The sequence below is a fragment of the Trachemys scripta genome, chromosome 1 (assembly GCF_013100865.1).
Source record: "Trachemys scripta elegans isolate TJP31775 chromosome 1, CAS_Tse_1.0, whole genome shotgun sequence".
Taxonomy (NCBI): Eukaryota; Metazoa; Chordata; order Testudines; family Emydidae; genus Trachemys; species Trachemys scripta.
Genome location: NC_048298.1, coordinates 33,373,794 through 33,445,882, shown reverse-complemented (window position 1 = coordinate 33,445,882; position 72,089 = coordinate 33,373,794). Strand labels below are relative to the sequence as shown.

Below are 72,089 nucleotides of genomic sequence, written 5' to 3'. Positions count from 1 at the left end.
GTACTGCAGGTGGCAGCTATAGCTTTACGTACCTAACATGCTCCAGGCTCTGCTTAAATGTGTTCTTCAGTGACTTACTACATAATAATTATCAAAGTGAAAATATATTGCTTGTAGCAAGAAAAATCTTTGGACATTTCCGCTCATTCTGTCAGAAGTAGAAAAAAACAAAGCCCTTAACAGTATAGAACAGTTTGCCAAAACATCACCTGAAGCAGTGGGATTCAAATCTAATTATGTATTTGACAGGCTTTAGAAACAATTGAAAATTGTTCATGAACACGTTGACAGGTACAAGATAAGTAAGGAAAGATATCCTCAAACAGTTTGTAGCAAGGTTGGAGAATTTCTTCTGGAAGATTAAGATAGTGACTTGGAAAGTGCTCACAACAGATTTCTAAGTTGTTTGGAGAGCTCTGAAAGTTAAATGTCTGACACAGAAAGAAATGTGGTTTAATAAAACTCGTATGTCATTCTTTTCTCAAATTATTATATGCAGAGCCAAACTCAGCAGAGCTGGTGCAGGGAAGTGTAAAATAAACCTTGTGTGTCATCTAAGTACATTATGCTACTCTGCCGCACCGCCTCCCGACGCGTTTCTGCCAGTGTTAGCTTTAATGACCACCCAGTGCATGACAGCAAATCTGCTAGTGAAGTCCTCCGAGTGGGCGACATGATTGATCAACCTACCATCTGGCCACCTTTTCCATGCCAATATTTTGACCAGGGTCACCCATTTTGGGAGCAGTGCTGGTCCTTGCAGCTCCAAGTGATGATCCAGAACCCCTCAGGGTGACCAGACAGCAAATGTGAAAAATCGGGACAGGGAATGGGGGGTAATAGGAGCCTATATAAGAAAAAGACCCAAAAATCGGGACTGTCCCTATAAAATCAGGACATCCGGTCACCCTATCAGTAACCTGGATCCCAGCTCAATTTCAGCACCCAGGACTCTCCACCAACATAAGGTTGTGTAAATCAATAGTGAATTTGGCCCATACTCTTCATGTCAGAAAATAGAGTCAATGAGTAGTGATAGTTTCTAAATAGTTTATGTTTTTAGCTCTACCTAACTGAGTCACTAAAAACTGCCTTGGTACTTTTTCATCATGATGAGTAGAAGTGGGTGAATAATATGGGCCAAATAATGTACTTGATGAATGTTGCCTCTTTTTGTATTCATGATTCATGTATATCATGTATGAAGATGTGAATAAAATAAGACTAGACCTAACACAGGTCCCGGTGGTTTCCCAGTAGACAGTTCACCTAAACTGAATACATTGCTCTATATCCTTACCCTTTGCTCATGCCCATTTAGCCAGTACTCAGTCCACCTGGTAGTGTTCATATATGAAGGACTAGATCATAACATTTACTCACAGCCCAGAGTGCTTCTCTCAACTCCAAAGCATGCAGAAGGCATGTGGCTGCTACTATACACTTTAATGTGTTGCAGCATACTTGCCAGTCCTGCTCTTTGGGCCAGTAAGTCAGATGTGGGTCCATAATAATGCCTTCTCCCATCTTCTCTGCTCCCTCTGGAGCATCATGTGCCTTGAGAGGAGTAGAGAGTGCCAGCAATTCTACATGGCATTTATCTCAGTCACACAAGGTGAGGGGGAAAGATTGCCTCTTCCTCCCACACTATACAACTGATGACATTGGATTAAGTAGTTTAATAAACCCCACATTCATTACATGTGCTGTTTTCCCTTTGTCCACTAATAGGTTCATTGAAAGCCCAACAAGATCAGTGGAAAGTATCTGTTATTCCCTCGGCCCCAGGATTAGTTAATTTTGTGTCTTTGTCGGTTTGCTTCTGTTAGGAAGAGAAATTGATGATACAAGATATATTCTTTGGTGAAATCTTGTTTATTTACAAAAAGTGTACACAAAATCCTGCTTCCCTGAACAGAGTAGAAACCACCACCAACAATCAGTTTCCTACCTTCCTCAAAAATTCCAACTTGCTGCCACACCAGCAAGATATGTGTCCAAGAAGCTCTCTCTGTGCTTCCTATTGGGGTTACACTAGAGACTGCTTCTCTTGATTTCCTTCTGGCATTCTGCTTCTAATACAGACAGGCTACAAAACCAATATCCTAACCCCCATGTTTGCACTGAGAGAAACCCCACATCCTATCTCTATCCTGCCATATGCTTTGGGCAATCTTTGCATTGTTTGTAGCTAATTCTACTACATAAAGGGGATTAACTGCTCCTTCCACTGAGTGTGAAAGAGTGCTTGGCACATCCATTGACTTTAAAAAGGACTGTGATTCTCTTTGGATCAAAGATACACCCAATGGCAGCAATTAGCTACTTTCAACATAACAGCTCCATGGATCTCAATTTGTTGAAGTATTAAATGTGTTGATTAAACTAAACAATGCAATCAAGTATGCCTGAGAAGATTCAAATCTATGAACTAATTCCCCATGCTGCTCTTACCTTCTACAGGTCCAAATAGTAATTTAGGCCTGGTCTACACTAGAAATTTAAGTCGGTTTAACTATGTCGCTCAGGGGTGTGAAAAATCCACACCTCAGAGCAGCACAGTTAAGATGATCTAACCCCCATTGATGGAAGAATTCTTGTGCTAACCTATATAATGCCTCTTGGTAATGCAGATTACCTATGCCAATGGAAGAGCCCCTCCCATCAGCACAGGTAATGTCTAGACTCTACACTGAGGTGGTATAGTGGCACAGCTGCAATGGTGCAGCTGTGCCACTGTAGCATTACAAATGTAGACAAGCTCTTACTGTTATCCCTCTGCTGAACAGTAGAAGGTGTCATGCCATTGTAGGTCTGCTTCCCATTGGAAGAGGAATCCATGAAGTGGAGTCTAGAAAAAAATTACCAGGATGACTTGATTATTTTACACTGTGTAAATCAGTCTTTGAACAGAGATGGTCACAAACAGCGCAAAGGCAATCCCCATTTTGGACATCTCACCCTGAACATCCATGACCAGTTCCCAGGGAACAGCTCTACTCAAGAATTAACTAATTAGAAAGATTAAGGCATAAACAAAAATGCCTTGCTCCTTGCTACAGCTCCCCCCAAAAAACTGCATCCAAACTCCAGCAACAACATAGAATTTCCTAAAAGATTTAAAACTTGCTTGTATGCGAAGAAAAATAACATGTATGAGCCATGTATAACAAGACTGTGATCTTGGGAACTGTGCCTCTAACAGCTGAGTTTCCCAGACAGAGATTCTGAGTGGGGCACTGTGAAGCCCTTGTTTTTATATATTGCCATTTGGAACTGGACACTGAATAAAACAGCTCTCTTGTAAGTACCTTAAGCATCGAGTGATCACTGAACACTGCTTTGGGATCCCTGCCTTAAAGTACTGAGGGAGTAGTCCCACTGAAATTTGAGTGAGCATGGTAGCAGTGGGCCCGTAATGTTTTTTTTTTCCTTTTAATATATGTTACATCTACTGTCTTTAGAAATGTCTTTAATGGTTGAATTCATTGAAACAGAAAAGCTATGGGTCAGTAAGTGTATTTATGGCAGAAACACAACATTATTCCTTGCCAACATTTTATTACACTATATAATTTAAGAAAGATAGGGTTGCTTTTATGGTAGAACCTGAAAATATTAAGAGATCTACCAAATTAAAGCTTGCTGGATAGTTTGACCATTATTCCATGATAAAATTTTAAAAGGGGGGAAAAAAAGAAAAAAATTATTCATAAAAACATGAATGTCCAAAAATTGTGTCTCAGCCAATTAGACATCAGTAATTTGAAAGAAAACCATACATTAAATAGCATATTTATTTTTAATAGACTGGAGAGATGGAAAAATTGATGCCATGGCAACTGGTTGAAAAATGTGAAATGTATGGACAAATTTTTGTGTGAAAATTTTTCCCAATTTTTGGTAAACTCCATGTATTCTGCTGCCATTTTGTACAGTCTCTGTTATAGAAGAGAAAAAACATGACTGAATTAAGAAATCAGTTTTTGTTTAGGTTTTTAAATGAAACAATGTCTCTTTCATTTTGACTGTAAATGATGGTTGGTTTTAGTTTCATGTTCTCACCCACTTAGGGTGACCAGACAGCAAGTGTGAAAAATCAGGACTGGGATGGTGTCGTAATAGGAGCCTATATAAGAAAAAGACCCCAAAATCAGGACTGTCCCTATAAAATTGGGACATCTGCTCACCCTACCCTCAGTTTCTCTTTCTCTCTTTTTAACTTTTCCCCATTTTTCTACTGGAAAAAGGAGGAAGGTACACACAAACATAAGAACATAGGAAATGCCATAGTGGATCAAATCTTAGGTACATGTACTTGAGTAGCCTGTTTCCAACAGTGACGAACAACAAATGCTTCAGAGAAAAGTGTAAGAATCCCACAGTTGGTAGATGTGGGATAATCTGCCCCCTCAACACACACTTAAATGTAATCCTGATTTCTAAAAGCTACAGATTAGCTGAAGCCCTGGGACATATGACTTAATATCTCTTCCAATTTTTAAAATTAATTATTATAACTCTGGATATTCTTGATATCTCTACAAATATACAATCTCTTTTTGAGTCTTTCAAAATTATTAGCCTCAGCAATTTCCTGTGGCAGTGAGTTCCACAGACTAATTACTGTGTTGTGAGAAAAAAGTATTTTTTTAAATTTTCTTTTGAATTCCTCTTTTTTTAATTTCATTGAATGTCCCCTTCTTATTGTTCAATGAGTCATTATATACACTTTTCTCATTTCCCCTCTTATTCATCTCATTTCAAAGGTAACATTCCCAATCCTTTCAAATCTCATCCATTCCTTATGCATCTTAACATTTTGCTGGCTATTTAGACAACAGCTGCACATTCAGTATAAAAAGTGTGATGAAGCTGGGAAATAGCTCCCTTTCATACATTATTACTGTATGAAACAGCAAAGCTTTGAATGACTTAATCACAGATTTTGTTATTTTAAAAAAATAAAAAAAGTGCGAAAGCATAGAATTCCCACACTTTCTTACTGTTTCCCAACTCCTGTAGCTGGAAAAAAAGACACTGTTACAAGTGTTATTTTCTCTGGGGAAGGAGAGGAGACGACTTTCTACATTTGACAATATTTCTCGCACATTAATATTGTTTCCTAATTGAGAAAAAAACTGGAAAATGTTAGGAAAAAATAAAGTGTGAAAGTAGGGAAAACTTCACCATTTTCCAAATAAAAATTGGAAATTTTACCAATTTTGTGTTTTGAAAAATTTTGAGTTTCTTTTTTTTAAATATTTTCTGAATGAAGTATATCACAAAAAATTACTTATTAACTCAACAATATTTTCCAATGAAAAACTCTCTTTGGAAATTTTTTTGACCAGTACTCAAAGTGTCTTTTTAATAACAAAAGAGAATTACCTTAGGAAACTGTAGTGGGGCAGTCATCCTGCTCTGACCCTGAAAGGGTTAAAACAGCCTTGGGAAAGGGCTGCCTTGGGGATCCAATCATGGGCGGGCTTGAGGTAGCCAATCAGGACCCGGCTGGGCCAGTAAAAGAATGGCTCCTGGGGAGAAAGTAGATATTCTTTCTTTCTTTCTGGAGAGAGAAGGACCTAGCTGCCTGAAGGAGCAAGGGTACCTGAGGCTGAGCAGTGCTGGGGAAGGGCAAAGGAGCTGGGGAGCTCCAACCTGGCAACTCCCCAGGCTGAGGCCTTGGTTAAGTCCTAAGAAGGTACTAGGGCTGCAGACTGGTGATAGGCAGAGGCAGCTGGTCCAACCCCCTTGCTGGTGATGAGTGGCCATTATGGACTAGTCTGCCCTTGAGAAAGGGGCTAGATGACAACTGTCAGTAGCCACTGAGGCAAGGTGGGTGTAGAGGGTTGGGGGTTCCCTTGGGAGGAGATACCCAGCATGTGGGGGTACTGCAGTGGGCAGAACCCCAAGGAAAAGGGCACTGGGGTCTGGGAGGGACATGGGGCCAGTGGCAGGTGAGACATTGGCCGGTAGGAGGCGTTCTGTATGCTGGAGAGCTAATTCCTGAGATGACCACCAGGAGGCGCTGTGCTGGTGAGTCTTCACATCGCTACAGAAACTTACAAAAGTAAGGGCCATTTCCATAACATGACTTCCTTTCAGTATTTTATGCTACCCATATCTTCAAGTATTTCATCCATTTCCTCATGGGGTTAGAAAGGTTCATATGGCTCATGACATTTTTATTTTTCTACATTCTGGACTGTGCTAATGTCTGGTCAAGAAAACAAAAATAGAGAGCTGAATGTTTAGGGCAACAATTTCCTGTGATGTAAATGGGTATAGATCAGCTCCGCTCCTGTGACTTTACCACTAAAATACCATTTTTGCCTCCAGATGGCAATTGTGATCAAGGAATAGTAACTGATAAACATTAAAAACAAAGTAGTGAACTCCAAATTTCAACTAATAGTTCCTATATCCTTCTGAAAGTGGGTAATTTTCTTTTAATACTAAATAAAATGTGTATTGGAACTCCAGCATGTCTGTAATATAAGCTCTCTGGCACATTCATTACATCTGTAGTTTAATATATTAGGAAATCAATCTATAGACTACATCTGTGAAAGTAAGACTATCCTAGTACATTACAGAAAGCTTGGAATGTGAGTCAGCAGTGAGATCATGCGTCACTGATTGTTTATATTGTAGGATGAGAAGAGTAATTAGGATTGAGCCCTATGTGAGTAATGTGTGTTGATTACTGTTAGCTGACCAGTCAGATGTGAAGGACAACTTAGAAGTTAGCAACTATGATTAAAACTGATAACTTTGATTCCTTCAAAGAATAAAAACAGACTAGTTTGCTGTCTTCAGTCAGACTTGCACTGAAATTGAGATAGAAACATATAGCCTTGTAGAACCAAACTAAATGGATGTTACAAGGAGAGAATTGTGAGCATAATAAGTATGGCTCAATCATTTGTTGTTTTATTTGAAGAGCTTTTTTACATATTTCTAGATTCTTGACACTGCTTGGATGTATATAAATCCCTATCTCAGCAAGCGGTAGAAAAAGCTCAATACTTCCTGTTTTTTCTTTGCTCTAAGGATGTTCTAACTAACTGAAAGAGGAGTGCGTGATAATTATTACTTGGTATTATACATGTCCACAGGGCTTTACAAAAAGAGATAAGGACCAAAGTAGAAATGACTCTCAGGAAAGTTTTGGTTGGGTTCCTAAGATGACTTATGCTGTCGTACTTTTGATGGAGAATGGAGTTCCCTGATAATGGGTTGGATTCCTGTGCTATAGCAAGATCTTTGAAACTTAAGGTTCAGGTAAGAGATAGTTTGTCCCCTCCTAGTGATATTTGCTCCTCCCTGCATTCAGAGAAATATAGGAAATAAATATGGTTTCTAAGGGACAGGGTTTGTGAAGGCAATTACTAGGTGTGTGTTTCCTGATTGTGAAGGTTTTGCTGAAACGACATGGAAGAAGTAGTTTCTTCTCCAGGAAGGAATTTGGGAAGGAAGATGGAAAAGTGGCAGAGGCTTCCTCATCTGTGTGATAACACAGGCTGTCTTTCTAGTGTCTCCTCCCTCCTAAAGGAATACGTAGCAAATGTAGTCCGTGGATGTGCTACTTGCCAAGGAAAATCTTCGTTTGTGTCAGATGATAGAAAGAGTGTGCAGGCTGAGAGGGCAGAAGGGAGTCAGGAAGTTTAAGGCAGAGGATGAACATGAGAATGTGCTGAGAGATGGCTGGAAAGAAGATATTATCCAACCAGTAGACTACGATCAGACGGTTGCAGGGATCTGGGAATGCCACAAATCTTTTCATTTATAAAACAGCCCCAACAGTCACTATCTGAAAAAATGGGTTAAAATGGCAGGGCTATCAGAGATACCACCTGTCTCTCTTTGCTGCACTGCCACAGTTGCAATCAGCAGATACTCAATTCTGTCTAAACTGGAGTCACCTGGATATAATAAGTAGAGGGAAGCAGGCAAGGTATTCTTCATACAGAACCCAGGGATTTGAAATGTCTTCCCAACCCTGGCCTGAAATAACCTGGATCTGATGATTTTTCAGAACATGCTATGGAACCCATTTGTACCACATGACCTTTGAAAAGGTGTGAGGACTGAGGTGAAGGCTGTTCTATGGAAGTTGTAAGTTTTGGTCGCATTGCTTGTAGACAGGGTGAATGGTTTGTACTGCATATTGTTTATGTAATTAAAAAGAACATCAGATGCTCAGAGCCTGTGGAATGGCACTAGTTATTTCTTCTAAACCAAACTAAAATAAATGAATAAAAATATGAGTAGTCATGAATTATAAAGACAGGACCTTGGTATGAGCTATCAAAGAGCAACCCTGAAGCATATAACCATCTGAATAAACTAACACGGCTGCTACTCTGAAACCTGAATAATCAGAATAGTCAATGAATAAGACAGGTGAATAGGATATCAAAAGCAAAACTAATGATATACTGCATATAATATTTTTAGCACCCAACTCTCAGCTCAGAGCATTTCCTTTTTTGGTAATATGAAAACTGCACTTTAAGAAAAGCAAGAGACTGCAACATTTGTGATTTACATTGAAACTTAGTAGAGTGGACTTGAGTCCAAAAAAATTATAGACGCTTCCAGAGTAGTGGGTAGATCTTAGTATTTAAAAGATTCAATATCTCTGGCCAGCAAGATTCACCTCTTAAAAAAAAAAGTAAATAGAAGAGAAGAGAGAAAGAGGATACAAAGATATGATAAGATGAAAATCTACTGCAAACCAGGCAGATCAGCTCTTTATCACAAGACACCTGAAGAGCTGGCTGAAGGAACATGTAAAAAAGTAGATTCCAGTGACTAATGAATTTGCTTTTTGCAAATTGAGTGCTTTGTACAATGAGGATTGCTGCCTTTTCATAGTATATATATATAAAACAGGTCAAATTTTCAAAAGATTCTAAGTCCCATTTTCAAAAGTAATTTAAGCACTCGGGATCATAAGTCCCATTGAAAGTCGGAGGGACTTAGGCTCCTAAGCACGTGACTTTTGAAAATGGGACTTTGGTTCTTGAGTCACTTAAGCACTTCTGAAAAATCAGAATAATACATGTCTCTGCATGCAGTATTAAAGCCAAAATAGTCCCTGGTAAACAAGGGAGACAAAGCTGGCACCTAAGTTATGGCACTCCATATGTTTATGTCCATAGTTTGTAGTTTTCCTTTAATAAATGTCTCCTCTTTAATTTAGACTGTGGGGTTTAGGGGTTGGGGGGGGGGGGTCCACACAGTTAGAATTCCTTGGAGTTCCTAAGCAGCATATACTACCTAGTCCCTGAAGAGGGTGCAGCTTGCCTCCCCATCTACATGTGGCAAGCTCTGCTGTCCCTGCCCCACTTTTAGGAAGCTAGTACCTGCAAGTAACTAGGAGAGAGCAGGGTCTGTTACATTGTAGCTGGTCCCTCTTCCAGGGCAAAAGAGGAAAGGACCCTGGACTCTCTTCCGAACCCTTTGTTCACCTACCCAGAGTTCACCCACATCGTCACCCCAAAAAGTAAAGAAAAACCAACAGAAATTGAATTAAAATCTATCACAAAGCATCAAATAAATTACACTGGAAGCCCTACTCTCCATTTTTCAATTTAAAATTTACATTTGAAATCCAAATCTCTCCAAGATGTTTGTTCACTAGCCCCATATAATCTTGATGCGCTCTGTTCCTAACAAGCTCTATAATTCTATCATTTATTCCACGTATTAGATGCTCACAGATACAATGTTTTAAAATCTCTAAAATGAAACAAAACAAATCCAAAAAACAAAACAACCCATCTCCCCCAATTCCTCATTATTTGTGAAATAACAGATGCTGAGTTTTAATAAAGGAATTCTGTTTGGCTAATGTGAATAGTAAATAAAACAGCCTGAAAGACTATTAATCATCTTCCTGCATTCAGATGCATGTGGGAGCATAAACACACTCCCACCATTATACGAACAATGAGTCAGTAAGGAACAGTGATTGGATCACATTGGAACAAGGTGGGAGGAAAGTGTACCATTTTCCTCAGTGTTTTCCCTTAGGGGAACACATTTGCTTCCCATGTTATTAGCCACCCCAAAATTCCCTGGATAGAGACCAAGTCAAGCAATGTAGAAGCCATATGCCCCACATCAACCCTGTGCCAGTGAGGGCCTCGCCCACCTCCTAGTCTCTGGCAGTGCACCTGCAAGGCAGCCCTACTACCAGGGTCAACCTAAGGCCACTGTTGCTCTTCAGACCCTCCTTAACAGGAAGTTCAGCATAATGGAGGAGCTCCATATTGGCTGCATTGCCTTTACTATGTGGCTATGGGAGGCTACCATGCATCTTCCATGCCCTGTCTCACTCAGTGCAAGTCACCCCTCCTTAGAACATAAGAATGGCCATACTGGGTCAGATCAATGGTCCATCTAGTACAGTATCTGTCTTCTGACAGTGGACGATGCCAGGTCCTTCAGAGGGAATGAACAGAACAGGCAATTACCAAGTGATCCAAACCCAGTAGTCCACTCCCAGCTTCTGGCAATCAGAAGCTAAGGACACCCAGAGCATGGGGTTGCATCCTTAACTATCTTAGCTAATAGCCATTGATGGACATATCCTCCATAAACTTATCTAAATCCTTTTTTAACCCTGTTATCATTTTGACCTTCACAACATCCTCTGGCAACAGGTTCCACAGGTTGATTGTGTGTTGTGTGAAGAAATATTTCCTTTTGTTTGTTTTAAACCTGCTGCCTATTAATTTCTTTGGGTGACCCCTAGTTCTGGTGTTACGTGAAGGGGTAACACTTCCTTATTCATTTTCTCCACACCATTCATGATTTTACAGATCTTTGTCATATCCCCCCTTAGTTGTCTTTCCCTTTCCCCTCCTCCTCTCTCCGCATTTTTTCCAGCTCTCTTCCCTCCTTACTTGTAGATCCCAACCTCATGAGGTGCACTACGCAGAGCCTTGAGAAGGAAGCAACGCTACTGTGGAGGCAGTTTACTTCCCACCCAAACATTCTCATGCAGGCCGGTAAGGGCCCTTTGGAGATTTCGGTGGTAAGCTGTAGCCCAGTGTTTGTACAGTCGCTTTTGTTGGTTTCCATTACCACTCTCTTTGGTGTTACAGGGATGCTAAGGAGTTCTGAATGTTCCTGATTGTGTTGTCCTCAGTGATCAAAAAGTAAATTGATTGTATTTTGGAATATAATGTAGTTTTAGGGCAATGGCAAAATCATTATGTATGCCAGGAGTGCAATTACAGATTGCTTCTGAGCTGTGCAGTCCCGGAGAACTGCAATGGGCATTGCTTAGTACAAGTTAGCTGTTCAGTCTTACATCTCTGTTAGGAACCGAAATGTAGGATAACGTGCAAACTGAGTTTGTCTCACTGAAGTATTTTTAACAAAGAGATAGTTAAGGGGTGATTTGATCACAATCTACAAGTACCTGTTGGGATTCCCTCCCGGACCTTTTCCACTCAGTTTATCCAGATCACCTTGCCCAGTTCTGGGAGAACACTTCATTCAGTTTTCTGGGATTCAAAAACTCAGTTTGACTCCAGCTTGTGACTGAGGTTACTTTATTAGACATGTAACAGTTCTACGCCCATGCTTGCCAGGCCCAGATGAAGAGGGTTTAGGTAGAGAGTGACACCACAATTCCAAATCATGTCATACATACAGTTTATTTATATTTTTTTCCCACTACTAACATTTATATTTCTTATATCTAATTAGTTTTGACATCATATGGATCATGTAAGGACCAATCACCTTGCAGATTGTGTAAGGACCAATTGCTTATGAATAAGGCTAAGATTTTGCCACGGTTATTTTTAGTAAAAGTCATGGACAGCAAACAAAAATTCACGGAAGCCATGACCTGTCTAACTTTTGCTGCTACGGCTCCATAGTTTCCCCTGCCACCATGGTGGCTGAGAGCTGTGGGGTTCCCCCTTGGCCCATGGCAGTTGGAAGCTGCTTGGGGGGGCTCCCCTCTGGCCACTGATGCTGAAAGCTCCAGGGTGACCATATTTCCCAAAGAGAAAACATGACACCTCCAGCCGCTCGCTCAAGGGGCCCCCGCATTCCCGTGTGAGGCTGTCGCCTGTCGTAGAACCCTGAGGAAGGCTTCCTCTAGAGTCTGTCACCTGCCGCTGGAACAGGCCCTCTGTCCCGTTGCTACTGTTGTCTGTCACTGGAACCTTGCCAGGGCTCCCCGGGCTGCCAGCTCCAGAGTCCTGCAGCTCCTGGGGCTGAAGCAGAGAACGCCATGGAGGTCTCTGGAAGTCACGGATTCTGTGACTTCCATAACCTCCGTGACCCAAACGTAGCCTTACTTATGAACTCACTTTAGCTATATTTCAAGCTTATCAGTTTTGGTGTTCGAATGTATCGCAACTAGCCAGAAAACAACCCATAGCCTGTCACACCCTTGTTTACAGTTTAACTGTGAATAAATCTGCAAGCCATTTGCAAGTATGCTCATGCTCAGCAAGATATATGCCTACAGTATCTACCTGGGGAATGAATATGTAATGATGGGATATTCAATCTACAGAGAAGTTATAACACATTCCAATAGCTGGAAGTTGAAGCTAGATAAAGCCAGACTGGGAATAAAGGTGTACATTTTTAATAGTGAGAGTGATTAACCCACTGGAGCAATTTACCAAGGGTCATGGTTAAATCTCCATCACTGACAATTTTTAAATCAAGATTGGATTTTTTTTTCTAAAAGATCTGCTGTAGGAATTATTTTAGAGAAGTTGTATGGCCTGTGTTATATAGGAAGTCAGACTAGATTGGTGATCCTCAAACTGTGGGTTGAGACCCCAAATTGGGTGTAGACCCCATTTTAATGGGGTCACAAGGGCTGACTTACACTTGCTGGGGCCTAGGGCCAAAGCCCAAGCCCAAGGGCTTCAGCCCTGGGCAGCAGGGCTAAGGTTATAGCCCCTCCCAGTTGAAGCTCTTGGGCTTGGGCTTTGGTCCCCCGGCCTGGGGCAGTGGGGCTTTGGCTTTGCTCCCCACCCTGGGGTGGTGGGTCTTGGGCGGGCTCAGGCTTCGGTCCTTGCTCCTGGGGGTCCCGTAGTAATTTTTGTTGTAAGAAGGGGGTCGACGTGCAATGAAGTCTGAGAAACTCTGAACTAGATGATTGCAGTGCTCCATTCTGACCTTGCAATATTTGAATCTGAGTCAGTGAAAGACTCCTAATCATTTTAATGGGCTCTGGATCAGTTTACCAAGATTCCATATTCTCCTCTTTCAAACCCTTCTTTGGAAAACGTATTCTGTGAAGCATGTTGTTATGTTTTCCAGATAAAAAGAGCAACCACCTACTTTCAGTCATAGATACTTTTGGTTTAGATTAAGAAAACAAAAAGAACAATAAGAGAAAAAGCAAAGTCTTCATGAGAAGCACACAGTGTGTGTCTTCAGCAGCACAGCACATTCTTGGAAATGTACGCTGGGAACTTTCAAAAACTATCAGTGTTTGCCTATCATTGCTCCCATTTAAATCAAAGGTATGACTGCCACTGAGTTTAAGGGGAACAGAGTTAGGTCAACACTGAACATAACAACATTTCATTTGCTCTTCCTCTTAGTTCTCTACCCATAAGTGATGTCCCTAATGGGAGAGGACTCCTTAATGCATGTCTTTGTGACCAAGAATTCCAAGACAGATAAATTCCACTCACACTTCTTGTATGCTCTCTCCTTATGTGTTAAAGGTCATTGCACCTCTCCAGTACCGTCTGCATGAAGCCCCCGATCAGCAGTTGAAGAATCAAGTGGTCTAATTAAAAACAAAATTTCTCAAGAGCAGTAATCGAAAATCAGACCAAAACCAAAGATACAATCTCCACATCATATCTAGTCTGACACTCTGCAAAGTTCATTGTAGTAGCAACACAGAAATGATAGAATATTACAATTAATAATATATTCAATCATAGAATCATAGAATATCAGGGTTGGAAGGGATCTCAGGAGGTCATCTAGTCCAACCCCCTGCTCAAAGCAGGACCAATTCCCAACTAAATCATCCCAGCCAGGGCTTTGTCAAGCCTGACCTTAAAAACCTCTAAGGAAGGAAATTCCACCACCTCCCTAGGTAACCCATTCCAGTGCTTCACCACCCTCCTAGTGAAAAAGTTTTTCCTATTATCCAAATAAACCTCCCCCACTGCAACTTGAGACCATTATTCCTTGTTTTGTCATCTGCTACCACTTAGAACAGTCTAGATCCATCCTCTTTGGAACCCCCTTTCAGGTAGTTGAAAGCAGCTATCAAATCCCCCCTCATTCTCCTCTTCTGCAGACTAAACAATCCTAGTTCCTCCAGCCTCTCCTCATAAGTCATGTGCTCCAGCCCCCTAATCATTTTTGTTGCCCTCCGCTGGACTCTTTCCAATTTTTCTACATCCTTCTTGTAGTGTGCGGTCCAAAACTGGACACAGTACTCCAGATGAGGCCTCACCAATGTTGAATATACATCCAAACATGGGCAAGAATCCTTGCCATAACTTAGACATAAGCAGATGCTGTTTCTGTATTTCATACAAAGGATATGCAGGCTGAGTAACTACAACAGTCAGGCTTAACCACAAACTCCTGCAGAAATGTAATGTAACTTCCTCTTTTACCTTTTTCTTTTCTTTTATATGCCTTGTGCATATAAGTACATAATACAGATACAGTACATCAAGCTATAACATTTAATGTGTTAATATAAGGTAAAAATTATTACTGGATTATAGAAAATTACAGCATCTGAGGGAGAAATAGTTTGGACTATGGTGTTTATTTTAAATAAAGATGTGATTAATATATCTATATCTATAACACTAATTGCCAACAAATGTAATATAAAACAAATACCTTGTTAAAAAGAAGCTGATACATTCAAAGAGTATGCTGAGAAGCCAATGTGAAGTGAAAATCTCATAATGACCATTTAAGGCCTTAGTAAATGTATGAATAGCATTTGTATAGAACATATGAAATGATCTAAATACACTTTTGAAACATAGAGAATAATCAAGTACTGGTACAGAAATGTATGTGGAACTGTTTTGTATAATTTCATTCATTTCTATAACCTATTGTTGATGGACCAAAGAAATGAGTTAAATGACTTTACTGTGCTTTATGATGTCCTACTAAATAACTACAGAGAGTCACCCAGAACTGTGAAGAGACTTTACACAAAGACAGTGTTTTAAATTCAAAATGGATGTTTTTGCAGACAGCTAGAATTTCTTAGGGAAAGAACATGGAGATGTGCAAAGTTAGCCAAAGGATTGTTCCTCACAAGTATGAAGGAATAGAAACTTGGAGGAGTAGGTTGCTGACCGGAGCTAAGCTAGCAGGTATTCAGTGTTGTGTCCCAAGATGTTTTGCAAAAAACTGGTATGACCTAACATCTTACACAAACTGAAATGGCTTAACTGAGATTTGCACAAAGAAACTGGAAGTTTTCCAGATGCAAAATGTCAAGAAGCCGTAAAGAAGACACCTTTTCCCACTAGACGATGAGAAGGAACACAGCTGATATTCTCACTGGATGTTCCAAAGAAGCATTGGTCACTTTCTGCTTGGTCCACTCCCACATCAGCTTTGCCAAGAGGAGAAACTGGGCTGTTTTGCCAAACAAAAGATGTTGAAAACATCCTATTTTGTTCAACATGTTGCTCTCTGAAGCTCAAGCTGCTGGGTACAAGAAATTGTCAACAAAACAATCATTGTCTGGCCCTACCTGGTAACAACTAGGGCCACTTTAGGGAGGCAAATATTTTATTTGCCAAAATATGCTGTTTGGGGTCCACCCAAAACTATTTAAAAATTCAGAATGTATTTGCAAAATAGCTTTGCTTCCTCCAGAAAATTTCAGTAGATTCATAAAGGCACCACTCACAAAACTGCCAGAGGAGGTGCTGCCATCACAACCACTTTGCCCTTCTATCCCATTGCCCTGTGAATAGAGAGTTCCTGTGGGATACAAAATGTTCAAGTCTTCACTCTGTTTCAGAGCAGGGACTTGAACTTCAGTGTCCCACATTATAGAAAAGCGTAGTAACTACTGGGCTATAGGGTACTCTCTTCTGTTGAAGATCTTCCACTTCTGTTCAGTTGTTTCGAGTGGAAATTATTATATTTTAATTTAATTGTATTTTGTTTTTCATCGAGAAAACAAGTTTTGTTTTGGGTTGACCCAAAAATAATGTATTTTTCGGTTCAGCCAGCAACCCCCCAAAATTGATTATTCACACAGGTCTAGTAACAAATAGAGTCTTTTCACTCACAAAGCTCCTATTAACTCTCTTTAAATTCCTATCTAGGGAAACTGCTGCAAAATCCAGAAAGAGAATAAGAATACAGCTGTCATGACACTATGTCTGAATTACTTGAGTGAACTTGTTCTCTGTCTTGAGAAACCAAATATTGCATTTAAGTTCAATTCATAAACATTGTGAACACCATCATGTAACCCACTATTTTACTTTCTGTAATTTCTTATTAGCATTTTATAAGCTATACCTGCTAATAAAACTGATAAATGTACTATAATTCTCCAGTCTATACCTTAACTAAGGAATAGAGACCAAAGGAAGAGCAAGAAACCCAGCAGAAATAACTGGTTCATTAAAATTATTTAACCAACATGTGTTGTATAAAGTATCTCTCTCACATAATCCAGTCCCCAACCCAGTGGCAACAGAAATCAACAAAACTCCCATTTACTTCACTGGGAGTCAGCAGTGCAAGTAGGGCGGTGCGCTCCAGTACGCCATACCAGCAAGCTATTTATAGGTGGTGCATTGTACCAGAAAGACTGGTACAAGACTGGCAGCCCCACTGGAGAAGAGGGCTGCGGCTGGGGCTGAGCGGGGGGGGAGTGGAGTGAGCTGGGAGTTTTGCTCCTTTCCCCACTGGGAGGGGCAGCAGCGGGGAAAGTAACAGAATACCAACAGCTCCTCCGGTGGCTGTACCGCCAGCCCCAAGCCTCACCCCCCCAGCTCTATCTCTGGCGCAGCAGGAGGACGACAGAACCCCCCACAGGTAAGATGGGATGGATGCGGGGCGGGGACGGGACGGGGAGAGCGTGGGGTCGGGACAGTGAGGAGTCACATGAACGGTTATGTGGGCAGGTTAGATGCCCCCCTTAGCTGGTGACCCCACCCCATACCGGTAAGACATGGATTTTACTTGCACCACTGCTGGGAGTTGGACTGATCCCCCAAATAGGTTCCATTTCTACAGTGTGTAAAACAAATAAACAAAAGCCACCTTGCCTTTCTTAGAGCACATTACCTCCTTTTCCATCCGTCGCCCTCCTGGGTCTTTTAAAAGCCCACTTCCTCAGATCTGAGTGCTCTATAGTCTGTGACCTTCTTTGCTAGTAAACATGTGGCAGAATTCATCATCCTGTCAGACAGGCCAGCTCAGGTTGTATCAGTATTTCAACAATGTCATGTTTTATCTGATACACCATCGGGTATCTGAAATCAGGGAGAGAATGTTCAGAACCTCTAAGGATTAGATTCTAATTATTTTATGTATCTTGACTTGTCTGTTTTTCAGGTCCTTATTCAAAACCACGGTGATGAAGTAACAAATATTACAGAGAATATTTCTCTCACAATTCAGGAATTACTATCGATAAGATAATGAACCAATTATATTGGGAACTAATAGAAGATAGACTACTTTAATCTAAATTCTTCTGGTTTTGTCTCTCTTGGATGAATATCTGTTTCATAAACAAATACATAAAGCAGATTGTCTCTTGACTTTAGCTGGCACATTCTTCTCACTGATTATATATGTATCCTTGAAAAAAATAAGTTATTTCCAGAACATAATGTACTCTCAAAATGATGACCTTTTATTATGAGAATTCATATATCTTAAACTTATTAGTATTAGGAAATTTCCAGATTAAGAAATTATTCCCATATATTTCCATACTTTTGAAGGGAAAATGTGCATTAGCATGTTTTCACTTCAATAATAAAAGTATTAAATGCTTCCTGTGCTTATAGCATGGCTTATCTGTAAACTCAGTTACTGAAGATTACACTCAAAGGAAAGGTATATTTGTTATTAATCCAGCAATTCATGTTCTTTTTATACTAAAAGCTTGACATCACATCATTGATGGACCTGATTAAAAATACTGATTATGCATCAATAATAAAAGGACAAATTCATTATCTGCTAATAATCCAACATCAAATATTAAATTTCATTATAATATTGATCAGAAAGACATCATTTATGTTATTTAAAGTAGCCTACTTTCCTTTGATCCAAAAAGCTGTGATTAATAGCACAGCTGTCTATATTCACTCCCAGTTACATCTACTCTTTTGGATTACGATCATGCTAAATGACAGGTTTCAGAGTAGCAGCCGTGTTAGTCTGTATCCACAAAAAGAAGAACAGGAGTACTTGTGGCACCTTAGAGACTAACAAATTTATTAGAGCATAAGCTTTCGTGGACTATAGCCCACTTCTTCGGATGCATATAGAATGGAACATATATTGAGGAGATATATATACACACATACAGAGAGCATAAACAGGTGGGAGTTGTCTTACCAACTCTGAGAGGCCAATTAATTAAGAGAAAAAAAACTTTTGAAGTGATAATCAAGCTAGCCCAGTACAGACAGTTTGATAAGAAGTGTGAGAATACTTACAAGGGGAGATAGATTCAATGTTTGTAATGGCTCAGCCATTCCCAGTCCTTATTCAAACTGGAGTTGATTGTGTCTAGTTTGCATATCAATTCTAGCTCAGCAGTCTCTCGTTGATCATGCTAAAGTTGTCTGTGGTACAGAACTAAGGGCTTCATACATTTTTTCCTTCCATAGGCTTAAATGTATCTGAATTCAAAATATACTGCATAAGAATTTGGTATCCCATTGGCAAATACCTAGGGAAGCATTGGAGACTTTCTGAATCATGGAGTTCTGCAGATAAAAAACTTTAGTGCACACTGAATAATAAAACAGACTATAGCATGAGGTTAGGATAGTGCATTACTGGTTTGGCTTTGACTACTTCAGAAACAGTACATTTAAAAATGCAGTCCTAGACATTGCTCTGACCAGGTACTTCATTTGTGTATACCTCACCAACGTATTTGTATGTACAGCTATCTGATTTGTGTATGTGATTGTGTAACCTTTGGATAAGTTGAAGTTTACTTCACTGCATTTCTCCTAGTTGCCTTAAAAACTCCCATAGGAAAGCACATTGAAACCCAGAAATCAGTCACTGAGCATTTTCAGCACAGGGTCAACCTCCCCACAATCAAGTACAAAAAGAGCAAAAGGAATTAACTTAATTCTTATGTACCAACTTTATAAAGTCTTATAATGATAAAGAAACATAATAACAACTTAATTTCTACAACATAACAAGGCTACTTTATAATCCACATATACAGTATCCTCACAGTTTTACATAAATTAGAGGAAAAAAAATAAATCTAAACAGCTCAGTCCCCACAGAAACACAGTGAGAAGTATCTCTGAGTTCCCAAAAGTTTAGGTTAAGTTCACCTGAGTCTCAATTACAGTCTTTGATCACTAGAACTCTACATTCTGAGTCAAAAGCACTGCAACAATATCTTCCCTCCTCTTGCCTGCAGAAACCTCCAACTGGAATCCAAGCAGACTCTTCCTTCTTCTCTACTGAACTCAGTTAGGTAGCCAGATAAAAACCTAACCAATCACTCAGATTAAGTATATATATATATATATATATATATATATATATATATATATATATTTTAAAAGAAACCTGCTGCAAAATATTTCAGAGTTAGGGGGAAATAGCTGCTTCCTACTAGTATGGTCCAATTTCTCCCCACCTACACAGGTTACATGTATTTTTTCAAAGCAGCTGCCCTGACTGATGGCCCTCAATGGAGGCTGAGTCCAGCTACAGGCAACCTGTTGAGCAAGCTCATAACTACCCTGCCCAATTCCAGAAATTTCTGGATGTGGAGTGCTAATGGTGCATCTGCCTAGCAACAATTATCCAGACATAACTCATTCCTCCTCCCTGCATCCATACTTCTCCATAAATCTCTTAAAGAGATATCTCCCTATTAGGCATGTGGGTTACACATAGTTTTCCATATCCACACACTGCATCCATGGCTGAAAATATGGCTCATTCTCTCTCCTATATGTAGGCCTCACTCTCGTCAGAGCTTTTGTTTTCAGCACTTTCAGTGAACTTTTTCGTTTTGTGTAGCATATATAATTTGTACTCACCCAGTCAATGTTCACTTCATGACAGTAATTTTCTTGCTCTTTTTGATCACTATATTTTCCTATGTCATCACACTTACTGTCTGACTATTGCCTAGTTTGGTAAAGGTAAATGTTAGGGTACAGATTCTGCCACATTTACTCACTATGGGCTAAACTGTGAGTCATGTAAAATGCCCTCTTACTCCCTGAAGTAGGCTATCAATATTGTCAATCTGTTTATGAAGGGGAGAGCAACTGCCATGGAGTTGCTGCTTACCCTCCCATATCGGTGAACTTTTGGGCTCTGTCCCCACAACGTGCCACTGAGCAGAGCTACACTGTTCCAGTTTAGTTCCTTCTCGTCATCACTCCAATATCTAACCTATTGAGTAGTACCTGAAGCCTTGATCCTGCAGTCTGATCTGCATGGGCGAATACCTGCATCCCTCCAGAGCCCCATTGACTTCAATTGGATCTCCATGAGGTCAAAGGAGTCTACCCATGCTGATGAGATTGCAGGATCAGGGTTTTTCTCCACATGTGTTCCCATTGAAAGCAATGGGCCAAGCCTATGAGTAAATGACAACTCAGCATGAGAGGGGGTATCAGGATCTAACCCTAAGGAAATAACATGTTATGCACTGGGCATAGAATGTGTGATAAATGGTCACATACCCACCAGAGTTTATCACTTTATCCAGACTAGAGAGACAGGCATATGGAAGCTGAAGGCAAGATTCTCTTTAAGGATAAGAAATGATTAAAATACCTGCTTGTCATCATATCATTATTTTCTGAATCACTGAGCTATATTCCCTTCTGATAAAGGAAGATTTTTTTTTAAAGAGTATTTTTTTTTGGTCCTGTTATCAAAGTGATGAATGACTCTCCAAAGAAGGAACTAACATGAATTTAGTATGTAGACATTATGGTCCCAAAATTGCACTCACCTCTACATTCTGGGCTGATTTCCTTTCCATATAATCCCATCTACTCTCTCACAGCTGTTGTAATTACTGTATTCAAACAGCAGCTGTGAGGACAGACAGATTGCAACACATTCCAGGTCAAAGAGCAAGATCCCGAAGGCCAATTTTCAACCACATAGCAGCTCCTATTGCTATACACAAGGGCAAACTATTATTTTCCCACTTTTAAGTGCCTGAAATAGCACATCATATTACAATTCAGGTGAGTCTGAATCTATGTAGCCAAACTGTTTAGAAAAAATAATACATATACTTGTTAGATATCAAAATTATTACTATAGCTCCTTTTATATATGCCTCCTTCTTGGGCCTAGGCACACATCAAATATACTGATTAGTAGTCTGGAGAGTTGGGTTTTCTCAAAGTCTGATATTTTACTTGCAGAGGAGTAAGATGCATAACAGCAGAGGAGAGAGATACCAATCAAATTGTGTTATTGGTAAATCAGGATTTTTCTGATACTCGACATATTTCAATATATTTTCTACTCCTTTAATAGGTGATACAGAGATTAAATGGCAGCTGAGTAGCCTGTTGAGAAAAATTAACTCAAAGCAGATGGCACTACAAATACAGCTCTTAAAGGCCCTTTTCTTGTTGAGGATTTGTGCCTTCATTGTTGATTTTGCCCCCTGGGTGAATTAAGGTCTTTACTGATAGATTTAAGATCTCTCTGACATTTGATTAAGCAAACTTCATACAGAGATTTATTAAATTTTAATATCTGTCAGAACCGAACAGCAGTTTTTATCAGATGCTTTCTCACCACGTCTAGAGGTGAGTATCACATAAACTCACTCAGGGCTCAGAAAAATGAAATCCTGGTAACACAATGTAAGCAGAAAGTACTGCACCAACAACTGATTTTGAAACAGTAACCTAAGGGAGACAAGTGTCATCTCTACTAAGGATTGTCAATTTTAAAAGACATCCAGAGATGTAGAAAGTCATTTCACAGGGTAGTATTCAGAATACTTTAATATTTAAGAAAAAATACTTGTCTATTATTATACGCTCCAGATCCTGTAAGGAGCACTGCATGGGTAGACCTCTGTGCTCACATGGAGTCTCATGGACTCTAATGGAGTATTGCGCAGGCACAGGGATCCAGCCATCCAGTTTCTTTGCAGGACTAGGCCCTTAGGTGTGTGCACAGCCTTCAATGGGGCAGTCCTTCTGTGTGGCCGTTTTCAGGATCACGGTTACAGAGAGGATTTTTACACAGCAAAATTTGACTAAGAATATCCCCCGAGGGGCTATATCCATTCCTAAATGATTACATTAAAGTATCCCCAAGTGGTTTCCAGTACAATTTAATTCAAACTTTAATTAAACCCCACCTGGTATAAAGCAATCATATTTTGCTATTTCTTTGGGTGGTTACTTAAAATAGATTTCAGTGTCGTTTTCCACTTCTAATAGTTCACCTCATGTAGCAGTCTTGCTATCCCCATCTGTATACAGGGTAGCTCAGGCAGGGGGTAAGGTTTTCAAAGGTGCAAAGCACCCACTTCCCACTGAAAATCTGAGTCAGCATCATCAGAACATCCATACTGTAGGTGAGAAATAAATATTTCCCTTTCTATTAATTTTCAGTCAAAGTGAGAGCTGATATGTGAGGTATAATCCTAAGAAGTTAGGTTTTACAGAGGTGGTTTATTGCAGCAATGTTTTCCAAAAGAAGAAAGTGGGAGGAGGCAATTGCTACTAGAAAGAAAAAAAAATTAAGAAACCACCACATCAAAATGTAATACTTAAAGCAATTTTAATGCTGCTTCCTTGAGAGAGATTTTTGTTCAGTTATTTTTTTCTGTATTCTACCATTTCCTTCAGAAATTAGATAACCCAATGTCTTGCAGCCACTCCTTTTAGACTGGCATCAGCTGTACTTATCACCAATTAACCTTAATTACATAAAATCAAATGTAATTGCACACAGACAGAGAGGCAATTCACAGAACAAACAATCTGACAAATATTGCAATTTGAATACCTTGCACAATACCTTGTCAAATTCTTAATTGGAGGCATCAGATTCTAAATTGTGGGTGTCTTTGTTCCTTACACATGTGAAAGAATTAAAGGAGTGCCTTGAAGGAATTAACTCATTACTAGGTTACCATCAGCCAGAAGATATAAAAAAGTATGACATTTAAAGGCAGGGAATATTATCTGGTTTACAAATCAGACAGAAAATAATCCATTGCCTCCAAAAACCACAGCATGTCTTTTCTTAGCCTTTTCTGAGAACCAAAGCACCATTGTTCTAAATAAACTATGGATTCAAAGTGTGTTCTGCATAATAACTTGCAAATGTAAGGTGGGCAACCTGCAAGTTGTCCTCTTTTATATGGCTTGGAAATAGCAATGTTAGATATCCTAGTGTAGGCTGGTAATCCAATTGATTGCTTCAGGCGTTGTAGAGAGGATGGCAGAGGTACTACCAGGATTTGATTGTTTGGGATGTTGGTTGATGAGGTATTCCACAGTTTGAAATCCATTTCTGAACTCACAGATAGCATTATGTCTCAGTCCCCATTTATGGAGAAGGTAGGCACACTTGCCACGTGATGTGAAGCTGCGATTCAAAGTGGACCATATTTTACGTGGGAATTAAAAGCCCTTGTGTTCTTTGGATGGGTCCTTGATGAACTGTTTGTTCAGGACATTGACATCCTTCCACCTTGGCTGCCAATGACCTTTGGGTAATGACAACAGTCTCATAGTCTGCCCTGTTATGTGCTAAGGCAAAACCAATGTCAGCAAATTGCCATCCAAATGTTGCTCAGCAAAGTCCCATGTTGAACAGCAATGGAATAGTTACCCTACAAAAAGTGACTTCTCCCAGAGCCACCCTAAGAGAACTCTAGGCCCAGCTCTTCCAATCTGCCAACTGAATGTTGATCTAGAAATAAAATAGATATTTGAAAAGATATTAATTGTAAGAATAGTAAATAAAAATGAGCTGTTTCAACTAGTCTCTTTGAAGTCTGCAAGTTATTGAGTGTATGAAGTGAGTAAATCATAGATAAGATCTACTGATTGATTGCAAATTACTTAGTGGGTGGGAGGGATAGTCCCTTGTGCCATGTACTTGGAAGTATAAATATGAAGGAAGCTAACAAGTGGCCTAATCTTGAGGGAGGGAAGCACTGAGTGAGAACAGGGGAGCTTGGACTATTTGGGACTTTGATACAATCTGCTCAATTGCTTTTTAGGAGAAATCTGATAAATAAACACATTTTTAAAACATCCTGTATCTTCTAACTGAAGATAAAGCCCAGGAGGAGAGGAGCTGAGAAGCTAAACAGAAAATAAGAATAACACCACATTAACTTGACATAAACTAACTTAATCTGTGAAAGAGGTAATTAAATTGACCTAATAATATATACTTATTATTTTTATTATTGTTGTACCTAAGTGCACTAGTCATGCAGTGGGACCCCAATGTGTCAGGTGCTGTACAAAACCAAAACAAAACGGTGGTTCCTGCCCCAAAGAGTTTACAATCTAAGTAAAAATATCACTACATTATCAATGTTAAATCCAACAAAAGAAATTTCCCAATGGAAACCTCTCTTTGCTCTAATTTATTCTCAATCACTGCAGGTTCTTGGGATTTGGCAGTGGGGAGACTTAGGGTACGTCTACACTACCTGCCGGATCGGTGAGTAGAGATCGATCTATCAGGGATCGATTTATCACGTGTATTGTAGACATGATAAATCGATCCCCGATCACTCTCCCATCGACTGTTGAACTCCAGCTCAGCGAGAGGCAGAAGCAAAGTCGACGGGGGAGCCGCAGCCATCGATCCCGCGCCACGAGGACGTGAAGTAAGTGATTCTAAGTCGATCTAAAGATACGTCAACTTCAGCTATGCTATTCTCATAGCTGAAGTTGCGTATCTTCGATCGATCCCCCTTCCCCCCCCCCCAGTGTAGACCAGGCCTTACTTTAAATCCTCAGGTCCATCAGTCTTTCATAGATATTCTTGACTCTTGGATGCTTGTTCTTCTAGGAGTTTTACCAGTTATACCAACAGAGTTGTATACTCTTGTCTTATATGAATAAGAGTGCCCTCTGCATAACCTGGGAGTAGTCACTAAGCTTCTTTGAACAGTGTGTCCTTTTTCTCACCTCTGAAATTAAGATAATACAGTAATTCCTAAAACAACAAGGAGTCTGGTGGCACCTTAAAGACTAACAGATTTATTTGGGCATAAGCTTTCGTGGGTAAAAACCTCACTTCTTCAGATGCAAGTGAGGTTTTTACCCACAAAAGCTTATGCCCAAATAAATCTGTTAGTCTTTAAGGTGCCACCAGACTCCTTGTTGTTTTTGTAGATAAAGACTAACACGGCTACCCCCTGATACTTGGCAGTAATTCCTAACTATTTCAAAAGGATATTGGGAGAATTAATTAAATAAAGTTTGCAAAATGCTATGAGATCTGATAGATGTGTAAATTATTATCATTATTATAAAATGAACATGCCAAAGATCCTAGTTTGCTTCAGAATTCCTCTAGTAAATACAGTAGTTGCTACATGCAATATCCCCTGTCAGTCCTGAACTCAGATTCTCCCAGTAGCCAGTGTGTGGAGCTGCCACTACATAGACTTAAATAAGTTAATTATCTTATTTACATGCTTATCTATATTTTTATCTTTATTTTAATCAGTTTTCAGTACCAGTACTTCTTGTATTGTCCAATAAGAGATCTCTGCCTATATCTACAGTAAAGACTGAACCTCTTGGGGAAATAGAATTGTCAAATAAAAAAATTAGAGATGGAAATGACCTTTTAGGTCATCTAGTACCTTCCACAGCAGGATTTTTCTCTACAATATATTTTCAACTGATTTGTCTGGCTTCGTGGAAGACTCTTCTGCAGTCTAATAATGACTAATACCTCAATATTAGAACAATTTTGCTGGTAGTTTACATTTTCCTTGCTCAGTTTCATTCCATTAGGGCTAGTTATGCTACCCTAAACACAAGTCTATCAATAATTGAGGAATCATTTAAGGTGGTACAAGGACATATAACTGAATAATGAGATGAAATTAAAAAAGGAAGATGTGGGCAGATTATCAGAGAAAGATTTCTCACAGTGAGGCCTATTACACTGTGGAATAATCTCAGAAGCGTGGTTGTGGAATCTCTATTACCTGAGTCATTTAAAAATAGGCCTGTTCTACATGGAAAATCCTACATTGTCTGGAGGCAGGCCAGCTAACCCAGTAGGTCTTTTTCCATCTCTAAACTTTTTGGTTTTGTTCTTCTTAGAAGATGGAAATATCTATTTTTTTAAGTTGTAATGATTTCTAAACAGTTTAAGGGGGAAAAGGCCAATTGCCTGTCTGGGTCCTGTAAAGATGGCTATAAAAATTCCTATAAACTTTTATAGATCTTTGAAAATGAACACTTTAGAAAAAAATCAGAAACTAGTTGTAAAGAAGCATGAGCCATTTTTCTGTAAGAATTTTTTAATGCTTTTACAATTTGCTGTTATTGATAGAACATATAAAAAAGTTTATATCACTTAACCTCCTTTTATTATCAGTAAAAGATAAACAAGTGTTACCAGATTTGCCTGTTACTTTGGGGTATGCTTATTTATTAGGGTTACTCTTCGGGGCAGGGGAAGGGGTTTCTGTAATTCTATCAATGTACTACTTGTGCCATTTGTGTTCTCATACAGAATTCTACTTCTCCCTTCTGCAAGTTCCCTCCCAGTGGAGCTATCCTGCAGCACCTAGGTTCCCCAGGGCTAGGTTCCTCCAGCCCCAGAATGAGATGAACACACACATATTAACAGAGCGCATCTGAGAGAACTGGGTCAATCAGCACTCCCAAGTTGACCCCATATATGTGTCTGGACTCAGCAGGCTGGGTTGAGCAGCACTTCCAAGCTTCCAGCCTTATATGCCCCTGGACTCAGCAGGCTGGATCAAGCAGCATTTTCAAGCTGCCACCCATAGGTGCCAACTTCTCATGGCACTGGTGGGAGCTTGCGCCCCCCCCCGCCCCCGCCCTGACTCCACTCCGTCCTGCCCCCATTCCAACCCCTTCACCAAAGTCCCTGCCCCAACTCTGCCCCCTCCCGGCTCCTATGGACCCCTTTCCAAATCCCCACCCCAGCCCCGCCACCTCCTCTAAGCGCCGCGCCACACTCCCTTCTCCTCCCCCCTCCCTCCTAGGCTTGCCGCACAAAACAGCTTTTTCGCGGCAGCAAGCGCTGGGAGCCAGGGGGGAAAAGCGGCCACGTGTCACGCTCAGGAGAGGAGGCGGAGGCGGAGTGGAGGCGGAGGTGATCTGGAATGGGGGGGGCGTGGTGGGGGCTGCCCGTGGGTGCTCCAGCCCCAGAGCACCCACGGAGTCGGCGCCTATGCTGCCATCATTCTATGCCCCTGGACGCAGCAGGCTGGATCGATCAGCCACCCTCCTATGCCACAGGTTCAGCACATCCCTATCCGCACTTTCACGTTATAATCGTTCTGGTAGTAACCCACTTGATGAGCAAACCCCACAGGATTTTTGGGCACTGCAGGGATCTTTAGCTTAAGTAAGAGGAGCGTTGTTGCAGAGAAAATGGGGAAGCCAAAAACACAAAAGAAAGAGAGAGCGAGAGACTGAGTGAGTGAGAGAGAGAGAGAGAGAGAGAGAGAGAGAAGCAACCAGTTTAACCATAAAATTTATTTATTGCCAGGTAATAACCATAGAAGGAGAGCCAAACAAACAAAACAGTTGCAATATTAAATCTAGCTTAAATTTGATTACAAAAGTCAGGTTTAGAAAACTATACCTGATCACACAAGTCAGGGTTAGAAAGCTATATCTAGAGTAGAAAAAAAAACCACAGAGAGAGAGAGAGAGAAAGAGAGAGTTGGGGGTCTCACCATTCTGTGAAGCTTGAATAGATCGGGGGTCCCAGATGGTGGTGGTGGTAGCTGAGGGTCCAGAGTGCTGGAGACAGGCAGAGCTCCCAGCACAATCAGTCAGGAGAAGATGAAGTCCCAATGGAACTGATGCAGATGTTGGATCTAGGCATCCGAACACTTACTTGAGCGTGGGTAGGCGTTTTTTGTAGAGAAAACAGTGGTTCAAGGGATTACACTAGATTTTTGTATGGGTAAACTGATGGCTCAAGGGAGTATACCAAAGTTGTTTTGTTCAGGCTAAACAATAGTAACGGATCATTCCTGGCTATGGGTGTGTTCCTTCAAGGGAGCTCGCAATGCAATTAGGCAGCTTTAGTATTTTGGATATCAATAAGGGATTTGTAAAAGCAGCAAAGAGTCCTGTGGCACCTTATAGACTAACAGACGTATTGGAGCATGAGCTTTCGTGGGTGAATACCCACTTCGTCGGATGCATTTGGATTTATTACTAGAATTGGTCTGATAAATACTGAGCTGGGTGTGTGCAGGCGTGGGTTCATTAACATCTGGAGCAGAGATTCCCCCATCATGCAGTGCTTCCCTGCTTTTCTGGTCCCAGAGTTCAGTACGGTTCTTGCCTTGGAATCTCTGTTCTCCATTTTGTATGCTAATGGAGATGCCTCCCTAGTCCATCTTTGATGCAAATGAAGCTAGGGGAGTTGCCTTAAACCTGTCACCCTTGTCCAGAGGGGTTTATGTGTGTCTCCCACGGCCTTTTCATTGCTTTTTGTAAGTCTTTCTTCTGATCGGTTTTGGTTCAAGCAGAGGCTGGGGGAGAGGGGGTGTCCTTCATGAGTCAGACAGGCTGGCACTGCGCCCTGGTTCCCAAGAATACAGAGCTGGCAGGTAACACAGGTAAAACTGAAATCTTCATTAGTCTTTACTCAGTCAAAACTCCCGTTGATCGATGCATACAATAAGCAAGTTTGCAAACTAAACTCAGATATAGACTGGGTAAATATGTATATTATTGTTATTATTTTCATAGCACCAAAAGTATAATTTGGCTCTTTAGACATGTTGAGAGGTAGCATTGTCTAGTGGCTAGGCAACAGGATTGGGACTCAGGAGACTAATACTGGCTCTGCCACTCACCTTCTGTATGACCTTGGACAAGTCATTTCACCTCTCTATGCCTCTCCTTCCCTTTGGCTGTTGTGTCTAGACTGCAGCATCTTTAGGAGAGAGGACTGTCTCTCACTATGTGTTTGTACAATACTTAGGAAATGGGTCCCCAAGCCCTACTGGGAACTCAAGGCACTAAAATAATATCAGAAAAAAGATGAGGTACCTGCCTCACATCATATAAAGTATAAAAAATAAGTGAGATTCATGTACTATTCTCATTAAGAACCTCCACTCATTCTTCCATTGAAGTCAGTGTCTAAACTTCCATTGAAGTTATCACAATTATTTTTTTCTAAAGATCATGTTTAGTTTTTCCAATTAGTCAATACGTTTTTAAGAAATATTATATATTTGAGAATTTTTCATATTTCCACTTAGCTGGTGCTCTAATTGTTCTAAGTCATCCAAATCACTCAATTCTATAATATTAAATTCTTTTGAGGGTTATTTTTCTGTAGAAAGTGGATGGAATATCTAGAGTGTCATTTGGTTTCTGATCACCATAGTATCTGAACATCTCACAAATATCAATGAGTTTATCCTCACTCTACCCCAGTGAGTTAGGGAAACATTATCCCTCAATTCACAGGTGGGCAACAGGGACAGACGGGACCTGAAACCAGTCTCCCAAATCTCAATCCCATGCTTTAATAACAAAATCAACCTTCCTTTCGTGCACTCTGTTCACAAATGTTCTTTGGTTCTTTCATATATTAAACCACCTCAAATTAGATTAAAGAAGGAAGCACCAAAGAAAGATAGCCACTACAACCATAGTAGCTCAAATGAATAATCATATAAGCCTATTAGTGCATTTGAAGACATCCTATAAAGATGTCTAAATTTAAATGTATTGCAATTAATATCATCTTTACATTTGTCGGAAAGGACCACATATTTTAAAATCCAAACAAGGCAGAAATGAAATGAGTTTACTATAGGTGCCAATCATTTATTTAAATGGCTATTTTAAGGAAAGCAGTGTTGATATGGATCCATATTCTGGCTATTAGCAGCCTCATGTATAGCTCATTCACACCATCAATTCCTGCTAAGAACTGGAATAAGTAATTTGTTTGGGATGACCAGATCCAGAATATGCACAGAATATAAATCACAACTTCTAGTTGGATATTAACTAAAAGAGTTGGCCGAGGCAATGTCTGGCCTCATAATGTTAATTTTTAATAAATCTTGGAATACCAAGAAAATTCCAAAAGACTGGAGGAGTGCTAATATTGTGCCAATATTCAAAAAGGGCCAGAGAGTTCCAGGTAACTATAAGTAGCTTAGCCTGACATCAATCCCAGGCAAAATAATACAGGATTAAACTGATAAATAATTAAAGGATAAATATATAATTAATGCCAGTCACCATGGTTTTATGGAAAATAGGTCATGTCAAACAAACCTGATTTAATTCTTTGATGAAATTACAAGTTTGGGTGTAAAAATAGCTGTAATATATACTTAGAGCTTTGTAAGGCATTTTACTTACTACCATATGACATTCTAATTAAAAAATAGCACTATAGAATATTTGATCTGTGTTTGTACAGTGCCCAGAACAATAACCACAACTCCTAGGTACTACAGTAATACAAATAATAATAATTATTATTAATAATAGTATCAATAAAACAGACTTGACATGGATTAAGAATTGCCTGACAGATCTCAAAAGGTAATGGTCAATGAAAAATTGTCATGAAATAGAGATATTTCTAGAGGGATTTTCCAGCAATCACTACTAGACCCAACATTATTCAACAATTTTATAAATGTGCGGGAGGCAAATATAAAATCACTGCTGATAATATTGGCAGATGACACAGAGATTGGAGGAGTAGTAAATAATGATGAGGACAGGGCACTATCCAGATCAAGTGTGTGATCTGGATCACTTGGGAATCTGGGCCCATTCAACAAAAAATAATTTTAATACAGCCAAATTCAAAGTTGTAAAGCTAGGAACAAGGAATGAAGGTCATACGTACTATCTGGGGGACTATATCTTGGAAAGCAGTGACTCTGAAAAAGATCTAGGGGTCATACTGGACAAACAACTCAACATGAGTTCCCAGTGCAATGCTGTGGTAAAAAGGACTAATGTCATTCTTGGATGTATAAACAAGGGAGTAGTGAGGAGGTTATTTTTAGCTCTGTATATGGCATTGGAATTCTGTGAGTCATTCTGGTGTCCACATTTTAGAAACCATGTTGAAAAACTGAAGAGGGTGTAGAAAAGAGAGACAAAAATGATTCAAGAGTAGGAGATAATCCCTTACAGTGACAGACTAAAAAAGATGAATGTGTGCTGCTTATCAGAAAGAAGATTGTGAGGTGACAATTATAGTGCATAAGTACCTTCATGGGGAGAAAATACCAGACACTAAAGGGTTCCTTAATCAAGTTGAGAAAGACATAACAAGAACAAGTGAGACAAAGTCAAGTTAGAAATAAGGGACAATTTTTTAACAGTGAGGGTAATTAACCATTGGAACAAACTAGAAAGGAAGTTCTATCTCTTGAAATTTTCAGATAAAACTAGGTGCCTTTCCGGAAGATATGTGTTAGCCAAACAAGAATTATGCTTTAGTCAAATACAATTAATTGGGTTCCACTACGGGATTAATCCGAATTTACAGAATTCGATTTTTGGCAACAGATTGAATAAAGTCTAAGCACATTAATTCGGTGGTGTGCGTCCATGTACTGGGGCTAGCGTCGACTTCCAGAGCATTGCACTGTGAGTAGCTATCCCATAGCTATCCCATAGTTCCCACAGTCTCCTCCACCCATTGGAATTCTGGGTTGAGATCCCAATGCCTGATGGGGCCAAAAACATTGTCGCGGGTGGTACTGGGTACACCCTCCCCCTCCCTCCGGGAAAGCAACGGCAGACAACCATTTCGTGCCTTTTTCCTGGGTGAACAGTGCAGACGCCATACCGCGGCAAGCATGGAGCCCGCTCAGCTCAAGACAGCAGTCCTGAACATTGTAAACACCTCACGCGTTATCGTGCACTTTATGCTGAACCAGGACCTGAAAAACCAGGCAAGGAGGAGGCAGCAACTGCAGCACGGCGACGAGAGTGATGAGGACATGGACATGGAATTCTCTCAAACCGCGGGCCCCGGCGTTTTGGAGATCATGCTGTAAATGGGGCAGGTTATAGCAGTGGAATGCCGATTCTGGGCCCGGGAAACAAGCACAGACTGGTGGGACACATAGTGTTGCAGGTGTGGAACAATTCCCAGTGGCTACGAAACTTTGCATGCATAAGGGCACTTTCATGGAACTTTGTGAGTTGCTTTCCCCTGCCCTGAAGTGCCAGAATACCAAGATGAGAGAAGCCCTCACAGTTGAGAAGCAAGTGGCGATAGCCCTGTGGAAGCTTGCAACGCCAGACAGCTACTGGTCAGTCTGGAATCAATTTGGAGTGCTCAAATCTACTGTGGGGGCTGCTGTGATGCAAGTAGCCAAAGCAATCACTGAGCTGCTACTACCAAACGTAGTGACTTTGGGAAACATGCAGGTCATAGTGAATGGCTTTGCTGCAATGGGATTCCCTAACTGTGGTGGGGCAATAGATGGGACTCATATCTCTATCTTGGCACCAGAGCACCAGGGCAGCCAGTACATAAACCGTAAGGGGTACTTTTCAATGGTGCTGCAAGCACTGGTGGATCACAAGGGCTACAGCAAGGGACTTACTTCCCAGACCAGAAAATAACCGTTGGGGATATTGAAATGCCTGTAGTTATCCTTGGGGACCCAGCCTACCCCTTAATGCCATGGCTCATGAAGCCATACACAGGCAGCCTGGACAGTAGTCAGGACCTGTTCAACTACAGGCTGAGCAAGTGCAGAATGGTGGTAGAATGTGCATTTGGACATTTAAAGGGTCGCTGGCGCACGTTACTGACTCGCTCAGACCTCAGCCAAACCAATATTCCCATTGTTATTGCTGCTTGCTGTGTGCTCCACAATCTCTGTGAGAATAAGGGGGAGACCTTTATGGCAGGATGCGAGGCTGAGGCAAATCGCCTGGCTGCTGATTATGCGCAGCCAGACACCAGAGCGATTAGAAGAGCACACCAGGAAGCACTGCTCATCAGAGAAGCTTTGAAAACCAGTTTCATGACTGACCAGGCTACTGTGTGAAAGTTCTGTTTGTTTCTTCTTGATGAAAACCTGCCCCCTTGATTGACTCATTCTCTGTAAGCAACCCACCCTCCCCCTTCGATCACAGCTTGCTTTCAAAGGAAATAAAGTCACTATCATTTAAAAATCATGTATTCTTTATTAATTGATTATAAAAAGAGGGAGAGAACTGACAAGGTAGCCCAGGTGGGGTTTGGGAGGAGGATAGGAGGGAAGGAAAAGGCCACTAAAAAAGTTCAATGTAATGACAGTCTTTTGGTAGGGCTGTCCACTGGGGTGGAGTGGGAGGGTGCACGGAGCCTCCCCCTCCGCGCATTCTTACACATCTGGGTGAGGCTATGGAAAATGGGGATGGGGGAGGGAGGTTATACAGTGGCTGCAGTCGCACTCTGTGATCCTGCTGCCGTTCCTGAAGTTCCACCAGATGCCGGAGCATGTCCGTTTTATCATGCAGCAGCCCCAGCGTTGCATCCTGCCTCCTCTGATCTTCCTGCCACCACCTCTCATCTCGAGCGTCCTTCATGGCCTCAAGTTCACTGGCATCTTTCCTGTACTTTGATACCATGTCCTTCCGCTCATTCAGATAAGCTCTTTCATTGCGGGTGGATTCCATGATTTCCGAGAACATTTCATCTTGCGTCCTTTTTTTTTGCTGCCTTATCTGAGATAGCCTTTGGGACGGAGGAGGGAGGCTTGAAAAATTTGCAGCTGTGAGAGGGAGGGAAAAAAGGTAGAGAAGTATTTAAAAAGATACATTTTACAGACAATGCTTATACTCTTTCACGGTGAACAACACTATTCACATTACATAGCACATGTGATTTCGGTACAAGGTCGCATTTTGCATCTTAATATTGAGTGCCTGTGGCTTTGGTGTTAGAGAGCACAGACGCAGGTCCAGGCAACAGAATTTGGCTTGCATGTGTCAATTGTAAGCCATTGTCTTTCGGCTTCTGCAGCTTTCCTACAAGCAGCGCCCTCCGTTCCCACATACCAAGCAAAGCCCTCTGAGTGCTGTGGTTTTCCTGTGAACATGCAGCAGCAGAAACCAAACTAACCCCGCCCCCCATCCAATTCTCTGGGATGGTCACTTTATCCCTCCTCCCACCACGTGGCTGGTATCAGGGAAGATCCCTGCTAGCCAAACGCGAAAAGCTCAGCGCCAATGATCATCTCTCCCTCCCGCCCCCCCTCCCCCGCTTGGCTAACTGCAGGGAAGGATTTCTTTTCAGCCACAGGCAAACAACCCAGTAGGAACGGCCACTTCTGTCCCCTTAATTAAATTCCCGTATTTCAACCAGGTTACCATGAACGATATCACTCTCCTGAGGATAACACAGCAAGATAAAGAATGGATGTTGCTTGAATGCCAGCAAACACCGGGACCATACGCTGCCAGGCTTTGTCATGCAATGATACCAGATTACTTGATACTAGCATGGTGTGGTCAAGTGTCCTACCATGGAGGACTGAATAAGGCTGGACTGCCAAGAAACCTTGTGGAAAGGCTTTTGAAGTACCTCCAGGAGAGCTTCATGGAGATGGCCCTGGAGGATTTCCACTCCACCCCCAGACACGTTAACAGACTTTTCCAGTAGCTGTACTGGCTGCAAATGCATCCCAAGTCTTCAGGGCAAGTTAATAATTAAAAAGCGCTTGCTTTTAAACCATGTTTTATATTTATAAAGGTACACTCACCAGAACTCCCTTCCATGGCCTCATTGTCTGGGGGTTGGGAGGGTGCTTCAGTCAGGCTGAGAAAAAGATCCTGGCTGTTCGGGAGAATGGAGTGCTGTGTGCTTTCCGCAAGCTCGTCGTCATCCTCCTCCTCCTCCTCATCTTCCCCATCTGCAAAATCCTCAGGCATGGCTGAGATATCCCCTCCTCAGAATCCACGGTCAGAGGTGGGGTAGTGCTGGCGGCCCCCCCAGAATTGCATGCAGCTCAGCGTAGAAGCAGCATGTCTGCGGCTCTGACCCAGAGCAACCGTTTGCTTCCTTTGTTTTTTGATAGGCTTGTCTGAGCTCCTTAACTTTCACATGGCACTGTAGTGAGTCCCTATTGTGGCCTCTCTCCATCATGCCCTTGGAGAATTTTTCAAATGTTTTGGCATTTCGTCTTTTGGAACGTAGCTCTGCTAGCATGGAATCCTCTCCCCATATAGCGATCAGATCCAGTACCTCCCATACGGTCGATGCTGGTGCTTTTTTTCGATTCTCGGACTGCATGGTTACCTGTGCTGATGAGCTCTGCGTGGTCACCTGTGCTCTGCACGCTGGGCAAACAGGAAATGTAATTCAAAAGTTTGCCGGGCTTTTCCTGTCTACCTGGCCAATGCATCAGATTGCTGTCCAGAGAGGTCACAATGGTGTACTGTGGGATAGCTCCCAGAGGCCAATACCGTTGAATTGTGGCCACACTAACCCTAATTCGAAATGGCAATGTCGATTTCGGCACTACTCCCCTCATTGGGGAGGAGTACAGAAATCGATTTTAAGAGCCCTTTATTTCAAAGTCAATGGCTTCGTTGTGTGGATAGGTGCAGGGTTAATTCGATTTAACCCTGCTAAATTTGAATTAAACTCATAGTGTATACCAGGTCTGGGTAAAATTTAATGGCTTGTGATTTACAGGATGTCAGATTAGATGATCTAATGGTCCTTTTCGGCCTTAAAATCTATGAATTTATATTTTATATTTAAACTCTATGAATATGAGCTCATTTTTTTGCATAGGCACAAAACATTAAGCCCAGTTCTGGCAACAGGAGTGTAGGGCAACATTTAGAAACTCAGCTTTCAGCCCCTCTGAAATATTCTGGAAAGGACCCTCTGCAACACGAACCACAAAAAACAAACAAGCAAATTAAAAAAACAAAACAAAACAAAACAGTTAATGAAAGCACCTCTTTATAAGACAAAGACAATAATTTAATGTCAAAGTCTTATCAAACCTTTTTTTGCAATATTGGATGTTCCAAGAAGAAAAAGAAACCAACAAACTGATACATTCCTCAGATAATCGAACCCAAAAAAGGGGATGAGCTAGAGTTTTCATGGAGATCAAGGAAAGACAGAATGAATGAAAGAGAACACTTACATCTAAAATTCAGCTCTACTCAAAATCTACTAGGAGTCCATAGAAGACTATTCATGGGGAAGAGTCTATGGAACAGCAGCTGTGAGAGTCTCTGGAACCACATCAGTTGAAGTCAGAATCTTCAAGTGAGAGAAGCAAACGGGCCAAAGACGCACCATTCCACAGCTCCTATGCAAAGCTGGCCACAGGCAAAGACAGCAATGAGTTTGTGGGTAAAGACTGAATTGCACAAAGCACCAAAATGGAATTAGCTAACACAAATACAGCTGTGTGGAGGGTGAACAGTCCTACTGTTAAGAAGCTAAAAAAACAGTCATAATGGTAATTGCCCTCCAATTAGATATACCTCAGTTAAAGGATTCATTAGACACTTTCAAATATTTATAAATTAAAAAATATCTAACTACTTTTCTTCAAATGTGACATGCTTTCTAGATCTGAGTGAGCTCTATAAAAGAAGCTACATTGCAGGGGATGAGAAATGTGATTATCAGTTTTCAACTTGTGAATTATTAGAATCAGCAAGTTGAAACATTTTTAGTCACAGATAAGAATACTTAATAATAGCAATATTTACAGTTTAAAAAATACCAGAGTTATGGTGCCTCAGTTAAGGCCATATTTACAGGAACCCCAGCACTTAGGTTTTTCTTTATGTTGATCTAATTCCAAAACAGAATTTTTGAGTCTCTTTCTAAATAAAACCAAATCTACAACAGGTAAAGTTGCTTGAAATAGGAGCAGACACTTGATGCTTTAAAAGGGCCACATTTCCAAAGCTGAAAACAATCATAAGCAAAACTGAGTGGGAAGAAACATTTAAATATAAAAATGTGAATGATAATTGGCAGTTTAAGAATGTTTCACTAGATACACAAAAAAACATAACTGTGGAATCACAAAAGATGGTTTCTTTGGTTAAAATAGTCCTAGATCATAATGTAGAAAAGGCAGCAGTATGCAATAAATAATTTTATACTGTGTTGGAAAGCAGCAGAATGATTTATTCATATCTTAAACTGATAATTAAATATGTTTTGTTTCATTAGTGATTAGGGAAGCAACTATTAAAGTTAGATATTTAAAATCTGTAGGACTGGATAATTTATAACCTATAGTATTAGAAGAATTGGCTGAGGAACTCTCTGAGACATTGATGTTAACATTTTAACAAGTCTTCAAATACGGGGGAAGTTCCAGCGGACTGGGAAAAAGCTAGTGTTGTTTTAATGTTTTAAAAGGATAAACGGATTGACTTGAGAAAACATAAGCTAGTTAGCCTGATGTCAGTCCAGGGCAAAATCAAGGAAAGGTTGATATTATTTATTTAATTACTTGTATTATTGTAGTGACTAAAAGATCCAGTCATGGACCAAGACATCATTGTGCTAGGTGTTGTACAAACACAGAACAAAAAGAGAAAAGACATAATCAGTAAAAATTAAAGGAAGGTAATATAATTACTGCTAGTCAACATGGTTTTATGAAAAGTAGGTCTTTTCAGACAAATCTGTTATCATTTTTAATTGTTTTGACATAATATACTTTGATTTCTAGAAGGCATTTAACTTATTCATGCATGACATTCATCTAAAAGGAAAATAGCAACATATAAAATCAGTGTAGCATATATGAAATGGATTTTAAACTGCTTACCTGATTGATCTCAGAAATGTATGATAAATGGGAAACATCATCCTATGGCGGTGTTTCTAGTGGGGCCCTGCAAGGATCTGTTCTTGGCCCAATGGTGTTCAATATCTGAAAAATGACCCCATAGAAAATCTAAAATCATTGCTAGTAAAATTTGCACAACAATTATTAGAGTGTGTATTAGTGTGAGACACAGGTCAGGTATACAGACTCATCTTGTTTGCTTGGCAAGATGAGTTCATTAGAACAACATGACTTTTAATATATCTCAATTCAAAGTCATACATCTAAGAACAAAGAATGTAGGTCACAGTTATATGATGGGGGATATATCCTAGCATTCAGTGACTGTGAAGGATTTAGGGGTCATGGCAGGAACATGAACTCCCACTGTGATACTGTAACTCAGAAGGCTAATGTAGTCCTTGGATATATGAGCAAGGAAATATTGCATAGGAACAGGGTAGTGGGCAGTTGGAAGAGGGGAGATTGTTTTTGGAGAGAAAAAGGAATGCTGATTGATTTTCCCTCATATTTGAATCTTCATTCCCACATCCCATTCATCATATCAAAATAAGTAAGGCCAAGTTTCCTTGTTTTTTTGTTTCCTTTTAAAGAATGCCAGGGGGAAAGGTCTTTGAATTGGCAGCACAGTTTTTTATTACTGCTCATTGGCAAATCAGATTACTTCCCCCATTAAAAACAAGCAAACAAACAAACAAACAAAGGTGGATGAAATATAATACCCATAATGTCCACAGAAAATATTCAATTTAAATTATTATTTAGTAACTTACTGTACAACCACACTTAAGGCCATAAAATAATTCAGTGGCACCAGAATAAGACCCTTGATTGTACCATTATATAAAACTTACTCCTATCATAAGCATTCATAAAATGACCTATAAATACTCATGCTTACTGTGAAGTACTCAAGCTTGTCTAAGTGAATTTTGATTTTTTTTCAATCAGAACCACTCACTCAGCCCTACAGGACTTATTAAAGCTATTTTTAATCTATTTTTTCACAATGTGCTCATTTCTTTCAGAGAACACATTTCTATTTAAAAACTAATGTTTATTGCTTAACTTATTTTTTCAAGGAGACCGTATTTCATCTTCAAGATTCTCTAGAGTTTGTGTTACACTGCATCTCTGAATGGATTGCTGTGACATGATTCATTAGAAAATATTCGCCCTTTGCTGAAAATATATAGTTAATGTACATATCCAGCTTTTCAATCTCTGCATACCTTGATTATGTGCAAGTCTCCATTACTCTACATGGTGTTAGTGTAACATTTTAATCAGAATCTATGTAATATCTATTTCGCTCAAATAAATTGCAGAAGTAATTGTACAATTCCAAGAAACTCTTTCATTTAGCCTAGAAATGCTTCTGTTTTTATGTCCTATTTAATTTGTTTCCTGCTCATTTAACTAATTCAAAACCATATTTCTGAAATGACAAATCCTTGATGTTTCAGTTCTTTTTACATATTTAACTAAGTACATGTTGTGCCATTGGAGCTAATTCACACTGGTAAAATTCACACCAACTTTAATGATGTGAATATAATCTTATATATAGATTATATATATAAGAAGCCCATAGGGTGAGATTGTCTGCTTCACTTCTATAATGCACAGCACAGAAACCTCAGTCCAAAATTAGTACCCCACCCCAACATGCCCAGAGCTTGCAAAGGAGAGCCTTAAGGGACCCTTTATGTCACTTCACTTCACTCTTATATGGCATAATGGGTGCTGATGCAGGAGTGAAGATTATACCCATTTATATTGAAGGATATGATCTTTTAATCCTTGCAGTCATCAGGAGCTTTACCATTAATTTTAATGGGAGCTGGATTAGGCTGCAAGAGTAAATGCTTTATTTTCTTTAGTTTGTTTCAAGACAGCATCAAATGGAAAGTAAGGTGTATGATGAAATTTACTAAGAATTATAGTATTTAATAGCTCTTCTTTCAAAAATATCTACCTATAAAAAGAGGAAATTCAATAAGGCCCTGAATTCTGCCACACTTAGAATAAATCACAAATATTCATGCAAGCACTGAAGTCGTAGTTGGTGCTCAGCATCTTTGAAGGTAAAGCCACTTATTTAGGTGCCTAAATAAGGATTTTGTCACTGATTTTAGGCAGTCGCATTACAATATTTTGGCCAAGATGATTGCTTTTGTTTCAGTTTAATTATTTGTAGGGCTGTCAATTAATTGCAGTTATCTCACGTGATTAACTCAAAAGAATTAATCGCGATTAATCGCATTTATAACAATCGAATACCAATTGAAACTTATTAAATATTTTTGGATGTTTTTCTACATTTTCAATATTGATTTCAATTACAACACAGAATACAAAGTGCACTGTGCTCACTTTATATTATTATTTTATTACAAATATATGTGCTGTAAAAATTATAAACAAAATAAATTGTATTTTTCAATTCACCTCATACAAGTACTAAATAAGGATTTTGTCACTGATTTTAGGCAGTCACATTACAATATTTTGGCCAAGATGATTGTTTTTGTTTCAGAACAAACTACTCTAGTGACCAGAACTACTCTAACACAAGCCCGGTAACTAGAGGATCTTTTAGGAGATCCGACCCATGGTGGGCTAACTCGGCCTGGCATCGTCTGGCGAGGAAGTTACCTGGGTCTAGGAGTGTGTGAACCCATCTTCCCTCCCCTTTTCCTCTCTGTGTGAGCCACTGACAGTCTGATCATCTCACTGGATGCAACGAGAGTAAGCGGCGCCGTCTCTCAGAGGCTAGCCGACGTTCTTTGCTGAAGGGAGGTGTAGGGAGGGTCGTGGCCATCCTCGTTAGCCTCTCCTGTGTGAGTACCCTGTAGGGAGAGATCCTTAGTTTATGTGCCGCTAGAGCGGACAGGGCATCCTCCCTGTGTGTGTGATTGGAAAATGGGTGGGGGACAGTCTAAGCATTCCCTCTCACCCCCTAAGGGTACCCCATCTTATTTCATGTACATACATTATGGTCCTAAAACCTGCAGGTATTTAGAGAATTGGAATTATTACACGAGTGAAAATTCATCTAAACAATGCCCACTAGAAGGTACCTTCAATCTAGATAAGATCATACATCTCAGAGGAGCTTTTAATTACCAGAAAGCCTCTGACACACAATGGGAGCAATTTGTTTATTGAGGAAAGGAACGGGTTAATTTGAAATTCAGCTTGGTCCAGAGATAAAGAGAAAGTTAATCTGCGTTCAAGGTCAAGAATCAATGCAGACCAGACTAAATACAAAGAAAAACTGCTTTCAGCCCCAGCTGGCTGTGAAAAAAATATAGTCAAACCAAAGGCAATACAAGTTACAGTGCTGAGATTACATTTGCAAAGCTTAACTGTCCAGTGAGATCCAACAGTCTGCCTTTGCGACCCTGGAGCCGGCATGGTTTGGGAACGCTGAAGAAGCCACAGGCAGCCGGCCTGGACTGGAATCACTGAAAAGACACTCCAGAAAACCTCAGGGTGTAAAAGAACTGCCCTCCCAAGAGAGGAAGCAAGTTGGAGATTGCACAACACCTTCTCTGAATGTTATACACAGACGTGGCCAGTCTGGATGTACGTGTGTGAGTATGAAAGTGTGCCTACTCTCAGCCGCAGTAAGTCTGAGAACCGGAGAGGGATTTAGCATTCCTCTCTCCACCCCAGTTGACCGGGAAGGGTGTCAGGTGGATCTACCCCAGTCGTAGTAGGACTGGGCAATAGAGAAGTTGGAGTAATATTTGAAGTTGTAATAAGATTTCAATTACAATACAGAATACAAAGTGCACTGTGCTCACTTTATATTATTATTTTATTACAAATATATGTGCTGTAAAAATTATAAAAAAAATAGTATTTTTCAATTCACCTCATACAAGTACTGACATGCAATCTCTTTATTGTGAAAGTGTAACTTACAAATGCAGATATTTTTGGTTACATAACTGCACTCAAAAGCAAAACAGTGTAACATTTTAGCGCCTACAAGTCCACTCAGTCCTACTTCTTATTCTGCCAATCGCTAAGACAAACAAGTTTGTTTACATTGAGGGGAGATACTGCTGCCTACTTTTTATTTACAGTGTCACCTGAAAGTGAGAACTGGAGTTCACATGGCACGATTGTAGCCGGTGTTGCAAGGTATTTACATGCCAGATATGATAAAAATTCAGATGCCAGATATGATAAACATTTGTATGCCCCTTCATACTTTGGCCACCATTCCAGAGGACATGCTTCCATGCTGATGATGCTCGTTAAAAAAATAATGCGTCAATTAAATTTGTAACTGTACTCCTTGGAGGGAGAATTGTATGTCTCCTGCTCTGTTTTACCCCCATTCTGCATATATTTCATGTTATAGAAGTCTCAGATGATAACTCAGCATATGTTCATTTTAAGAACGCTTTCTCAGTAGATTTGTCAAAACGCAGAGAAGGTCAGATTTCTAAAAATAGCTACAGCACTTAACCCAAGGTTTAAGAATCTGAAGTCCCATCCAAAATCTGAGAGATGTGAAGCATGCTTTTAGAAGTCTTAAAAGAGCAACACTCTGATGCAAAAACTACAGAACCCAAACCACCGAAAAAGAAAATCAACCTTCTGCTGGTGACATCTGACTCAAATGATGAAAATGAACATGCGTCAGTTTGCATTGCTTTGGATCATTATCAAGCAGAATCCACCATCCGCATGGAAGCATGTCCTCTGGAATGGTAGTTGAAGCATGAAGGGACATATGAATCTTTAGCGCATCTGGCAGGTAAATATCTTGCAACGCCATCTTCAACAGTGCCATGCGAATGCCTGTTCTCACTTTCAGTTAACACTGTAAACAATAAGCAGGCAGCATTATCCCCTGAAAATTGTAACCAACCTTGTTTGTCTGAGCAATTGGCTAAACAAGAAAGAAGTAGGACTGAGTGGACTTGTGGGCTCTAAAATTTTACATTGTTTTATTTCTGAATACAGTTTTTTGTACATAATTCTACATTTGTAAGTTTAACTTTCATGATAAAGAGATTTCACTACAGTACTTGTATGAGGTGAATTAAAAAATACATTTTTTTTGCTTTTACAGTGCAAATATTTGTAATAAAAATAAATATAAAGTGAGCACTGTATTCTGTGCTATAATTGAAATCAAAATATTTGAAAATGTAGTAAACATCCAAAAATATTTAAAATAAATGGTATTCTATTATTATTAAACAGCACAATTAATTGTGATTCATATTTTTAATCGCATGATTAATCATAATTATTTTTTTAATTACTTGATAGCCCTAATGATATGTATTATATGGCTTTGGACACATCTAAACTATGATGCTATGATTATATCACAATTTGGATTGTTTTAGGGTCTCTAGATCTGTAATAATAATGATAGATGTACTCCCATATAATTTTTTTATACTATGCTGATTTCATATTACTAAAGATAAACTTGTATCTGTTCTACAGAAATGTATCTGGATCAGATTTTCTAATTTAGGTACGTGCAAGTGAACATGTACATTTTTAACTTCTACGAACCTCTGTTATGCCCGCACATCATCCCCCCAAAACATATACAGATCAGTTATATGCCTCATGTGTGCTTGATCTCTTACATGCATAACTAGCCATGTGCACAAACAAATTTCTGGTTGTTGCACATATCTGGTATTTTTGCACATAAGTTCGGCATACACAAGCATATGAATACATAACTTACTTTGAAAATCTGACCCTGTATATTTTCTAGTTCTGTATATTTTCTAGTTCATAATTTGTCTTTCTCCTTCCAGCTCGTGACTTTGAATACTAATCAATTATTTATAAAGTTATAAATCTATAAAAAAAAATTCAGTACAATGAGCTAGAGAAGAAACCTATTTTAAACAGCTCTGAGCTGCCTGAGTATCAGTTAGGAATCTCCAAAGTACCAATGAATGATTGGCTACCTTATCTGTTTTCCCCAAAACTGTTGGTTACTGAGTTAGTTGACTAAAATAAGAGAAAAAATTCAGACCTGACTTTTTGTTCCTGTGTACTTTTCTGCTGAAACTAGGTTGTAATCACAAATCTTAGATGCAGAAGGTCCTGTAATATATGCAGTTTTATCTATATAAAACACAAAATGTGGATACAAAATGCCAAAGTTAAGTTCTTGTTTCTCAGAAAAGGATCTTCCCAAAGATCCGAATGTGTTTTTCATTATGGACATGTTCATCTATTAACAGAGCAGCAGACAGTCTGTCCAGAATGTCCTGCCATCTTATGAGCAAGGAAAAAGGCCCAATCTATCACTATGCTCTACTGCACTCAGGAATGGCAATGGTGTACCAAAATATATATTTTATTTACTTCTGCTAATGCTTGTAGTTTCTATGTGACTTAGCCTCCTTTGTTCTTCATAATGATCCTCCAGGAAGATGTTCCGTTTCATGAAATGTAATTTGTCTTTACATGAGATCTGTAGAGGAGGATGACAAAGAAAACATACATTTAGTTTATTCATCCACCAATCTATAAGTACATTAGGTCAAAGAATAGTGTCAATCCTGCCTCTGAAACTCAGATCAAATAATTTTGCCAACATATATTCTACTCTTTTAAATATTCTAGTGATTCTACAGCCAGAGGATAATTTAGAAAGTAGGTTTTTTATCTGCTTTAATATATTGAAAAATAACTCTAATTTCCTTTTCCTTTTATTTAATTTGGTTGTAAGTCTGTACATTTTTAAATTCTCAGCTGGAGTTAATCCATTCAAATCAGAGCTACACTGATTTATCCTAGTTGAGGCTCTGGCACTTTATTTGAATTAGGGCAAAACGGCACCTGAAACTAGTTTGGGTATTTGATTTACTATCCTGCCATGTCTCTGTGCACATTGAATCATCATTTCTAGAAATGCTTCTGGATTCAGATCAAGCCAATTGGCCCTTTCAGTGAGATTCTTTCAGTGAATTTGGAAAGCAATGATTTAACACAGTAGGTCATTTTATAATTTAGGGATATTCTTCTTAATACCTTTCTCTATTATTGGTAATGGAATTGGGGAGAGTTTGCCCAGAAACCACTGATAATGGAAAAGGGTACTTCATATATATTTGATCATGATTTCTCAAAAGACTTAAAATGCCATGATGAAATGACAGTTGTAAAATAAAATGAATATTGAACAAGAAAATGAACTACCCTCTTTCCTTTAAAATGATGTCCTGTTTTGCATAGAACTGTTTATGCACAGTTTATTTCTCATATTATATAGCCTGAGATGGGCAGATAAAGAAAAGTTCACTGGTTCATTCTGTAACTATATAATTATGAATATCACAGGGCCAAGTCCAAAATAGTAACAAGTTATCTTGGGCAAGCATAAATAATTCTCTGAAATGCAGATCTATAGTTATATTTCTTGACTGTAATCAGGCCCGTAAAACGGCAGCACTTTGAAATAGCCAGACCTTGTGAACAGTGAATTTAGGGAGTTCAACCAAATGTGTGAATTACAGGAAACACGGTATGAGACAACAAAACAATTAATCAGATCCACTGAAAAGCCTCAACCCTGAAACCTATTAGTCTTTTTGAAGTTGAATATATTAAAACAAAATTTCAAGGCTAATACAGAACCATTATTTTAATACTAAAATAGAATTCACATGCTAAACCAGAATCCTTGTAATACCCAAGGTTGTATATGCTTATGGTTTAGATTTGACAAAGATACAACCAAGTTACTGTGAAGGAACCACACCGTTTTTTTCAAGCAGATGGAATGCTGATAATAACTCAGTTTTCAAGACATTAAGAGACAGCTTATTGGAACATATCCACTTCTGAATCTCTATCAAATACTCTTGAAGTGCAGAAATAAGATTTGTCAAGGAATTATCAGCAAAAAGCAGCAATAAATCTGTATGTTGTCTGCATAACAATGCTATTTAAAGGCATTTTAGGTATTAATGTCAATCAGTGTAACCATGGATAGAGAGTCAGAGACACAGAAGTATATTTTCAAGGCGGTATGTAGGAGGAAGTCATACAAATCCTGTTAATAAGAATAAGCAGGATTGGAATTCTTATCTCTTGTGCTGTACATACCCCTATAATTTGTCTTATAACATATACAGACATGGAAAGTGTCGCATTTAAAAAAAACAGAACTGCCATCAAAATAAGGAAAACATTGAGGGGAACCTAAATTTTAAGTAAACTATAAAAACTTCAGGAAAGATTGAGGTACTCCAGAATCTGAGTGCATAGTCTGGAATAAATAGTATTAATCAGCACAGGAAAAATAAAGAGGAGAGATTATTGGCATAACAGATAATCAGTGTAAAAACTTCTCATCACAAATAACATTAACTTCAAAAGGAGTTTTGCTTAATTTAGGACTTCAGGATTAGTATCTTTATTACATACCACATTGAGGAACTGTTGGAAGGCTCAAGCTATATGAAGTTTATTTAGCCAGAGGGACACTACACTTTAAAGGCACATGAAATAATGGGAAAGAATTTGTAGATGAATAAAAATTTGTCAAAGAAGAATGAGAAGTGCTAAAGAAGCATCTATGGCTTGGGCAGCCAAGCAGAGGTTGTCTCCAGGTGGCTGTGGATCTAGTGAAATCCATAGTTTAAATGGCAGCAGGATGCCCTCGAGGTAAAATTTAACCCTTCATGTAAGAATTTGGAGGAAACTGAATGAGTTGAGTAACAGAGTTTCCTTTCCTCTGCGCAAGGCAGGGAGAAATGGTGCCTTATGATCAGGGCCGGCTCTGGCTTTTTTGCTGCCCCAGGCAAAAAAGCCTCCCGCCGCCCCCCATCCCCCGGCGGGGAGTGCAGCAGGGGAGAGCGCCGAGCCTGGCTGTGGCCCCACTCTCCCCAGCCGGCCAGAGCGCCGGGGAGAGGGCGGTGAGCCCAGCTGCGGCCCCACTCTCCCCGGCGGCCAGAGCGCCGAGGGAGGGCGGCGAGCCCGGCCGGGGCCCCGCACTCCCTGGCCATCCAGAGCTTTCTATCCACCTTATAGTCCATTCATCTTGCCCATGCTTCTTTAACTTGCTGGCAAGAATACTGTGGGAGAGCAAATCAAAAGCTTTGCTAAAGTCAAGGAATAACATGTCCACTGTTTTCCCCTTATACACAGAGCCAGTTATCTAGTCATAGACGTTAATTGGGTTAGTCAGGCATGACTTACCCTTGGTGAATCCATGCTGACTGTTGCTGATCAATTTCTCTCCTCTAAGTTCTTCAGAATTGATTCCTTGAGGACCTGCTCCATGATTTGTCCAGGGACTGAAGTGAGGCTGACTGGCCTGTAGTTCCCCGGATCCTCCTCCTTCCCTTTTTTAAAGATTGGCTCTACATTAGCCTTTTTCCAGTCATCTGGGACTTCCCCCGATCATCATGAGTTTTCAAAGATAATGGCCAATGGCTCTGCAATCACACCCATCAACACCCACCCTCGGATGCAACACATCTGGCCCCATGGACTTGTGCTCGTCCAGCTTTTCTAAATAGTCCTGAACCACTTCTTTCTCCACGGAGGGCTGGTCACCTCCTCCCCATACTGTACTGCCCAGTGCAGTAGTCTGGGAGCTGACCTTGTTCATGAAGACAGAGGCAAAAAAATCATTGAGTACATTATCTTTTCCACATCTGCTGTTACTAGGTTGCCTTCCTCATTCAGTAAGGGGCCCACACTTTCCTTGACTTTCTTCTTGTTGCTAACATACCTGAAGAACCCCTTCTTGTTAATCTTAACATTTCTTGCTAGCTGCAACTCCAAGTGTGATTTGTCCTTCCTGATTTGATTCCTGCATGCCGAGCAATATTTTTATACTCCTCCCTGGTCATTCGTCCAATCTACCACTTCTTGTAAGCTTCTTTTTTGCGTATAAGATCAGCAAGGATTTCACTGTTAAGCCAAGCTGGTCACCTGCCTAGCACCCCTCCTTCTTGGAACACCATCCCATGGTCAAAGAATCCAAAGCCTTCTCTCTAACACTACCTGCGTAGCCATTCGTTGACTTCCACAATTCAACGGTCTCTACCTGGGCCTTTTCCTTCCACAGGGAGGATGGACAAGAACAACACTTGCGCCTCAAACTCCTTTATCCTTCTTTCCAGAGCCACATAGTCTGCAGTGATCCACTCAAGGTCATTCTTGGCAGTATCTTTGGTGCCCACATGGAGAAGCAGGAAGAGGTAGTGATCCGAGGGTTTGATGAGTCTCGGCAGTCTCTCTGTCACGTCATGAATCCTAGCTTCTGGCAAGCAGCAGACTTCTCAGTTTTCCCGGTCAGGACGGCAGATAGATGACTCAGTCCCTCTGAGGAGAAAGTCTCCGACCACCACCACCCGCCTCCTTCTCTTGGGAATGGTGGTCATGGAACCCCATCCTTAGGACAGTGCATCTCATGCCTTTCATTTCCAACTCTTTGATCCCTTTGTAACTTTTGTAACTAATTTAGCAATGAAAATTACATTTTAACTAATGAATATCCCCTCTCTAATCTCTTAGATAGTGTCACTTGGCCACAGTAATGGGCGCATAATCAGAAATAAAGTTGAATGTAGATACTCAGAAATGGTAGTATTGGTATCTGAACAAAACCCTTTCATCAGACAGACTTGCAAATTTTCATGTAGCAACTAATTAATGTAATGCAGTTGCAATCCCATCAATCATTTCTTGCTCTCTGACATAAATAATAACATTCTGTCCGTACATTCATCAATGGGACATGGTCGAAGAATTGCTTTATCAAAGTGTCTATAATCAAGCAGAGGATCTGGAATGGCAGGTAGCGTCTTTGTCTTTTCAGCCCCAATGAATGCAGCAGAAGAATTTACTTGTGTCCCGCAGAAAAGCTGTCACCTTTGAACTTGCAAACAAGCCATATAGATTATCTACTGGTGGCACAGAATAGTTGATGTTGTATTTAGTCAGGTACATAAATCTACATTAATTTGCATTTGTAAGTTTCTTCCTAGGAAGTTCCTGTAGTCTTGGGTCCAGGAACTACTCTTCCCCAGATGCACCACAGAGAATGGAAGGGAGATAGAGAGGAAGAGAATGAAGAAGAGGAATGTGAGCTCTGAAAAGGAGCAAGGGGAATAAATCTTATTTTTGCTGTTATCTAGGTTTCTGAGTCTTCCTCACAGGAGTTCAAGTACAAACACTGGCTCTCTAGCATACAGAGGTGTGTGGGCCATGAAAGTGCTGACATCTACCTTATTGTTACATAGAAAGACTCAAGAGCTGGATAAACAAAGGCAGAAGTGATCCTCAACACCAGAAATGTTGTATTTTGATCTAAGCAAGTAGGCAGTCAGTAGGATTAACCCAAATTTCTTATTAAAGTGAACATAGACAGAGGGCCACAGACAGGATTTACTGCATTTATCACAAAATTTAACAACAGGGGCCATTCTCTTATTTCATGTGCACCTCATGCCTGCACTTCACCTTCTGTTTTCCCCTCATCTTACCATTTATTTTAAGATGCCTCTTGGAATAGTTCATTGTTTTAAATTAATTCACATTTTTAAAATAATCTCTAAACAGCATATTTGTTTTATTCTCCAATTATTTTATCATACAATTCCCTGTGAAATGACAATGGTAGGGTGAGTATTGCAGGCTGGCAATTGGGTTACTGGGGCATGGGACACATACATGAAAACAGTAGTAATGCCTGTTTTCCATTGTGTGGTACTCTGATTGGTAAAGAAAAGGGTGCACAGCACCACTGCATACCTCTCTCTCCCCCTGGGCTGTAAGGAGTCAGCCCAGACTCCACTGAGAGTCAATGGATGGATGCAGTGAACTACTTCTAAAACCCTGCAGGTGTCCTAAATCTACCTGGCTCTGCTAAGATTAACCTAAAATAGCCCACCATCTTGCCTTTTTCCTCTCTTCTTTTTGATGCCTTCCTCAAAATATCTCCAGTGCCTTCAACTATGCATTGCATTTACTCACTTGTGCTGGGTGCAATTAACTATAGACACACATACTCAAGAATCTAGGAATATTATGCTTTCAACCAACAAATACTGATAACAAGATAGCAGGCACTGGGGCTCCATACAGAGTTACATGTATCTACTTTTTTTTTCTGAATAGCTATTATATATTTCTCAAGAACACAATATACTTATATTGAAGTTGATTAAAATAAATCAAGCTGGTTCAGACTAGTCATAACAAATTATAGCCATAACAAATTTAGCTTCTTTTTGGGTTAGTGAATTGCTTGCAAAATGATCCTGATTGCTTTTGAAGGTGTTTGTTATCCTTAAGTACTTACTGAGTACTTTGGATGAATAGTGTCAGACATTGTGTTGCCCATGAACTGTTTACGTCAGTTATTCAATACTTGCTAGTCATTCTGTTTGTTGTGTGGTCATTCACATAGCAGTTACATGGTATTGTTTCTACTTTTTGTTTAGATGGCTTAAGTACTTCTAAGAGGAAAAAGATGCTTACCAAATAATACATTTGTTATATGAATTTTGGGATAGTCACTTAAGCTAGAACTCAATACACTTTTAGGACTTGCTATTATTTTCAAAATACTCTATTTGTTTCAGCTTTAGTTTAATGCCCTCTCCTTGGTATTATTTCTTGAGTGATTAAGTCATTTTTTCAGATTAGAGTTTATTTATCTACAAGCTAGAACTATCAAATTGTTCACTAATCCATACACAGGTCTTTAGAATGTTTTCAGCAATGCCACCTGCTTGTCAAATGTTAGTGAACAGTGAGCAACCAAACTTCATTCATTACACCAAACTGAACTCAGTGGTTATACTGAAAATAATATTTGTGACTTATGCTTTTATTTCTACTGTTCAAGTAGATCTAAAAAGAAGAAAAAAAGCAACATCAAAATGAGATACCCAATAAGTACCTTGATTGGGGGATCAAAGAGCCTACTCCAAAGAATATTGAAGTCAATGAGAGCAAAATAGTAGCTATATGTATTCTCATATCAAGGAATTTTTCAAAACTAGGATTTGCACATCAAATGATTTCTTTACCCTCACTCTCTTCTTCATGGATGCAGAATACTTCCTGGCCTGGTCTCCAAATCAAGAGGACAGCCATATATAGCCTCTACTTCCATCTCCTACTAGACATGTACTCATTTGCACGACAGAAACCAACGGAATTGAAACCGATTCCATTTTCTGCCTCCAGGTAGATATGTATTTTGAGACACAAATTCAACCCACTTCTTTGGATGCATATAGAATGGAACATATATTGAGGAGATATATATACACACATACAGAGAGCATAAACAGGTGGGAGTTGTCTTACCAACTCTGAGAGGCCAATTAATTAAGAGAAAAAAAACTTTTGATCAAACTGTCTGTACTGGGCTAGCTTGATTATCACTTCAAAAGTTTTTTTTCTCTTAATTAATTGGCTTCTCAGAGTTGGTAAGACAACTCCCACCAGTTTATGCTCTCTGTATGTGTGTATATATATCTCCTCAATATATGTTCCATTCTATATGCATCCGAAGAAGTGGGCTGTAGTCCACGAAAGCTTATGCTCTAATAAATTTGTTAGTCTCTAAGGTGCTACAAGTACTCCTGTTCTTCTTTTTGCGGATACAGACTAACACGGCTGCTACTCTGAAATTCAACCCATTAACTAGGGAAAGACTGCACTAAGAGTTAAATGCTCATCCACAAAAACAGTCTATCCAGGGAAACAAATCTAAAAAGACAGTTATAAAGCCAAGAAGAGAATCAGAGCATCTGATCTTCCTATGACAGCACATAACAGCATTTTCTGGTTTCTTTCCCTTATCAGGATACTACATGGAATATGTCTCTTTACCTCAGTTCAAATGGCTTTATGGATTAAGTTGAGAAGTGGACAGGACTTCAATAACAAATCATTTCCCAACAGCAATTTCTCTTTTTCATTATCAGAGGCATACACTTGATTGACAGCATCCATCACTCCAGAAGGATGTTCCCAGGTTTTTTTGCACCATCCCCAGTACAATGCAGAAGAACAACCTCAAACGATTTTGAGACAATATGAAGATAGGAGACTTATTTGGTTTCTTACTTTATTGAACAGTTCTTCTGTCATAAATATGAGCGCTGCACCAGAATCATTGACAGTCTTGGCTGTCAAGTGTCTTTGGCTGTAAATAAAATACTCTTTGCCTGCTTCAGCTTTAGTTGTTAATTCCTTTTCCCTCTTAGTATTATTTGCTGGGCTCAGAATACATGACACTTGTCAGGCTAGATCTTGTTTGGCCTCTCAGTAGAACTATCAAATTCATCAGTGCTTAATCATGTACAGATTTTAAAACTTTTCCACGTCAATGCTATGTGAAAAAAATGAGTATAGTGGGGGGAGGAGGCGTGGAGGAGGGAGGTGGAGAGGAAGAAGGTGTCATTTGTAGCTCCCTAATCTGGTGCTGCTTGGCTCTGGAGTAATTCAGTATTGCTGAGGAGCAGCTCTAACTTCGGCCACTCCTTTTTCTTCTTATTAAAAGCAGACTCCATGGCATAACATATATCTAGATGAAATAAAGGTGCCATTCAAACTGAAAACTATGTAATGTGTGTGCGTGTGTATTTGCATGTGTGTCTCCACAACACTTACCTCTTTGGAACCAATTGTCATTTCTATTCAAAGTGTTTATTCATTGCATTTACCTTATGCCAGGGCAAAAGTGGGAGTAGCAGAGCTCTGCTCAACAACGCCCTCTCTGTCCCCAATATGTCCCTGATGTGCCTCCTCTTTCTCCTTATGGTGGGGGACCTTATGCCATCTCTACCTGTGGTCTGCCACAGGAATCATTGTCATGCATAGGGGGAGTTCTTCACCAGCCATTTCTGGCCAGTTTACATCCACTTTGTGTCACCTGAGAGAAACTGGAGATAGCTGATCGGAGGATCTAACTCCAAATGAAGTGCACTGCAATATTGCAGCTAATTTGTAAAATTCTTATCCAGATTTCTTTGCAAATAATTTATTTATTTACATTAAAAGAGGAATGTGTTCATACTTCTCCATTGCCAAGAACATCGCTCACCTCCATGGTTCAATAACTGCCAAATATTTCCCATTCCATCCTATTTGCATCAATTCTCACTTCCCCTCAGCTTCCACAATTTATATCATCAATGCGAAAGTCTGTAGCCCACTGAAAACTGAACATTTGGGGGCAGCATAAAATAAATTGAATTTAATGTAAAACCAAACAACACATGGAATACTGTACAAATCGGAGTATCTATTTTTATATTTCCTGCGCTAAAAAATTCCATTTTTTAATTTACTTGGAACTGATGAAGAATTTTTAGTCTCCCCACCACAGTGCCACAGAAACCAGGAGACTTTGGCTTAGAATTTAAATATAGTTTGCTGCAGGGTATATGGAACCTTGCATCATTTTACTCATCACTAAAGTACAGCCACCTGTGGGGTGAAACAGCAACTGTCTAATAATAAACAGCAACACTACATTGTTTTCCTACTTACATTTTTAACTGATTATCATACTTACAAGGGCTTCATGAGATCACTATGCCCCTGTGTGTGGAGCACTGTACTGGAACACAGGAGATCTGCATTCTGCTCCTAGCTCTGCCACTAGCTTGCTGGTTGTCCTCGGGCAATGCAACTTATTCTTGAAGTATCTTAGTTTTTTAATATAAAATGGGAATAATTTTATTTAACTCCTTTATGAAGCTTTTTTTTTTAATCTAGGGATGGAAGGCACTGTTTAAATGCTAGATATATAGTATTACTATCTAATTATCCACATTTATTTTTCTTTTTCACTGATTTAAAAAGCAGAATGCATTGCATAACACAGGTACATGAAATAAGGGATCCACTCAAGTTGAAAAGTATGTCATACATCGGTTTGTGTGTGTGCATTTTCATATGTGTCTAAACACCATTTTCCTTTATTGAACAAATGTCAGTCCCATTCCAAGTGTTTATTAGTTACATTTATTTGTTTAGCTAGTTATGGTGCTACGTTAGCAGACTGCACAGATGCATAGAAGAAGTCATAATATCTGTTTCCTCCCCCATATCCCTGTTCCATCCACAGGTACTCAACAACCATGGTGCCTTTGCACTCACACATATGAGTCATCATGACTGTGATTTGTGGCCCCAAGGAAATCTCGTAATTTAAATTAATATTATGCACTTTGGCCATCAAACAATTAAAGCCCACAAAATTATTTAAACAGTCAGTGCAGGTCATATAACTTTATATTCTGACTTAAGCATGCACATACAGTTTGCTCTTTGATTATTGTTTGGGTTATTATTTTCAGACAAATCTAATATGCCATGTAGCAGCAGTCCCATCAACTCACCAACTGAATCTGTTTTTTCCCCCTTAAAACCAATTTGATATGTGCGTATGAAGCAAGAGTACACAGATGTGACCTATTGAAAGAGAGTAATCATTGCTTTGTAGCTTTCCATAAATGTAAGCAGATATTTGCACACTAATCAACCAGAAACTGTTATTCATAACAGAGCAATTATCATGATTATATATATAATATATATAATAATATAATCTTGTATTTGTCTGATGCCTTTCATCACAAAAGAGCCAGAAGTTCTTAATTAGCTTTGGGTTGAATTCTGCTCACCTTGTGCATGTGAATAATTCCACTGGATGAATGGGACTATTTGTGTATGTGTAAAATGAGAAGATTACATGCACACCACATAGTGACACTACACAACTGCTTGGCATAGGAAATAAAGAACAATATTTTATCCTGTTGAAACTATAGGGAACATTTAGATAGCATTACATTATTTAAAAAGAACTTTAGTAAGAACACTGAGTTTAAGACCCTTGCCAAAAGTTTCAAGGGGTCCTGAATTAAGACCATTGTCTAGGTACTCAGCTTTGTCTCATCCCAAAGTTGGCTCCTCCAGCAACATAGCACTGCTAATATCATGCTAGGGTATTAGTTTGTTATTGACTTAAACCTTGATTCAGCAAGATACTTAAGCGTGTGCCTAACTTTATGCATGTGATTATTCTACCTGAAGACAATGGACTAGCCATATGCTTAAAGTCAGGTTGGTGCTCAAGAACCTTGCGAGGTGTGAATGGAGCATACCGCAGGGAAGAGCTACTTGCTTTATTCCTTTCATAACCCAATTTTAGTATCAGGTATTGAAATATCATGGTTTATTTTCTTTTTCCTCACAAGCCTATCTGCAGGCTATAGAGAATAAATGTGCTATTCATCTGACAGGTTCACAGGGACTCCCTTTGAGAAGACTAATACTGAAAATGTATTTCTTTATTTTGAAATGTACATTGTCACCTCGCATGAAGCACTTGAGCTCTGTACATTATTAGGATACGTACAGTGTGGGCAAGCCATTTTACCAGTCTGTGACTCAATTTCCCCATCTGTAAAAAGTGGATAATAATCCTTACTTGCTTTTGTAAAACTGTGGGTGCTGCAGATGAAAAGTGGCATACAACAACCAAGTATCATTATGCTAATAAATACAATGATTTGTAAAATTACAACATACCAGCTGTTCAGTTTTCAGGCCAGCAACATAACCCCATCTTTGTAATAAAGCATATTATTTTCTCTACATACAGTAAACCCTTAATCTTACAAATGCTTCACCAGTTAAGCCTTACTCTGAACAAAGCCCTTTGGGTTCAGTCTTTGGCAGGTTGATAGAGAGGGGAGATCCAGAGGCATGAGCCCTGGACTGAGAATGTCCTGTCACCCAAGAAGTGGATAGTTTAAACCCAAGAGTTGACATGGGTAACAACCCAGTGTATTTGATCTCCTATGAGAGACCAGAGGTAGATTATATCCAAGTGCCTGAATTGCACCTAAGTGGCCCAGAGCACAGTTGTTATGTACTTAAAACACCTCTTTCTCCTCCAGGGGCAGCCACAGATACCTGCAGTAACTGATGCTGCTGCTTATGTGGGTGTGTCCATGCATGTGTGTATATTTTCTATGGGCCTCAATATCTGGTATCTCCATCCAGAGACTGCGGCCTTTAGCCACCTTTTAATTTTTCAGCTGGTAGGTGTAAATCTTTTATCTCCTTGAAAACTAATAATAAAATGGTCCTCCTGTATAGCTGATATGCATGTGAATCCAGATATTGGTAGTGGCACTTTGTAACTATTTCTAATTATTAGAGAGAATAAATGTGTGAGTGAGTAAACACATTGTAAACACAAAGAATATGATAACTACCACAGTGCTCTCTAAAACTTTTCTCCTAAGCCAGTATCGTATCTGGGCCTCTTCATTTAACTTTATTTTTTCACTAGACTGGTGGATTTGCCAGTGCTACAATTATAATTTCACATTAATTCTGCCCACATACAATAGATTTTCTATACCTTATTGCTTCATACCAGAACCTCAGCTGGCCTGACCAAGACTTTATTTGCTTTCAATTATCTGCACACAGCTGATTAGTGGTAGAAGCTTTATGTCATGAGCTGCAAGGTAAACACAGGACTGTGACAAAATAGGATCTTCCACTCTCATAGCAATCTGTCCCTTGTTACAAAATGAATTTATATTCAAGACAGAAAAGAAGGTGGAAAATATTTGTGTTTTGTTTTGTTTAAAACAGTAACATTGCTTAACACCTTCTGTGAGATTTTTCACTATTACTCTGAGGGTATGCTTTCAAAGGCACACTTCTTCCTTCTGAAACAAACAACTCCTTAAGAATACTTGTAATAATTTGTCAGATGTTTTTTAATTAGCCATAGTAAAATTTTTGCATCCATAAGAATTATAGCCTTGATTCAGCAAAGTCACTGAAATCAATAGGAATACTGAATAGGATTATAATTGAGCATGTGCTTAAGTAACTTGCTAGATCAGGTCCAAGAAGAGGTTCCTTGAGGATATTTAGTGATGTTCCCCACCTCATGTAGCTGTGCTTCTCCAAAAGCAAAAATTAAGCATGAACTATCTTATTTCAGATTACAGGAAATAGCAAAGAAAGAAAGCAAGAACAAATATAAAGTCCCTATGAGAGAGGACAGTGTGAGTGATTCACTTTCTATAACAGCAGACTTCTTGAGCTAACTGAGAGGGATTGATTGCCCCTTCAAACAAGCTCAGGCCTCTACTTTATTCTGAAAGGTGCAATGCATATAGCATAGATTTAAATATGTGAGTTACATAAACCAGTTTTCTTTGATAATTTTTATGAGAATGGCAGAATATGCTCAGGAGTGCAGTAAATCTGCAAGGAAAAGAGTGCATAGTCTAAATAATGAACCTGCAGTCCTAGTAAAAAGATCTCCACATTTTCTGCATTGCTAAAAATCTTGCCATGCAACTGGGAATAATGTGTCTTGTCTCAGGATAAGGCTTTACATCTGCTGAACCAAAGAACCTATGGCCCATCCATGGCAACCCTTCAATGGTCTAACATTAGTTGTTCATGGCTCCCTAAATTAACTAGAGTAGGTGTACATAGCAAGTGAACTCAGATTATAAAAGGTTATCTCCTGATTGATGTGCTTAATTCATTTTGGATATGAAAATTAGATATGAAAAGGTCACAGAAATGCTTAAATATAGGATAATCAGGTGATTAAGCCATATAATTCAAATCATCATCAATTGATTAAAATTGATGTTAGTGACAACTGCTTATAATAATAAATATATGTTTTTTAATTTCTACATAACAGTTTATATTCCTGGGTATCTGGTTCCAGCTTTTCTCGGTCTAAGCTCCTTCAGTAGGCACCTTCTGTTGTCTGTTTCTGCATCCTTTCCCTTCTTGCAACACCAAGGAGAACTAAGGAGCCAAATGGATCTCTATTGTAACTCTACTTCAGTCCACACAAGTTTTCAGAGATCAGTGTAATTCTTTATTAAATACCAGGATAATCCTGGGGCAGACAATTTGTCAGTTTCCATATAATACCATGACTGTCAACATCTTGTGACAAAAAATCTAGTAGATATAATATTTAAATTAAATTACACAAATTTGAGTATTGTGATGCCTGGTGGTGCAGGAGTTTCCAACTCCTCTAAACTTCCCCTCCATCGAAATGCCAGTTAATTAATTCTGTGCCTCTCAGTCCCACATCTGACCCAGTCCCCTAGCCATGAATCAAGGAATTTTGAACCCTACCACTTCAGTTAATTATGTCCTTTCCAGCCCAGATCAATGAATTAAGTATCCTCCAGCCCTTTGGTCTCACAATTAATTCTTCAACCCTCCAATCCCACATCAATTCATTATCTGCCTCCAGCCCCACTTAAATTAACAGTGTGCCTCCCCCAGCTTCACATGAATGTTTCACAGCGCCAGCTTCACTTGAGTTCTGTGCCTGCCCATCCTGGCTCCATGTCTGTCCCTTAGTACTCAGCACACCTCAGCTACTCATGCAATTCTGAAGAATCTTCTTCACTGCCCTCCACCCAGATTCAAGGTGGGGAATGGCAGCTCCATCAGGTGCCTCTTGACTCCTGCCATCCACACCATGGGCTGAGAGGAGGGAGAGGTAGAGAGGAGAGGGGAAGGTGGGAGGAGGAGAGAGCAACATTATTCATTAAGAGGATGTATGAGATCTGAGCCATCATGAGCTGTTGGGCTCTTTCTATTGCATCCTCTTCCCCCACTCCTGTGAAAACAGTATTGGCAACAACCTGCCACATCATTCTTCCTCTACCCCTAGCCCAAACCTTTTCTCAGACTCTGAGGGGAGGGAGAGACTTCTCTCTGGTTCAAATTCAGCTCGATTGGCTCCCCTTCCTCAGGAGGCAGGGAAATGGGGAAGTGCAGACAATCAGAAGAAGCTAGCCCTGCACACTAGGTAACAGAGTCTGAAAACTCTGGGGAAAAGCATACCGTTGGCAAGTCTGGGGCTATATCAAGGCTTAGTGCATTGTTATTGTGCAAGGGAAAGCACATACATACAGAATGCTGCCTGAAGAATCCATTGGAGTACTTCTTTCCCTCCCCCCCCCCAGGGCCCCTCCCCACACACATAGTGGTTCAGTGGTTCTTCTGTATTTATTTGTTGTACCTTTCCTGAGAACACTTACTCTCTGATTCTACAGAGAGTCTGGAAAAGTGACAGATTGACAACAGATCACACTGAAGTTTATAGTTATACAAACAATGGACACTGGTAAAGCAATTTCCCCCACACTATCCCCAATATGCCTCAATTCTGAACTGAAGAAACCCACAAAAGGAGTGACAAAGCAGTTCAATGTCCATTCCAACCAATCTTCTTTGCTTAAACTGCCAACAAGGGACCACATTTTCATACTTTTGTGTTTAAAGATAAGCACCTTAGCTCCCTGATATAGGTAAAGAGGTGCCAAAGCATGGATTCAAGTTACCTATCATGAAGCACCCAGGTCTGATTATTTGGCCTCAGAGATTACTGTGTTATAAACACCTATCAACAATGTCAACCAAATTCAGTCTCAAAACAAAATGTGCATCTCATTCTTTGTTAACAATGCTCTCCAATGAGTGATTTACATGTTTCAATTGTTTTCAATTGTCTACTCACTTTCCTTTCTCTTCTGGTATTGTTTATTGTCATGTTTTATTTGTTATCTCTGATTGAGATTGTAATCTCGTCAGGGCAGGGATCCTGTTTTAGTGTGTTCAAAACGACACACACCAATGGAACGATAAAAATAACAATCCATTTCACAGAGCCTAGCAAACCTCTTTTGAGTGGTAATTTCCGTTTCTACCAGGCTGGATCACATCTGAACCAGTGACCTAGAGTTGAAAGGCTCTATAGCCCATTATCAATCGCCTGAGGAATCCAGCCCCCGAGCTCTTTTCTTCCTAACCCCAAATAGTGAAAATTATTGAGTACTAGTTTTAAACAACACTTTCAGACTCCACCCTATCATTCTGATCCTGCTGTCTCTAGCTACTGTAATATCACAAACTAATCTAATTCCTTTAATAGGAAGGCAATGAGATGAGGTAAAAACAGTGTTAGACTTAATTATAAATTGTATTAATTTTTTCCCAAGTTTTGCAACTATAACATTTCAAAATTATCTGTCTATGAATTTGGGGAGTTTAAAAATAATTTGCAATGGCCCCTTTGGAAGCTATAGTATTTATTATAGCCCGTATGCAATAGCCAGTATTAAGCTCTGGCTGTCCATATTTAAAAAAATAATGTTTGTATTATGGTAATATATATTAATGATCTGTTCGCTGAAAAAATTACAGTTTAGAGCACAATCCTACAAAAACTTGGCTAACTGGCATAGTGCTTATTACTTTGGGGCTTGATCTATAAACACTCATGCATGTGTTTAACTTTAAGCACAGCAGTTGTCCTATTGACTTCAGCACGTCTGCTCCTATGCTTAAGGGTAAGCATGCATTCGTTTGCGAGACTGAGGCCTTGAGAGGTCCCATTGAAGCCATGTGGGACTCAACTCAGCCCTGGGTGCATGCCGTCACAATGTCTTTCATAGGAAGAGGTTGCAGTGCTGGACAGCTACCATGGTCTCTTTTTCCCCCAGGGACCAGCATAGCTCAGGAAGTAGCTGGGGCTGTCATCTCCAGGGTGAGGCACAGATTCGGGAAGGGCAAGTATCTCTTTGCAGGGTTGTCTGTAGTCATGATGGAGCTGCTTATCTGGTCCTGTGTGGTAGTGTCAGCACCTAACCCAGCTCACTGGTTCAGATTTATTTAGATGCTGGGTGAGCAGGGCCTCAATAGAGGCCATTCCGTGCTGCTGCAGTCCTCTGTGACAGTTTACTCAGTAAAGTCCTCAGTCTGCATTTTCTCTGACTAGAGAGTTCTCTGCCTCATTTCTTGCTGCAAAGTCCTTAGTCTGTGTTGTCTCTTGCAGAGAAATCCCCAAAGAAGGAGAGCCATGAGCCACGAGTCACGAGCACTTAGGATCCTTGAGCAGAGTTTTGGGCCCTGGCTACTTGGGAATGAGCTTTTTACACAACACAAAATAAGAGCTCTTTTCCTCTCCCTGAGCCTCTCTGGAAGCCCACTACACCCCCAGAATCCAAGTTCTGCTTTGGCCAAAGGGCTTACATGTGTGAGGAAACTAAATATAAAATGCTTTTTAGAAAGAGGAAATCATCCAAGGCTAAATTACCAAAAAAACTACAACAACAAACAAACAAACAAACAAACAAACAAACAAGTCAAGGCTTAAAAACATGGTGATAAAAGTGAGAATTTAATGCAGTCAAGAGAAAACAAAATATAAGAAATAGGCATAGGTTCAAATTCGTTTTAAAATAAATCTTCCCCTGTATCCCCATCTCTCTCCCTTTTTCTCTTATGCAGTTGTAAACTGCCAGGGCCAGGCTCCAGTCTTTTTATCTGTCTCCAAGTGCCAATTTAACATTTGGAAGCGATATAAATAATACATAATAATAATAATCTTTATACGCTCATCAGCTGGTGTCAGCAAGGTTCTAATGGATTCCCTGGCATAACCTGAAACTCCCTGGTAGAAAACCTGGTCTGCCTTCCGTTTTGGTGATGAATTCCAAGGGTCCAAGTAGGTGTCAGTTACATCTCCATAGTTCCGGCTTCAGCGACTCTAGATCATAGTTTGTTATATCATTCCATATCATTCATTCACTTAATTTAAAAAATCAGGGTGGAGGAAGTTTTTCCTTGTTCTAAAACCATTGGTGACATTGGGTTACGACAGAGACTAATTTAGCACTAGGTATTCAGGTATATTTTGAAAGCCAGTTTATAGCCTCTATGAAATATTTGGCTCATTTTTGGCTTCTGCATTCTGACTTGGGAAGAGGAAGAGTACTCTGTCATTCTGCAGTAACTCCTTAACAGATATTATTTAGTAGTGTATATTTTTCCATTTAACTATCCAGTATTTTTCTCATAACATTTAATAGTCTGAGAGCAGCAATCAAACATTTCTAATGTGTCATTATTGGGGTCTAAACATATGGGGCTCGAGTCACCTGAAATAACTCCCATTCGGTGAAAGCAGGGGAAGATTACATATCTTGGCTTTCCTGTCAGCCAACCTACTCATCAGAAATTTGGCCAGGCTGCAGATGCGTTTCTTTCTGATCAGGGATTTAGACTATATGTAAAATTGTCCCTCTCCTCCTCTCCCCTGTTCCCTACTGTATTTCCACATCATTTGTTACATGCATAATCTATCCTCCATGTCCACATGGGATATTTTTAAAATGCAAAAATTAAGTGTAACATATGATTACCTACTGCAAAAGCCTCTGATTCATAGTTTAGCATTGGCATAGTCTAGTAGCCAGCATGCAGATAACCTCATAGGAGATTTTATTTACTTACACAGTACAGTTAGTGGCATAAAACAGCATAAATTTAGCCTTTCTTTATGGGAGGGGATGGTGCATTTACCTACTTGGGAGACTTTATTAAATTACACCACTCCTGAGTCGCAGACTACACAAAGCTGGCCCCACAAAGCCAAGAATTTTAAACAAATGAAGCCCGAACATATACAGTGCCCTCATCTACTTGTCACTAGAGAGTGATGGATCCCTATGATGCCTGCGTTTTATATACTTATTTATTTATATTTAAAGCATTACTATAGAACGTTGAACTCATGCCACAAACTTGGTGGGAAAACATGCAAGGATCTTTTAGTCTGACGGTTAACAATCCTGATTTATAATTGAACCCTCTCCACCTTCCAAATAATTGTATTTGGACAAAGCTGTTTTATCACATACACATAATGCACATTACAAAAAACTCTCCACAACATGGTATTTTAGAGATCAAAATGATCCACAATAAAATGTACCATGATATGTTATATTCTGTGCATTTTATTTTTTGATTATGCATTACATGATGAAGAAATTAGTTCCCCCCAGAACATTAAGAGTATAACACATCTGCTGGAAAAGAAACATTATTTTTTAAGATGTTTTATTTACATTACCTTTACTAAGCCAAGATCCGCATTTCATGCTTCGGTGGTTTTAAAGTTGTTTATTGCTCTATTTTTCTTATCACTGAGGAACATGTTGAGAATTCCTGTCACTTATCGGTCTTCAAGGACTTATGTACTGGACTTATATGAGTTTTCTATAGAGAATAAAATGCCTTTGTTTCACACCACCAGAGAGCACTGTTGGATTGTTAAGATTTGTCTTTTTTTCCTTTCAGACATTAGCTAGAGTAATGAGAACCAGGGAGACAAATAAAACTTAGCTAAATATTCCTTCTTTCGTACCACATGACAAATGTCACCAGCGCATAAGGCATAATAAATCAATTGGTCTTTTTGTGTTTATAGTTCTGCATTCTTTCAACATCCGTCTCTTATAAATAAATGAAAAGACCAGTGTTCCCAAGGTTGCAATTAGCAACATAGTTTGTACCATAAACTTTCATAAATGTTGCTTTGTTTCCTAGCTCAGTAGCATAGTTGTATGTTGCACCACAGGAAAACTGGGTGTGGGAGTCATCTCAGGTTTCTCACTGCGGGCAGGAAGAGACATAATTTAAGCCACAAAGGTAATATGCTGGGAAGCAGAGGAGCACGCTGCAAGAGTGCCCTGTTATTGTGCCAATCAATCCACCTTAGCAGCAGCTGTTCATCCACACTTCCAATTTAAGAGGCAAGTACCGCTACTGCGTTTGCAAAGGTCAAGGGGATTGAGTTCAAGTGGAAAAAATGATGGTCCCTGGGACTAATAGGTGGGAGAGAGATGGATGGCAATTTGGTCTTCTGAATAGCTTTCCATTAAAGCCAAGTGGTGCAAGGGAGAGCCAATGCCTTGGAGGACAAATCACCATAAAAAAAAGTTTACTCATTTTTTTTAGAATCCTTTAAATTTTTCAAAGGGGCTAGGCATGTATCCATCTATTTCTATCTATGCAGGTACTTGTCTGAAATATCACTACAATATGTGAGTGCATCATTTTCATAATTTTTTCAAGGATGTTAAAAGTGACCATGATAGGAAGGGGATCTGAGTGTAAGGTACAACCTGAGATGACTAAAAACTTGCTAACAACTCTCTTATGTCCTCCACATTTGTGGAGGTCCCTCAGAGCAGAGGCAGTGCACTGTAATGAAAATATTCTGAAGACGTGCTAGACTCTTGTGCAGGAATTTTCCAGGAAAGAGAATGTTTAGATGACTACAAAGCACAGAACAAATATTAAAGGAATTTGTTATTGTTTTGCTTTGCTAATTGTTACATTTTTATAGGGTGAGAAAGTAAAAAACAACAACAACAACAACTCATCTTTGGAGAATGATGGATAACTTAAATCCTCTGAAAATTCACTCCTGTTGAAGGAAACCCACGCAATCACAAAGCTATACCCCAGCAAATATTTAAACACATCCACCTTCTCCTTTTGTGAAGGACACACTTGGTAAGAATATTACTTACCACACATGACAGTAGTATGAGCAAGGAATACAATTAAAATGTACACTATATACTGTCTCTTTTCCATCCTTCATCATATCCATCTACATCTAGCCTTCCTGTGAGAAAATGATTAAATAGCCAGAAGTTGTATCCACAACCCTTTCCTATATCCTTACTCAAAGGTAACTGGAAGTTTTTTAGAGCACTGAGGCTTGATATGCAGTACATAACTATCAGCTCGATTGATCATTCCTGCATGTTTGGAGTAATCGCACTGCACTGACTAATTCCCTAGAGTATTGTCCCAGCATGCAAGAGGCTCACTGTAAAACCTGTGATGGATACTCTGGGAGTAGGTTTTTCTTTGGTTGTTCCATAGTCCTTAAATTGACCCCTGAAGACAAAATCCTGCAGTCATCTTTTCTACCACAGATTCATAGATTCTAGGACTGGAAGGGACCTCGAGAGGTCATTGAGTCCAGTCCCCTGCCCACATGGCAGGACCAAATACCATCTAGACCATCCCTGATAGACATTTATCTAACCTACTCTTAAATATCTCCAGAGATGGAGATTCCACAACCTCCCTAGGCAATTTATTCCAGTGTTTAACCACCCTGACAGTTAGGAACTTTTTCCTAATGTCCAACCTAGACTTCCCTTGCTGCAGTTCAAACCCATTGCTTCTGGTTCTATCCTTAGAGGCTAAGGTGAACAAGTTTTCTCCCTCCTCCTTATGACACCCTTTTAAATACCATAAAAGTGTCCTTTCCACCAGCATGAAAACATATGTAAAAATTAGTCCTGCCTGACTCTTCAATATCAAGGACAACATTGGTCCAATTCAGAGCCCATTGAAATCAATAAGAAATTTTCTGTTGACTCCTAATGGATGCTAGAGTAGGCGCATGTTAATAAAATTCTATTTTGTCCTTCTCCTTCAGGTAAAATATCCATTGGCTATATTTGAACCTCTTACTGGGGAAGGACTTCAGAATATCATTCTATTTAAATGATTATCAGGATGAATTTGGGGAAATACGATCATCCTCCTTGGACACTATTGTCTTGATTATTGTATTCTTCTGGTACTCTTTTTTATATCTCTATCATTCATTTATATGTAAAGTTTATTCTTATATTTTGGAAATAAATTAATTAACCCCCAAAATGAAGAAAAATGTTCATTGCGAGTAATATTTCTACTTCCATATCATATCATTTTATGTCTTCCACCTTTTTCTTTGTTTTTCTGATCCTACTGCTTTTTCCTTAATCATAGTTATAACCCTATGTGTGACATCATAATTTGATTATCAAAGAAAACAATTGCAATATCATATTTAGAGATTTATGACTTCTGGTAATGAATAGTTAGCAAACAAATACACATTACAATAACTCTGAGCATGTCCATCACTGTGGTACCTGCATGCATCACAGCTTTAAAAAAGCAACAGCTACAACTCAGATAAAAAGTGAGTAAAGTAATAATAAAAGAAACAAAGGAAATAAAATTTTAGACCGAAGAAGCAGAACATGGTTTTATCGTTAAAAGACTGGATTGATACTCAGAAAATTTGCATTCAGTCCTTGACTCTACTAAAGACTTCCTGTGACCTTGAGCAAGTCACTTTGGGCCAGATTTGTAAAGCTATTTAGGCACTTAAAATTGCAGATGAATGCCTAATGGGATTTTCAAAAGCACCTACGCTCATCATCCCATGATAAAAAAATCTAAGGAATGTTGCAAAAAAGTAGCATCTTGAAACTAACACCCAATGAAAGTACTTATCACCCAACACATCTATCTTTGTGGCATGTTAGCAGCAGTGGACTAAGTGAGACTGTATTTAGACATCACGGTGCCATTTGAAAACAGGTCACCGGCCTTCCACGAGGCCCGAGCATGAAAGGCGTTGAAGTACACCCTGCTGGCCGACACGTTGAGAGCCCAGGGCTACGAGGTCCAGATACAAGCCCTGGTCGTGGGAGCCCTGGACTCATGGGACCCCCACAACGAGCCAGTACTGAGAGTGTGTGGAGTCAGTCGACGCTACACCCGGCTCATGAGACAGCTCATCAGGTGGTCCAGAGACATTTATACAGAACACATCACAGGACACCGTCAATACTACATTGAGTAATCAAGACCGCAGACCAGGGAAATAATCCACTTCATTCCCTGACGAACCAAGGGACACACTCCACCCATGTACTTATTCGCTACACTGATACTGACTTGGACTCTTAATACATTCCATGGGTGGCGTACCCGAGCCCACTTATCCACTGATGCTCTAAAAACTCCCGCACCCAATCTGGGTCTATGCTGGTTATGTGATATGTATGTATCTCTTCATCCTTGTAAGCAATACCTGTAATTCCTCATAACTCAAGCCTGACCCCAGATGTACAGTACCTTCCCTCTTAACTTGTGTATATTTAATTTTAAACATTAACTTTAATAAAAAATATTCTCTTGCGCAGCCAATGCCTCCGTGTTCTTTCTCCTCAACATTATCTTCCACTGCTCAGAGGCAAAAGATGTGCAACACAGTACTTAAGAGAGTTATGAAAAAGATACTTTTTTAAGATTGTGTGCACATAGGAAAACCTCCTCCCAGTATGCAGATGCCCAGGACTTGACTGTACAAAATATAGGCCAGATTTTCAAAAAAACTACGTGAATAATATTTGTCTGGAAATTCCTAGGGAAAGATGGCACCTGGTCCTAGTTGGAAGGTTTAAAAAAGAGGCATCTACCCAGATTTTAAAAATTCTACCAAAAGGTTTATATTCCATTTTATTTATTTTATTTAACTACAAATTAGAAATAATGCATTTGTTTTTAATAGTGAGGGGTAGTAACCACTGGATGCCTTTCTGGAAGATATACTTTAGTCAAAAACTTCTTATTGGGATCAATACAGGGTTAAGTGGGTGAATTCTATATGGGAGGACAGACTAGATAACTTAGCAGTCCCTTCTGGTTTTATAAACTATGAATAAATCTGAGTGACATGAGATTTTTTCTTTTTAAGTAGGAGCAAAACAAAACTAAAACTAGTGTAGTTGTATCTATGTAATGTTTTTCAGTATGTCAAGAGGTTCTACTTTCTAGTTGCTTCCAAACTAATTCTATCCAGGAAAGCATAAAGCATGAAGCCAATGGGAGTTTTGCATGAGTAAGAACAACTTAAAGACATCTGCATTTTGGAACTTGCTATTTTGAGCTAACTACACGATTATAACAAATTGCTGGTACATGGTGCTTCTTTGAACAGTCTTGTTGATACTGTACAATACAACAGATCCTCACATCAGCAGTTATAAACCAATTAAGCTGCACAACGTTCTATACTGCAAGCGTAACGGTTTTCTCTATTTTAGTATACGGTCACCAACAAGATGTCAATACCTCACACAAGTGGACCCCAGCACTGTATTGCTAATTCTTAAGATAACTCACATAATCACATATGATTTAAACAATTCATTGATATAACCAACTGTGATTTAAAAGGGTTCAACTCTAAGTACTGTAGATTACCAGCCACAGGCTCTTCTACCATCTTATTCATTGTGTGTGATTATAACATCCTTTCATGTTAATATCACAGATTTGAATATCCTCCATTCCCTTTAGTAATTAATGGATTATTCCATTTAGGGTCCCAACTCAATGCTTTTATTATAGCCTGTGGGGCTGATAAGCTTCTGTTATAATGACTTCTTTCTCCTTTCTGGAAATCCTTTTGCTGTAGTGGCATTGTCATGAAATGTCCTCCAAATCACTTGTGAAAATCAAGTATTAAAATGAATCTTAATAAGTGCAATCATATTTTCATCCCAAACCATTCTTAGCAAAGTACTTTAATCAAAACTCTTTCCAATGCTTGAAGGGGAAAAAAGAGAAGTAGATTTATGAAGTTATTCCAATCACTTCACTGCAAAAATAGGTCAGTAGGGTGAGAAAAAAACCACATTTTTTCATGCAGTCCTTTGTTTCTGATTAACTTTGTCATTTGCTTCTGAGAATTTTATATTCATAGGACTGTAACTTAGGTTTCCAAACAAGCTTTTTACCCAGTAGGCCATTTTAATTTTTTTTAGGTAAAGATCATTATCTTGATTACAAAATCTACTAGCTTTAAGCAATCAGAGACATAAAACCCCTTGTGCCCTGAACCAATATGATTTTAGGAGATGCTTATTTTGCACTTGACGTAAAGGTTAAAAAAAATTAGAAACCTTTTTATGTAAAGGCGGTCACTTTGACCAAGTTTGGACACCTACAGCTTGCTGAGAGCATTTACCAACAAAATATCTTCTCTCCTCTCCTTTTCTGGTGCCTGTTTTCAGTTGTGTTAACATCTACATGAGGACCAAAATCGTCACCTCTGCAGTTTCAGAACCTTGTTAAATTGATACTTATGAAAGCATCTTGAATCAGCAGATGTAACAGCACATTCCCACCGTTAACAGAACATACGTGGCAGAGTAAGATTTAACAAACAGATATAAATTAAAGATGTGCAGATGCTAAAAAGCCTTTGGATCCTTGAAGCCTACAGGAAGAAAGGAAATATTAATTATAACAGATATTTACTTTCTCCTAAACTTTTACATAATGTATTATTTCCTTATGTGAATGTAGCATGTCATTTGACAGTAGTAAAGAATCACAGAAAAAGTCACTGTCACAGTTAACTAAATAATGAACTCGATTCAAGTGAAGAAAGTAGTATGATATTCTATATTTATCTCTCTGAAGAGCTTCTGCCTTTCCCCCCTCAATGGAACAGTTTTAAAGTTTTAAAGTATACTTCTCCCAGAAATTATTTGTAATAAGGTGTTTGATCCTGCAAGGTGCTGTGCACACCTCTGAGGTACTTATCACATTCATGAAGCACTGAGCAGGCTTAACTGCCATTGGAAATTAGTAGTTCACTGCATGCAAGAGCATTCTGTTTCCTCATAAGAATTCTTAGCAAATTGCAGGATCAAGCCCATTTACAGCTAAATTATGGGCCCAGTTCTTTAGTCACTGCATACATAAATTCCCAGTTGGCTTCAGTGGGAGTTCTATTCTTGGATCAATTGCAGAAATGGACTCTATAGAACTAGAATGGAGATTTTTTTTCCAACAGCTCTTACCTGATCAAATAAGAAATAATAGTATATTTCACCTTTAACTCTTAACTAATAAGAATTCCGGTCAGTTCCTGCATTACATAAAGGAGTATAAGCAGTTTACCTGCATTCAGTTGTACTTGCTTACAGAATTAATCAACTACCCTTCATAGCAAAAAATATTGGTTGTCATTTAAAAAGTCACTATTTATCCACAGTTATAATGTAGCATATGTGATTTGTTGGGGTTTTTTGTTTGTTTGTTTGTTTGTTTGTTTGTTTGTTTGGGGGTTTTAGCAGTTTTGGTTTTTTGCTATTCTAATTACAGATAAATAACTAATCTCAGATACCCCTGTTTGATAATTATGCATAACTGATGGCTTTGTAATAGTCACCACTGAATAAAACATATAATAAGTCTTGAGAAAATTGTATTGTGAGCATAAAATACTTAAAGGTAAACTTAATATTTTAAAAATCATATTATGTCTTGCCCAATCTTATGTGTTACAGCAAATCTTTTTTTTTTTTTCCCCCACTTATATTCATGTAAACCAAAAGAAACTTCTGGTGAGTTCACTGGAGTTAGTTCAGTTTACAACTGTGCAACTGAGATCAGAATCTGGCTCATAACTTTTTCTTAATTATGTAAACAGAAAAAACAATGTTATTTCTAAAAGAATTGTTCCATTGTTTATATGTGAAGTTTCACCCTTTTATACATTTCTTTCAGCCAAGATACAAACATCTGAAAACTACATATGTAAGAGAACCATTAGGTAGCTTATTTCTGTATACTATATCTTAACGACTGCAATGGGAACAGTACCGCTATAATGAAAACAGATATATTTCTTTTCTTTTTTGATGCATTATGTGCACTGGAGTCCAGCAATGGGGTGAACACAGCAATTTTTTTCTTTTAACAATGAGAGTTCTTAAATTTAAATAGACTGTCCCATTGCTCCAATCATTTCCAACAGGGGTGTTTTATTTGTTTTATTCATGACTTGATCTTCAGTAACACTTGTCACTTCTGTATACAGTATCCTTTTGTATCAGCCCTAAATATGTATGTGTGGATAAATGGTAAATATACTTAAAATGTGTGGCTACAGTATAATAATAGTATTTCACAACTATGATAGGAAAGTCTGAAGCATTTGACAAATGTCTGCTCTTTAGATTAAAAATTTTAGCGTATCTGAATCTGATTAAATAAGATGCTCACTAAGGCACTGATCCTATACATGCTTATGTATTTGGTTATTGATAGCACCGCCCCATATTTGCTGTGAGAAGGCATCTATCATGCTGCTGGCCAAGATTCATGAGAACAGCAACCTACCTTTGTACACAGACCTCTTCAACAACCCGTCAGCTTGTCTACTTTCTAGATGGCCTTTATGGTCATTTATGCCACCACAGGACATGATGGTGTAATCTGCTTGGCTCAATGAGTGGTTAGGATGACCGTTGTTAATCTCTCTCTCGTCACTGACCCAACCATCTGTCCATTAGGTTTTGATCTGCCAAGGCACCTGGGGTCATCTCTAAACTGGTTTCGAACAGGATAAGGCAACTGTGTGGCCAACTTCAGATTATGTCACATATCCATAACAAGTTCCTACTGACTTATTTCGATGGTGGGCTACTTGCTCTCCACCTGGATGATGATGTCATCAAATGGCTGGGCACATTGCACATATTTTGAAAGTGATTTGGTTATGTTTATGCATATGGGTAGCCTCATTGAATTAAATGGATAAAATCATGGCCCCAGTGAAATCTTTGGGTGTTTTGCAATTGACTTTAATGGAGCCAGAATTTCACCCAATGTGTGTAGAATTACTCATGTTTGCAGGATCATAAATAATGAGAGAACTATTGAGTTTTTATCACTATTATATCCTTTCAGAAAAAGCTATATAAAATTTAAATCATCATAAAAATTATAATCTTCTTGTAGATATTTTGAACCATCCTAACAAATCTCTGAGTGGGATTACTAAAGGATTGTTCAAAAAGTTATAGAAAGGATCTCATTCTCTGTTATATTCTGTGGGGTTTTAGAACAATCTCTATAAATTCATATTTCACTTCTATAGAATCTGTTGTTTCATCTGCATTAAATTCTGTAGGTCTATTCAATAATAAATTATATCTGAGCACCTGAAAGTCTGGATTCTTTTCAAAACCAAACTTCTGCACCTTGTTGAGGTTTATCAATAACTAGAGTGAAT

General features: G+C 39.3%; 1 long non-coding RNA gene across 1 annotated transcript; it reads right to left on the bottom strand.

Annotated features, from left to right (window-relative positions):
- Nucleotides 1-36,502: 36,502 nt before the first annotated feature.
- LOC117867610 lies at nt 36,503-40,962 on the bottom strand. Its single transcript, XR_004643453.1, has 3 exons — nt 40,937-40,962; nt 38,258-38,362; nt 36,503-36,779 (listed from the first exon to the last, which is right to left on the bottom strand). It is a non-coding gene; the product is annotated as an uncharacterized LOC117867610 (long non-coding RNA).
- Nucleotides 40,963-72,089: the final 31,127 nt, after the last annotated feature.